Genomic DNA, 72089 nt, shown 5'->3' with positions numbered 1-72089 from the left:
TCCTATCAATTCACATAAGATGATATGTATATTGTGGACATTTTTATTTAAATAATGTCCTTACACTGGTAACTGACCGTAGTTATACTGATATTGTATTGACTATAATTAAGATGAACTTTTTATATATGAATATCACGTTTAATATCAATTAGATGTATATTTAGTAGAATAAAATATTCATAAATTTCAATAATTTAATTTAATAATTTGTAACTTAAAAAAATTAAACATTGTTGTGTCAAGTACTTCGTCTAACGCTTTTGCTTCTCATCATCATGAGGCCAGTTATCATCATCCGGGGTTTCTTTTACCCTTTAATGCTTAATAATTATAGCTGTCATTTACAACAACATCCCCGTTTCTTTCTTGTAAAAAGTGATTAATTGACTTCCTCTGAGTGTGAAGGGTATCAAAACCGGTTCACCGACAAATCTAGTTTGAATGGGAATCGAACTTGGACTCTCTTGATACAATCAGAAGTTTTTTTTTTTGTATTTTGATTCTGGCTTAAATTTTGCACAAAGCAGCAATTAAAATTCTTATAGAAAGATATTTAATTATTATTTTGTGTACGACTTGCTCCTTGATTAAATCAGATGCATCGTATATTTGAAGTCCTGTTGAATTTAACTTTACACTTCATTTAATACATATTAATACACACACTTTAAATTTTACTTTTGTGTAAAGCTTATATTGTTATAAATATAATTTAGATTATCTTTAAGCATATGAAGAATATAAAAGTAAAGTCGCCTTTATATTTTTATAAGTCCAGAATATTTTCTTCTTTACCGAAGTTCTTTAAGATAAGGTCACATTTTTACTAAAATAAGATGAATTTAAGATGATTATTTAAAAAACTTTTTGATGAAACTATATATTTTTTAATTAATTAATATATTTAGCTTCCAGAAATGCATTAAAACGAGATGGAAGTTTTGCACTTGCCATTCTTTCTAAATATGCCGACGATGAATTTTACTGTTAAGAATGAAATTTCATTTTATTTCTATGAAACTTTAACAGATTTCATCGAATATTTTTTATTTTTAATTCAAAAATTGCCATTTTTATTTGATAACTTTGCTTTTAAGTACGATTTTAATCTTTTATGTTATTTATTTTTTCCATAAATAATAAATAACGTTACTAAATACATTTTCACAAATTCTCTCTCTAAGCTCAAATTTACTGGAATGGAGAAAATTCTCTAGAGATATAAATAGTTTTATTGCTAAATTTTATCCTTTAAAAACACGTAAAATCTAATTGAATTGACTAATTTTATACGTAAAGATACAATATTCTTGTTTTGCTTTTATCTGGAAATTTCTTAATGATGTACAGAGTTAATTAAGAAATTTAAGAAAATGATGAAGGAATTTATGCAGGAATCGATTTTATATATGCTAAAAAACTAATAATATAACTTAAATTTCATTCAATAAATTTTCTAGCAACTGGTCTCTCTCTCTCTTTTCTCTCTAAACTGTTTTCTTTTTGTAAGTTAAACATAGGTTCAATATCATTGAACGAGCGTTTTCTGTCTATCCTTAAAATCCTTTCTCAAGTCACTTTTGTCATCCCACACACTGACTCGAGAAAGGTCTTTAAGGCTAGATCGAAAGCTTGTCCAGTGATGTATGTTTAACTTATGGCAATAAAATATTCTCAAAAGCGACCTGTCGTTTATTATCTTGACTAAACTATGCTTTGGGTGAATATAAAATATCACACAATAATTGTTTCTTTTCTTATCTTGAACATATCATTGAGAAAATCGCAAATTTATATGTATTACCGATGAGGTAAATTTGTTTTCTTTTATAAGAAACATAATTGAATTTGTATATTCAAGTCGTGTAAAAGACTTAAGTGAACAATCTACAATACAATTTTGTACATTTAGTAATTATACAAAACAAGTTTAACTTATTTATTTAGGGACGAATTCCACAAATTATGTTGTAAAATCCATTTCTGAGTGCATTTTATGTCGTAAAATGGATCAGAAATGTTTAAAATTGCTTAGAATTTGCAACATTTTAATTAAAAATAATACAATTTCAACTATGCAAATCGTTAGAAGAGCATCTGTCATTGGTTTCTTACAGGTATTGTCCTGCTGTACAAAAATCATTTAAAATAAAATATAAACGATAAAAATTTGTTATAAATATTGTAATGATTAAGAAAAGAAAATATAATTTCTTAAAAGTAATATTTTATAAGTAATTTTTTACAAGGATCTAATTAATGAATGAAAGAACATTTGCACTTCGTACGAAAACGTGTTAATATATAAAGAATTGGTTACGTGTTGAATTTCGTGAATAGGTCTTTACATTTTAACCACGAAATTAGCAATTAAATCCCGTAAGGGACATGTGGTTTATAAATAACAGATTGAGACCGATCTCGAGGGAGATCTTGAAAAGAATCGACTCTGACGTCATTTCGGTAGTGATCCTGATTGAAGATTAAGCTCTCTTCGTGTTTCTCTTTCTCTCTCCTTACCGACGACACCAAAATACTTCACTTTAACAAAGTTTGTAATTATTAATTGCAAATATTTAATTTATAATAATAAAATATTGGGTTTAAATTGATTTTCTTTCATTGATTCGAACGTATTACTGGAAATGTAAAGATATAAATAAGCTATATTCAATGCGAAATTTAATATTAAATCGAATTTTTCTTGAAGATTTTCGTGGGGAAAAAAGTTTCTTTTCAAGATTTCTAGAACTTATAATTTCTTTCTAACAATCAAACGCAATAAAAATCTATCACGAAATTGAAAAAGAAATCTCAGGAGGGACATTCCATATATCAGTTTAGAAATATTTTTGTTAGATTATATTTCTTAAAATATATAAAAATTAATAAGGAAATATAAATGAATTTTTTTTCAATTCTCTACAAGATTAATTTAAAATATTTCGGACAGTTTTTACAAAAAGTTTTCTCTGTAGTTTGACAAAAGTAAAAATGAGTTTACTCCCTCTTGTTTTTCTCGCTGTTTATATCGTCAGATCTTTGAATATTTTTATATAGAAACGGTTTGAAATTATCGTAAAGAATTTCACAAAATTAAAAGAAGAATAAAGAAGGAAAAAATGTATTCGTTCAATTTTAACCCGTGCCTAATCAAATTCTATTCATACATTCCAATTGAAGGAGTTCTATTCGCAATTGCAGATCCTTTAGGCTCCACCGTTAAGACAGTCTTGTTAGAAACGAAAAAAATAAAAATAAAAAAAAGAATAAAAGTCGATCTCTCCCTTCTAAACCTCGACTAAAAAGGGAAGTTTAATTAGATCGGGTTCCTACCATTTTACCGAGTGCCCAAGGGACCCAAGAGAGTGGGCGAACCTCTCTAGCAATGAGCTATTACCCACGACCATTACTCCTGATTGTCTGCTATTGTTCGGTATGTTGGGCCGAACGTTTCCTAAAAATGTTGAAGGCTCGGAGCAATCAGCTGCTACTCTTTTTAATAACTTCCTCCTCTTCTCCCCTACTTAACTTTTTTTTTTTTTTTTCTTTTTTTTTGTTTTCCTTCTAATAAGTTCGAGAATCAAATCCGATTTGATCGATCTCTTCGTTATATATATATATATATAGGGAGAAAACGGAATTTTTGAACGTTGGGTAGGGATTTTTTTAAAGATGTTTAAATTTCTTTTTTGAAATTTCTTACTGTTTTAAAATGAAGTTTAGGTGAAGGTATTTTAGGGTATTCTCCCTACTTTGTGATGCGATTGTACCCTAATTGTTTGAGATCTGAAGTTTTGGTTCGTACACTATCGAGTGATGCCAAGTTGAAAGTTGATTTTGCTACGTTTTGACTTCTTAAAACTGAAAATAAGTTTTTTGAATATTTTAAAGTATTTTTTTAAAAATTTAGCTCTGTATTATTTACAAATTTACGTATTTAAGACCCTTATATAAAAGTGTCTTTATCATTTTCCATGATATAATTCATTTTCATTAGAGAATTTAAATTAGTTTCTTAAAATTATCAAAATCACTTCTTAAGATTATTAAATTCTGACAAAATTCTTAAAATTTAGCTTTAAATAATTGAAATTTTAAATCAAATTTGTCACATTTTGTGCCCAAATTAAATTATTTTAAACTGTTAATACATGAAATCGTGTAACAAATTTTTATGTAATTAAATATAAATTTCTCAACGTAAAATTCTTTTTTGATGATTAAAAAGAAATTTTTCTCGAAAGAAGAATTAATAAATTAGTTTTTAAAAATAAATTTTCAAAACTTTGATCAATAAAAGATTAGTTTTTAAAAGTTTTTAAGCATCGCTTTCTTGCTACAGAGCATCAAAATGTCTTTATTTGAACATTGTTTTTCTTTGAAATTATTGATTTAGACGAAAACGATTTTAACAAAATAGTCCAAATTGATGAGGAAAATAAGAATTTTATTATCAATAAATTCTTCGCGAGCAATTAAATTAGTTATTTAAACTTAAAGAACCCCAGGTAAGGGCCAGTATAATAGTTAGCAAATTAAATCATAGAATTTTAGTTTAAAAAATTTAACTATAATTAATCTTAATTATTTTCACCAAGCTAACAATGATACAAGGAAAGTTGAAAAATCTTTTTATTTTAATCGTTATTAAATTGGAAATTAATCACAACTGACACGAAAAAGAAGAAAAAAGTCATCCTTCTTCCATGCCTTCTACCTTCCCTTAATAAATTTCACCATTCAACATGAGTTAGAAAGTCCAATGGCCTCCTCCTTTCTCTGAAGGGGCCCAATTTGGGGATTACAAGTCAGGTTTTCCTTTGATTTACCTTATATCTAAGTCTGAACAGATGACATGATTACCTTAACGTAAAATTTAAATGAAAAAAAACGTACGAAATTGATGAGTGACGTAGTAAATTTCGTCACCCTGATTCGTAGAAATATTTTTTATTGAAATTTAAAATATTTTATGAAAATAATTTTGTAAGTTTTCTTTATTTTTAAGCGTTTAATTTTATCTAAAAAATTTTTAAAGCATTTAAGTTCGTTAATTTGATACATTACACGGTGCCTTTTTTAAAAAATTATTAGTTTTATTCTTAAATTATAAATAAAGTATAGAAATTTAGTAAAGGTTAAATTTTTTACTTTAGTATTTTAAGTGTTTTGTGTTTACGTATTATAAGTTTCAGTTTGTATTTTATTTTTTTTGTTGTTTTGCTGCGAGGGATAAGGGAAAAAATTGCAATAAAATAGCACTATATTATATAGTTTTAAATAAAATTGATTTTAAAAATTAAGATGTGTATTTTATCGTTAAATTATTCATTAATTTCACTATATTTAAATTTATCTTTGCTAATTTTAACGAGAACCAACAAACGGATCAATTGCAATTAATCTTAATAAAACATGGCAGAAATTCAACCTATACAAGTTATAAAGAGCATAAATTAGAATTTTTATGCAAATTATGCAAAATAGGACTTATTTTTATATTTATATCNACTGATATTTTACTATGACCACATAAAATTTTTATAACTATTTTTATGAATATTCTAGGGAATGTTCGACATAAAATTCACCAATTTTTTGAAATAAAAAAATTTATTTATAAAGAATTAATGTATAATTTTAACGTTATACGCTACAAACAATCGATATAAAAGCAAAATTTGTGCTCGCAGCAAATTACTCTCCATCTCTCTCTATTAAGTAAGAGAATATGGTGAAACAGGATTTATTTCTTATCTCGTCGAGCTAAATTACTAATTCGAAGCTAACTAATTGTGACAGAAAGAATGGCCAATAGAGAATTGTTAGTAATGTCAACTGACACTCGCATTTAATATTGTTGGAGGTATCGAGCCAAAATCGGAAGTTTACATCTCGCTTGTCTGCAATGCCTGCCACTTTCCATGTTTATATCATCTCATTATTCTAAGTGAGAAATGACAATTTGGTTTCTTAAATTTTGGCATTTCTTTCTCGTTTTATATGTTAAAAATTAGTAGCTAATTATTTTATTCACTAATCTAAAGCGTATTAAATTATTTGTTTCTCAGAATTGATTACGTTTTGGAAAAAAGAAATTGACAATATTGCTATAACTACTCTAATAAATCATTAATGAAAGATTTTACAAAGAATATATCCATATATAAAATTAGTTGACACGTACGTTACCTACTTACTTAGTTTAGTTATACTAGCGGAGATATCAGGTGTTGCTCGGAAAAATTTACTATTCAATCTTTGATGTATCGAATTTTTAAAAAGAGAATTTAAAAAAGCCAATGGATGAGAGAATAATTTTTAGAAAGTTTGACTGAATTTGCACGCATTCAGATGCGTAAAGAACAGATGAACAGACAAACAAACTGCTGTAAAGACAGATAATGAGATGGAGAATATATTACTAATGAAAGATATATATATATATATATATTTCATTACACTAAAGAAAAGTATTGAAAGAGAATGTTTTGTCTAGCTAGCTCTTAAATTAAGTCCAAAACTTTTCAAAAATAGCACAAATATAGGCCTACGTAAATAACATGAAAGTCTTCCATATGATCCTTTTTTTTTTTTTTTTTTTTTTTTGCATTGGCATCATCCGATTTAGCGCACAGGAAGGAACCAAACTATGAAGAGTGCGCGTACTACAAGTTGGGAAATGTAATAAAATTCACTTTACTCCCGATTTTTTCCTATTTAAAACTATGAGAAATTATGAAAATTTCAGTTATGAACTTGAATTATGTGGCCCCATCTTGTATATAATCATTTATGATGATTATATTCGAAAATATTAAAAATTTTAATTTATGTTCTTAGAAGAAAAAATATTTTCTCATTCAATTCGGATTTTAATGTTATTTTTTTCTTCAAAATCTTTAATTAATTTTTTAATTTTTACTTTTTTTTAAAGGAATATTTGATAAACAAAATATAATATTTGTTATTAAAACAAATTCTCGAAAATATTAGATAAAAATAGGATAGAGAAGTTTGTATTGATGAGATTAAAATGGCATCTTTAAATTTTTAATTGCGAAACATTTTAGTTTTTTATTCTGTTTAATGTACTAATTAGTGGAAAATTGTTAGAAAAGAATAAGTTCTACGGAATTAATTTTCTTTTCGTGCGATTTGCCTTTGTTCTTTGCTGCAAACTTTGCTTCTTTAAATAATTTATTCATGACCCTTAAATTGTATCTTTATTTTCTTTTTATTTTATAAAAGTTACAGACATTTGAAATTTTCAGTTAAGAAATCTTATTTATGAAGCTTTTAACTAAATTAATATTATAAAATTACCAAGTTTTTAAGAAAGATAACGGATCTGCTCTTGAAGAAATCGTCAATTTCTGTTGATTTTGGTTCCATTCTTTTAATCATTGTCCATTAAAGAATATTCTGTGTAAAATTATAAAATAATGTAAAATATATATTTAAAGATGGACCAGTCAACTATTTTAAAGAAAAAGGACTTTACACAGTTTCTCCTAGCAAAATTTATAAAGGATATTGAGGATGAGGACCTTTAACATGGACTGCCGTAGGTTTGGTAAAAAACTGTATTGCTATCCAAGTATGCATAAGCAGTTTTCCATATAACAATTTTAACCAATTTTCGGTTAACCAATTTTTGGGCCACCCAGTAACTGTATTCGATTTTTTGAAGGCTATATGCTACTTTATGTATAAAGATGCTGAAATGTCTCGTTTACAGTTCAAAGGTTATTTAATTTTTTTACTTTGAAAGCGTCTTTATTTATTTATAAATTCATTAAAAATAACTCTGAATTTAATATTCTGTAATAATTTTCTTAGAATTTAGCTATGACGAATCTTAAAAAATTTATGGCAAAGATTCTTTATAGTTCAACCCCATGACATTCATCAATGGAAAATTACGCTTATGTTTGAATTACAGATTTAATATAATTCCTAATTAGTTCATTTTAGTGGCAATTCACCTTTCCATCACTCAAAATTAACATTTATAAAGTAATAAATATTTCAGACAATTTTTACTAATTAAAGAGGAGGAATAAATTAAATGATTGGATCTTTGCCTGAAAGAAATTTAGTAACCTTAAATAAATTATGGTACGAAATATCAATTAAAAGAGAAGAAATATTGATGAGGTTAGTTAATAATTTAACAAGTAAATAGGTGTATGTTATATATTCCATAAATGAACAATTACTTCTGTCACACAAGTATCGAATGTCAGAATTTCGAGGAAATGAATCTTGGTCCCATACCAGTAAAGCTGTTTTCAAAAAAGTTCTTTTGATTAAGTACAACGTACAGTACTTGGGGTCCCAATTCATATTGTACTGAGGGACATTGTTATAACTTATCAAGAGGATTATGGTCTCTTTTCCATCTGCCAGGGAATTACCACTATTGGGAAGTAATCCTAGATTCCTCAGGATGCAAAGTGATCTTTAAAAGCACAAAGAAGTTGAGTTGGTACTACTAGATTCCCAGGATTATTATTTTCCCAAGATGGATACGGATAATTATGTTGGGGTTGAATTTTGCTTCTTCTGGAGTTATCGGAATTGCTTGCACAGGAAAATCTTATCACTAGTAGAAAATCTTAACGGAATTATTAAAAAAAAAAAAAAAATCGAAGAAAAATAAAATCGAGTAAGGGAAATGGCAACAACAACAGCAACAACAACAATAATAATAGCTGCCTAAAATAGAAGAACGGTTTGCGATGAAAAATAATAGAAGATTGGATCAGTTAAAGGGGGGAAAAAACGTAAAAGATACCGACGACTTCGTGTAATCTGCCTTAATGGACTGACTGAACCACGCACACACCAGTTAATTACAATGAATGACTAAGAGAAATAAAAAGCAACTTCCTATTAATAGCGAGATACTCGTTTCGTTTTAGCTGAATTAATGTAATCACCAATGCTAAGCGAAACATAATTTAATGAAATGACATATTCTGTAGTGGAACTAAATCCTCCCTCTGGCACGGAGTGATCAATTGTTAAAATAGGGGGGAGACAGTTCGCTTCTGTTATTATATAACTCGATTATCCCGCTTAATAAAATTCAAAAATGCAGAAATAAGATTGTTTAACGGTTAAAAAAAAGATTGCAATTTATTTATTTATTAAAAAATAACAGCCGTTTCTATTGCATAAACATTTTAAATTCTCCATGAACAATATTTTGATTAAACATATCTTTTCTTTTTAAATTTAATTTGAATATATTAAATTAATTTTAAAAACATCTTCCAATTATTAAAATAATAATTTTATTTACTTATAAAAAAGTTACAGTAAAAACGTCAATGTCAATTTTAAATTTGGAAAAAACGACGTTTTTAAGTTGATTGGTTCGTAAGTCGGATATCGAGATCCAATCAACGAGAGGACAAACCAGAAACGTAATTAACTGACGTCACAAGCTGAGGCCATGCTGAAAATGGATTTTTAATGATATTTTCTACTAACCAATATGGCGTCATGGTCTAACATTTTCAAGTAATTGATTTAAATGAAAGTTTTTAATGATATTTACGTATATAGCTAAGTAGTTTCGTGTTATTTTTTTAAATAATAATTTTATTAACTTATCGCAATATGTCGCGATAACGCACATATTTTTATAAGTTTTATTTAACTTAAAAAATCGAATTTAAAATTATCCATAATAATAATAATAATAACAACAATAATAGGAGATTTATCGGTAGGATCTTATAATAATTCAGATAGTAATCGCTATTGAAGTTGATAATCGATAAGTTACAAGGAATCATAAAATTCTACTTTAGGTTTGTCTAGAGTTTTTATCCAGCTGTGTCCATAATATAAAATATTTTTTCTACTTTCTTCCTAATGCTCTTGATTGCTGCTTTCATTTAGCATCATTATAACTAAGCATTTTCATCAATTTTTTTAACGAAAAAAATGTTTAAAAATTATATAAAAATCTCCTATATAATTTTTAATTTTTTAAGAAATTATTTATACAATTTTTTAATGATAAAAAGTTTTAAATAAATCTTTTAAAAAATTTTAATATTCTGCACACAGATGGCGCAACAAATTTTTAAAACTATATTTTTTAAAAATTATTTTTATTTATAAAAACTTTTTTTGGTTAAAATGATTTAAAATTTAAAACAGAATGTTTAATATAAATGTTTGTAGAAATTTAATTTTTAGTGGAATATAAATTATATTTTTAAAAAATATAATTAAAATAAAAATAAATATTTATTTTAAATAATTTATTTTACATTTTTAACGAATATATAAATAAATAAATTATAGATTTGATGTTGTTATTAATTTCATTTTGTAAAAAAGAATATTTTATATCGAGAAAAATATATTAAAACACGTTGAATATATGAAAAAGTATTTAATATCCATCAAACATGTCATCAGTTAGGAAACTAATGGAGAAATTTGCTGGAAATTCTCTTGATGGATGCTTTATTTTTATTTATTTTTAAAAATAATTTTAAACATATTTTTTAAAATTTCTGAATCAAATTTTAAAATTTAATTAATTCTTTTCCTTTCTCTTGCTTTCTGCTTCTAAAATTAAATTAAATTTTCAGTAAATTTTTATATATATATGAAGTTTTGATATCTAGCTATATAAATCGATTGAAATTACTTTTATTTAATTATAATTATTTAATTTTGTGGATAATATTTTTATTTTTTAAATTTAAAATTGTATTTAAGGCGTTTTAAAAATTTTAAAGAATTTCGCTTTGTTTATCATCATCATCAATCAATTCCTGATCTTGATGATGATGACGACGATGATGATTTCCGTTTTGTTCGTCCATATCAATATCAATGTCATTAAACAAAAACTCGTCGTCATCAAGATTAAAACAAATCCAAAGATCTAAATTAGAAATGATGATGATGATGATATGACTAATAATTCGTATTGGTAATGACTAACGACGAGGTTTTCGTTTGATGACGTTGCTATTGATGATGAAGAGAAAATAGAAATTATCATTAGCGTCATTAAACATAAAACACCTAAAACACCTCGTCATTATCATCATTAACACTGAAGTAAGTTAAACAGCTAAATTGCAATCGATGATGGAAAAGCAGAATTAATATTTTAAATATTTAAAACATAACTATAATTTCTCATTAAAAAAATAATATTTGTGAAATTTTATAAGTATGATTTTTTAAAAGGAAAATATATTTAGTCGTTTTAAAACTTCAAAATAATTTTGTTCTGTTGGTCGTCGTTGTCATCATTACAATCTACGTCATCAAACGTTATTGTCAAAGCAGGAATACATCCAAAGACCTAAACAGCAATTGATGATGATGGTGATGATAAATGCTGATGATTATCTGTTATATTGAATAAATAAATCATTAAATGATTCATTGATGCTTCAATGTATATATATAAATTAAAGTTATATATTAATTATTTTTAAGACATAAATGTGATTTTTGATTTTCTTTCCCTATATTTTTATCAAGTTTTCTTCCTAACTTGTACCAAATTTTAGGTGTAATTAAAAGCTAATTTAGGCGATTTAATTAGAATTTTCATATTTTTATTTTGTCTACATCGGATATTTTTATTCATTTGAGTTTTTAAAAATTAATTTTAAAAAAATTAAACATGCGATAAAAAATGATTCAATTTTATGTTTTGTACATAAAATTCAACACTACTTAGAAATATTCGAAATTTTAAGGAATTTTTTAAGATAATGGAAATAAAATATTTAATGTATTACTGAAAGTATTCATTTTTAAAGGTTTAGTTACTATAAATGAAAAATTAAGTAGTTGAAAATTGAATTCTTTGTTGCTAATATCAAACATTAAACTTGAATAAGTTTAACTGTGTTAATTTGCTGTAATTTGTTGGGAAATTAAAAGTTCTATAGACTTAAAAGAAGTGAATTGGTATGCTTGATCGATCACAAATCGAACTACTTGTGGTTTAAACCGATTTTCTGACATATCTATTCAATTCTCGTGATGTCTTTAAAGGATCCTAACCAATCGAGAATATTTAAAAAGTCTCAATTTATCTAAACACACGTTGAAACATGGAAGTTGAGAAATTCTGACAGTTTGGATGCCGGAAAAGTAGTGGTGATCGATCACAGATCGAACTGCTTGTAGTTTAAATCGATTTTCTAATGTAAAAATTTGATTCATGCAATGGCATCAAAGGATTCGAATCATTCGAGAATATCCAAAAATACCACAAATTTTTATAAAAAAATATGAACAATGTAGTGGAAATTTTTTAGCATTATAAAAATATAGACGCTTCAGACACCGTTGTGATTGATTGTAGATCGAACGGTTTAGTAAAAAACTATTTAAACCACAATATAAACATTCGATTCTCATGATACCATCAAAGGATTCAGACCAGTCGAGAATATTAAAAAAACCCTCAAATTTTTCTAAAAAAGGGGTAAAGAATATAGAAGTTTAGAGCAATCCTGATAGTTTTGGATGCTAGAAAAGTGGTAGTGATCTCAAAATCATTTCTCCGAAAAAATATATATCAATATTACTATAGTTTAAGTGCTGTAGCGCTTCAGTATAATAAAGAATTCAAGTTTACTCCAGAGGACAAAATCCTATACTCAATTGTTTTTCTTGTTTTCTTTCTTTCTTCTTCTTCTTCTAACCGACGTTTGACAAAATAACTCGCAAAATGTTGTGACAGCTTCGTTGTCCACTATTCACTCAATTCTAGAAGAAGAAAAATAACAAAAGAAACAATTGGAATACTGCGTGATAGTCTTTTCCTTCTAATTCGACTTTTCTCTCAAAATGGCGCCCTACAGTTTTAGAGCGTTGATATATATTTTCAATTCTCTTAGATAGAAGGTGACGTGTCTATATCCTGAATTATTTTTGATGGAGGGAGGAGAAACAAAACAAATATTTACTCTTTTTGTTTTGAAACTCGTTTCGTGGAAATAAATAAATGTAAAAGTAATAAAACATGTCGTGCGATGAATGTTGTATTTTGCTACATAGCTTTTACAAGTGCCATACTTCGTAGTTGTAGTTTAGTAGTGGTATTCATATCTGCCAATGTGCCATTCCTCTTCATAGTAATCTTCACTGAGTAGTATTATCATCATTCATCACTGTATAATGGCAATAATTTCTCTTGTTATAGTAGCAATTTCCACTAGGAAATTGCTATAGTTTCAATTATAATATGACATTATAATGTTGGGTAATTTTAGAGGAAAATGTAAAATTACTGCTTACGAAATATTTTTTCAATATAAATACACATCCAAAAGAGCGGGGTCATTTAAGGGTTACTTGCTTTCTTCAATTAATTAATTTTGAGGAAAAGGTAAGGAGATTAATATTCTTTTTTTACTGTGTAATTTTGGCTCTATCCAGAGTGATTCGCGTTATTTATATAAAAATTACTGTAGTTAAAGACAGTGTGTGTACTAGAATAATTTCACGTATTCTAGATATAAGACATAGTATAAGACATGCAATATTCTAACGTGTATATGCTAACTACATATAAATGTAACTACATTTAGCTACAAATGTAAATTACAAATGTACAAAGTATTGTATAATTTACTTAAATATATTGTGTACTGTGCATGATATATTGTGCACCATATTGTGTTGTTTAGTGAGTGCTATATTGTATTCTATGAATATTAATGCAGTGAATTTTTCACATTTGTGTATTATACACAATATGTATTGACTATTACTCTGTAATAATGTGTTCGTTATGCCAAAATAGTGCGTACTTTTATGTTAACTTGATGCTTGTTTTGTTTTTCTCATTTAAAATTGAGAAACATCTGATGGCCACTCCTGTCAAAATGAATGTATTTAGTACGTAGTACGAAACATCATGTAAGTTATATCATACATAAGATCTGTTCTTTTGTCAAAATAATGCATGCATTTACGTCATATCTATATTTTCTATAATGGAGAAATGTAAAATGACGTCATATTGACGTTGAACACTATTTTGATACACAACGAATACTGTAGTGTATAATATGTAATGTGTGCAGTTTATTGATGTTAATACACTAGGATATAAAACTAATTCTTATCGATTGAAACTCATCTGGGCATTAGCAATTTATTTATTTTTTAATTGACAATAACATCCAAAAACATCAGTACAATTAATAAATTGATTACAACCAAATGGCATTACGTCAACGGGCCAATTGTGAATTCCTTACCATTTTCGTGACTCCCGGCCATGAAAACAAACTTAAAACACAAAAATATAAACTACAAAAGATTAAAATAAATAAAACTAGTTGAACTTCGATGTAGCTCCACTATTTATTCAACTCTGAAATTGGAATTAAATTGAGTATGGTGCTGAACTGGAGTATCCCAAACAATTAGAATTACAGTAATGAGGCTTGAGATGGAGACAGATTTGGGGGTTTGAAAGTCACGCGATTTGATAACATTTTCCACTTATAATGGAAAATTGTACATTTAGTAATTCAGATACTGAAAATTTTTCTATTTAATATTAATGGGGAAGAGCCTTTCACGAGTACTCATTGGTTCTTTACGAGGGTGGTGATAGTTAGGATGGCACTTTATTGAGTTTATTGACTTTATAAATTCTAAAAGGAATGACAAATACTTGTAAACCATATATGTTCTTTAAATTTTTCGTAAGATTTATGATATTAACATTTATGTCCATTATTCAGTAACCAATACATGCCAATAAGATATCACTCTAATATATCCAATCAATCATCTAATGCAGTGTTTCTCAACCTCTAACGAATCGTCGCCCTCTTCAATAAAACCGTTACGTAATATCGCCCCCTTCGCTTCAAAATTCCCATGCCGAGGGCCAAGGCTAACGAATAACCAAATTCGTACTGCATCGAATAGAATAGTGACTAGTATAATGTTATTTGTTTACTTATTGTACTGTACGATATAACGAATAAAATATCTAATTATTCTTAATATAATGTTTTACTATATCGCTCAGAAAATTGTTTTTCGCCCCCAAAGTATAAATTGTTACTAATCGCCCCCTCAACGTGGAAAAACGCCCACATGGGGGCGATATCGCCCCCGTTGAGAAACACTGATCTAATGCATTAAAAATTAAGAAATATTCGACAAAATCAAGTTCTTATATGTAAATTAAGGAGAATCAAAGTTTCGGACAACAATTAACGCAAAGAAATGAAACAAAATTTTATATAAATGGACTCTCGATGTAGTGAACTTTGAAAGAACAATAAATCATTTTTACTATATCATGAGTCCACTGTATTATTAACAATTAAGTACTTATTAACATGGTTGTAACTTAAAAATATTAACAATTAGCTTGAATAAGAATAAATATAATTAACTCAATATTTTTAATAACTAATAAAGACTTTATTAATAAAAGAAAAAGGGGGAAGGCAAGATATTCTATGCAACTTGATCGAATTTCAGGTATGGGGGGTTTAAAAAATATATTTTTAAAAGTTCAGCGTTTTCTTTTGTAGGTTTTAGAATTGCAAACAGTATTCGGAAAAGAAAAGAAAATTTGCTATTTCCAATTCAAACAGTTCTCTCCGAAGACCCACTAACCTAGGCCTCTTGCAGAACAAAGAATTTACGTTCGTCAAGCAAAGGGAATTGAACCAACGATTTAAGAGGGAAGTTAGAAGAAAAAAAAAATAAAATAAAATAAAAATAAAAAAAGCCACGTGTTATTAGATAGGTCTATATTCCTATTATTTATTTATTTTTTTGGTTCCTATTTTTCAATTTTTCCTTCCTTTGTTGAGAAATTGTTTTCTTCTTTGCTGCTGCTGCTCCTGATGCTCCTATCAAAATTGGAAATTTTTTCGTTAGAGAATTGCATTTAAAAATGTATAAAATTAATTAATTTCACTTCAATCATGTAAGGAATGTTTCGGAGAGGTAACAGTAGCTACAGGTGCACGGGGATTTCATTTTAGCACGTGTNTTATTAAAAAGTAATAAAAATGATTCAAAATAATATATTTTTTAAATTTAATTTCTTAGATTCTTCTTAATTAAATTAAAGAAAAAATAGTTCATTTTTAATGAAATTGAATTGAAGAAACATTCTTGTTTATGTTGATTAATCAATTGAAGTTCTTATATTTATTTATTAAAATCTTATAATTTTAATAATAAAAAAAATATATATTAAACTTTTTAATATCAAAAATCTGTTTTTATAAAGTAAAAAGTTATAATTTGAATTAAAATTTATTAAATTTGTAGCAATGCGATTGAGAATTTCTATTATCAAAATTAAAATTTTATGAGTATATCCTATATTAATTCATATGTATATTTTTAATATATAAACCTTACATTTTTGGGAGTATAAAAATTAAAATAATCTTTCCAAAATATTTTATTCATTTAAGTGAAATTATGTAGATTTTAGTATTGAAAATGTTGGCATTTTTATGGACATTTTCATAATTGTTGTTTTCATATGTTAAGATTTCTATGGAAATGCGATTTATAAAGAGTCAAATTTCTATGGCATTATTAAATTAATTAAATTTTGATAAAATTTTTCATTAAATTTCACAGAAATTATGGTTCATAATTAGATTTCATTGGAATTCTCAAATGAATTTCTAATCAAGTTTTCTTTAGAAGTATTCATTAGAAATTTCTGATACAAAAATTGACATATCTATGAGAATTAATGAGAATTTGCATGTCATTATCATAGAAATTTCTTATTAAATTTAACAGGAATTTTTGATTTAATTAAATTTCATAGGCATTTCGATTAAATTCCCGATGAAATTTTCACAGAAATTTCTATGGTAACGTTCTCTGCAAGAAAATGTATTAATTATTTAATACATCTTGCAACAAAGTTTATAAAGAATTTTAATAATTTTCGTGTATTTAAATACATAAATTTATTTAATATTAAATTTATATATTTTTACATATTTTTATTTCGCGACTCCTTTAAATATTTAGAGAGTAATGTTATGTTAACGTTGTAAGGTAAAATAATGTACGTATTATCACCTGAAAATATCCAGTAAATTGTATCATTTTTATTTATATATGTGCTAGTGAGAAAGTACGATATTTTGTCGAGGATAAAAAGAATCCCTTCCTTATAAACTATCTCAATTCTACTATCGTTTTCTTTCTTACTAAAGTTAATTAAAATATATTTTAAATCATGTTAAAGAGGAAATCAGATGAACTAAATTTTAAATTAGATTATTTTGAATATTATTAAAATGTGCAAATATTTAAATTAATTGTAAATTTACATGATATTTGATTAAACAAAGATTGTAAAATGCGTAATTACTGTTTATAGTAGCGAATTTTGTAATTAGATATTTAGCGATTTACATAGGTTATAAGATGAAAGGTTGGCATTTTTACCTTATAAAATAGAATTAATCATTATTTTATTCTTCTTCTTTTTCGTTTTTTTTACTACTATTCATTATTACCATCTTCACTTTACCATTATTATCATCATCATCTTTTTCATCATTTTCTTCTTTGTCATTGCAATTCACATTAAAAAGATGATGATGATGAAAATTTCGAGAATGAATTTCTGTAAAAATTATAAATTACATTGAAGAGAGTACATAATTGATTCTTTTTGAGAGAGAGAGAGAAATTATGCATTTTATAAAAAATTCATTTGAAAAACTCAGAATTTGAATTTAGGGAAAAGGTTAACAAAACTTAGATTTATTGATATTTCTTTCACTAATTTTATAATATACCACAAAAATGTTTTATACTTCTATATGCTTATACTAGTTTTGTACGTGTAATATTTCATTATAAATTGACTAACCAAGCAAAATCTATAGGCTACATATAAACTAATTAAGGTTTTTATTTTATATATTGTAATGCCGAGAACCATTTAAAAGTCCAAAATTATTCAAAAAGGAAAAAAATCTGTGCAAATAATTTATCTTTGTTTATGAAATTTGAGGTCAAGAATATAAATTTCCTCGTTAATACTTGGATCAGGAGGAGAAATGTGTTTCATCAGAATAGGAGTGATTGGAGAATATACCCTAATCAAAAACTGCATCTTATAAAGTATATTTTAAATACTGTACATTTTTGTGTAACCAAGATGAAAATTTCAATATAGATAATGCAATTTCCATCTTCTGTTACCGATTTTTTATCTCAAAATAATTCAACAAGTTAGTATCATAAATATATACTGTATATATATACGCATACATACATAACAGTAGACTATATATTGCAAACAAAAATTTGATTTAGTGATTTACATACTTTTATTCTTAGTCTTATGAATTGATTCTACCAATACTGCTGTTAACTGTTCGTCATTCTTAAATAGAAAATTATTGAAGTTTCGTAAAAGAAAAATTGTGTTTAAAAATAAAAAAAAAATAAGTAACAAACTTTAAATTCATACGAGTTTTTTTTTTTTTCATTATATCATTCATAGAACTTCAATAGAAATTTACTAAAATTTCACGGAATCTCTGTAGAACTCTCATAAAAACCTCGTAGAAGTCATGTAAGTTTTACAGAATTTCGTTAAGAGAGTTAATTCTCCGAGCGATCTGTTATATATTATCTCAAGTTATCTCTGAATTCTGTGAGAATTCTTAAAGATTTTTAATTAGAAACTTCCATAGAATTCTCATATAAATCTTCGTAAAGATCTCATAGAAAGTCTCAGAATTTCCATTGAATTCTCATAGCACTTAACACTACTGCTTATTTTATCTAAGAAGTAAATTCTCAACCAATTAATTAATTTATTAAATATATATTATTTAATTCAAATAATATAATTCCAAAGTGTTTTTTTAGCCCTTTAAACTTTTATAACAATTATATTTTCGATAATATGAATTAATAAATTACTAATATGCATTAGTAAAGTTTTGATTTAAAAATTTACTGAATAAATGTCATAACTTTCAAATAGTTTATTTTTTAAAACATTAAATTGAACATTTCAATGTATCGTTAGTTCCACAGAGTTGTAATTAATTTCCTGTTCAGCAATAATCACAGAACAAGAAAATACAATAGAACCTCGCTTCTATGAACTAACTCATTCCTGAAAAATCGTCGTAAAGCGAGACGTCTTATTTCCCAAAAGCTATGTCATAAATCGATGTAAAGTCCTAAAAGCGGAGTTTTATTATAGTAAATTTCTAATTTTACTATCTAATTTATGTCAACTAATGGTATTGAATTTTATTAAATAAATTTTATAAAAAATTATATTTTTAGGAACTGGTACTGTTCCTTCTTTTTATGCAAACATCGAATTTATTTCTTTGTAATACAAAAATTTACAAAATGGATTCTATGGATCCTATAATTTTTTACTTAGTTTCATCATCATATAAGTTCTAACGATACAGAAATTGACATGGAAATCGCCAGAGATTAAAGATATTCGTAACTAGTAACGCAATTACACTACGGCAGTGTGCAAAAGATAACATTCTAACCAAGATTTTAGTTCAAGTTATCAATAGATATCGCATAACATCAATAATAGTATGTGGAGTAACGTACAGTACTCCTTTATCTTAACGTTCGAATTGTTCAGGCAGTACATTTAAGAACCATTTACTGACGACGTTACGCCGGATCGAAAATTGAAGAGAGAGATCTGCATCTTAAAATGTAAATTTTGCAATTTAAATAAAATAAATATCAGAATAAAATGAGCACTTGACAAAATTTAGATCTGGCATCCTTTTATATATTACAGTATTATATATATATATATTTGGATTTGGCATCGTAGTATCCTTACATATATACCAAACAACACACTCAAAAATTTAAAGGGGTGAAATTACTAAAACTATAATATAAAAAGAAAAAATACCTTAAAAAGGAGATCAGTTCCAAACTAGGATCTGACATCCTGTTTGGGTACCGGTATTCTTTTTGTATTTTTTTGAATATCCTTTCTTGGGCATCCTTTACGGAGTATCCTTTTTGAGTAACATTTCCCAAATATTCTTTTGATATCCTTGTGTTTAGGTATCTTTTTTGAATATTCTTTTTAGGGATATCTTATTATTTATGAGTACTGTTTTGTATATCCCTTTTTAGTATTTTTAAAAAATTATTTTTAGTATTCTTTAACTTATTCTTCCAGAGTATATTGTATATTTTTTGATACCTTGTTTTTCTCGATATCCAAAAAAAAAAAAATTGAAAGAATTCACTTGCATTTTTTTCCAAATTTTTCTACATAAATTCTTCGACTCGATTTAATCGAAAATTTTATAATTTACTAAAATGTTCCACACTTTGCAAATTAGTTTTACACTTTATAAAATTTAATTAATTTCATGANTAACTCAAGAGTTTTAATTGTTTAAATACAATAAACACGCAATAATTTCCTTGAAAATTAACAATTTTGTGTAACAATCTCGAATGTATGTATATTTTTTTAAGTTTACTACAAGACAACTTCGTCACTCCATCACTGAAATAACAAAAATCTAATATATATTGCATTCAGTTTTACTTTTTATCAAATTACTTATACAATGTTAAACAATAGATTTACATATATATAAATGTATATATAGAGAGATGAGCAGTTAATAGTTAAATCTATACAGAGATTTGTTACTAAATTAGCATAAATTTAATTCCTTCGAGTCATAATTAGCAAATGACGTTATATAAATAAGCTATTTTAATTAATTTTTGAAGTATCGTTACGCCTCCACTCGTTATAATATAATTACGTACAATTTCAAGAAGCAAATAATCATCAATTCATAGGAAGAGGGGGTTCAAAACGTAATAATTTCGCCAAGTTGTTTACGATTCTCATTATAACAAAGTAAAGTATAAAGAGAGAAAGAGGAGGGGGCCTAAACTCTCATTATTGTTTATTAAAATGACAAATCAAAATGCTTGGCCAAACCGCAATTTTCCTTTAGGGCTCGGTTTCCGTTTTCAAAGTGCATTTCTCAAATTCCAACAAATTTAAACACTTTAAAATGTCGAGGTAATTAATGAAAGATATTAATATTTTAATTTTCTGAAATTTTTCTTGATTATTCTTTTCTATTTTTTACGGGATTTTTGTGTTTTAAGTTAGAAAATTGGAGTAATTAGGTGAAGGTTTTTGTGAATTTTGTATAGGCCTCCTTTATGATATCTAATAATTGTGGAGATTGTTAAGAATTAAGATTCTTCAGCATTTTTCTTCAGATGCTTGTTTTATGAAGCTAGTTCATTGAAATAATTATGAAAAACCTCAATTACTTTTCGTAATTATGGTTATCGAAGTATCAAAATAATTCTCTATTGTATATAATAGTTACCAATTTGCTTAAGTTAAGAAATATAATTATTAGTAAAATATTTGATCTATTATTTAATGTAAAAGTCTCTTCATATAATACCTTTTATCGAAAGGTATTAAATATAAAAATCTCTCTAATTGTTGCCTATTTAATCCCTATTAATTAAAGTTATTACTAGAGAATTAAAACAATTATAGAGACTTAAGATACTAAGTTAAAAGGTAATTTGTCTATATAGATTGACTATTATCTCTTGATAAACTTATTCTCTTTCTCTTTTTTTTTTTGTGTATGTGTGTATTTTGCCTTCTGGTGCGGATGTGGAGGAATTTTTCCTCCTCTTATATTATCCATCATAAAAGTTTAATGGTTTACCTATAGCAATTCGTAAGTAATTATAAAATGAATACCCCCGTAATTAGGTCGAGTTGAGGGACTAGATAAAGATTTATTACCCGGATTAATGGTATAGATATTTTTCGATTTTTTTCCACATCTTTAAACTATTTCTGCATTCGACTAGACAGAAAAAGGCCTTTTATGAATTTTATTTTGATACGTTACCTGATTGACGTTATCAAATAATTTGTTTTAATTTGCTTGAATTACTGCCGATATGTGCTTTGAGAACTTTCTAAGGAGTATTTAAAGCAGTAAATATTTTGCATTGCACGATGAACAAACTTCTTAGAAAGGAGTTGTTAAAATATAAAGTTTATGTTTACAAATTATTCTTGTCGTTGTTGTCTCAATTTGTACGGTGTTTAAACGGAATAAACTGGTTAATTTGATCTAATATTCGGAATTATAATGAATGACATATGCTTTAAGGTCTTCTTACACCATCGCTTTATAAAGAGCATAAAGTATATGGTTATAAAATTGCCAGTATTGGGGAAATTATTGTATTGTTTCTGATTAAATAGCTAAAAGTTGAGTTAAGACGACAAGAAATATTTGTAAATATCAGCTTTACAACATTTTGCACTTTACTATCTCTTTATACTACTACTAGATACTTTATAAGACAAATTGTTGTTAATAAATGAATCTTGTCATTCTTAACTATATAAACAGGTTAAATTCTGTAATTTGCTCTAATAGTTTAATGAAATATATATTTTAAGTGCTTCTTGTAAAGACGGTGGTATAAGGAGCATTAAGAGCACCTATCTATAAAATTGTCAATATGAAGTCGAATTATTCTATTGTTTCTGTTTAAATAGTTAAATGATTCTCGTCGTTCTTAACTCAAGAGTTTTAATTGTTTAAATACAATAAACACGCAATAATTTCCTTGAAAATTAACAATTTTGTGTAACAATCTCGAATGTATGTATATTTTTTTAAGTTTACTACAAGACAACTTCGTCACTCCATCACTGAAATAACAAAAATCTAATATATATTGCATTCAGTTTTACTTTTTATCAAATTACTTATACAATGTTAAACAATAGAATTAACACAAGCGAATATTTTTATCTCAAAAATTTAATTAATTTTATTGAATAAAAATCGAAATTTTTGACAGTTTAAACCATTTAATATGAGAAATTTCTAAGGAAAAATTAAAATAAATTATAAAGTTTTAGAAAGTAAAAGCATGCAAAACTTCTTAATACTTAAAAGCATCCGGATTGGATGCTCGAAGGATATTTTAAAAGATAGTTTTCTATAAAGTATAAGTCTTTTATCAGTTACCGTAATTTGCCCATTAACCAATCATATTCCGGTAGCCAATTCTTCCTGTCTATAAGATTGAAATGTTACTCGTAAATAACCACCGTGTAATTGAGACAGTATAATTACGGGTAAAATATCTCAGTTAATTGTATATAGGCCCATTAGAGAACGGTAATTACCTTACTGCATCGTAGTATAAAGTTCTTTTTAATGAGTCTAATGCACAATTTGAAAAGGGACAATAGAGTGGAGATGAGGCGATAAGGCTAAGATGTTATCTCTTCTGTGTCATTTCGCATCCCCGCTTGGCTTCCCCCCGCCCGATCGAATGTAATTGACCGGATCACTTTCGTCGTTGCCATAGCAGCGGGATGCATTTTTCCTCTTTTTTTCTGCCCCCGTTTCTTAAATAAAGAATGATTATTTCATTGTCCAATAAAGAAAATGGCCAAGATACAAAGTCGAATTAAAATATATTTTAATTCTTTTTTTCTTTATTATTATATTATTCTGTCTTTTATTACTTTTTACAAAATCTAATTACAATTATTATTAATATTTTCTTTGGTATAATTTCCGGAATATCCAACAAAATTCTCTTTAACTTCAATTCTCTTCTTTCCTTTCCATCTTCTACTCTTTATCTTCCTACTTGAAAATAATTTTTCTGTATTTTATGAAATAAAAGATAATTAATAATTAAATGTTTGTGAGAATTTACTTTTTTACTTGTAGTTTTTAATTACTTTAAGAAATTAATTATAATAATTAGCAATTAGTTACGAAATAAGCAATAAAATTTTCGTCTTTCCCCACATCCTCCTCTTCATCGTCATCCTACTTAAGTGGTTTTTTTTATTTTTTTATTTTGAAGAGGAGAGTGAGGATGAATAAGAAAGAGAAGGAAAAGAAACTTTTTTGGCTATTTCAGAAATTATTATTATTTTTACCTTTCTCTTCATCCTTTTAAAATAAATTAATTTTTGTGTTTTATCGAACAAAAGAAAGTNCGTCGTTCTTAACTCAAGAGTTTTAATTGTTTAAATACAATAAACACGCAATAATTTCCTTGAAAATTAACTATTTTGTGTAACAATCTCGAATGTATGTATATTTTTTTAAGTTTACTACAAGACAACTTCGTCACTCCATCACTGAAATAACAAAAATCTAATATATATTGCATTCAGTTTTACTTTTTATCAAATTACTTATACAATGTTAAACAATAGAATTAACACAAGCGAATATTTTTATCTCAAAAATTTAATTAATTTTATTGAATAAAAATCGAAATTTTTGACAGTTTAAACCATTTAATATGAGAAATTTCTAAGGAAAAATTAAAATAAATTATAAAGTTTTAGAAAGTAAAAGCATGCAAAACTTCTTAATACTTAAAAGCATCCGGATTGGATGCTCGAAGGATATTTTAAAAGATAGTTTTCTATAAAGTATAAGTCTTTTATCAGTTACCGTAATTTGCCCATTAACCAATCATATTCCGGTAGCCAATTCTTCCTGTCTATAAGATTGAAATGTTACTCGTAAATAACCACCGTGTAATTGAGACAGTATAATTACGGGTAAAATATCTCAGTTAATTGTATATAGGCCCATTAGAGAACGGTAATTACCTTACTGCATCGTAGTATAAAGTTCTTTTTAATGAGTCTAATGCACAATTTGAAAAGGGACAATAGAGTGGAGATGAGGCGATAAGGCTAAGATGTTATCTCTTCTGTGTCATTTCGCATCCCCGCTTGGCTTCCCCCCGCCCGATCGAATGTAATTGACCGGATCACTTTCGTCGTTGCCATAGCAGCGGGATGCATTTTTCCTCTTTTTTTCTGCCCCCGTTTCTTAAATAAAGAATGATTATTTCATTGTCCAATAAAGAAAATGGCCAAGATACAAAGTCGAATTAAAATATATTTTAATTCTTTTTTTCTTTATTATTATATTATTCTGTCTTTTATTACTTTTTACAAAATCTAATTACAATTATTATTAATATTTTCTTTGGTATAATTTCCGGAATATCCAACAAAATTCTCTTTAACTTCAATTCTCTTCTTTCCTTTCCATCTTCTACTCTTTATCTTCCTACTTGAAAATAATTTTTCTGTATTTTATGAAATAAAAGATAATTAATAATTAAATGTTTGTGAGAATTTACTTTTTTACTTGTAGTTTTTAATTACTTTAAGAAATTAATTATAATAATTAGCAATTAGTTACGAAATAAGCAATAAAATTTTCGTCTTTCCCCACATCCTCCTCTTCATCGTCATCCTACTTAAGTGGTTTTTTTTATTTTTTTATTTTGAAGAGGAGAGTGAGGATGAATAAGAAAGAGAAGGAAAAGAAACTTTTTTGGCTATTTCAGAAATTATTATTATTTTTACCTTTCTCTTCATCCTTTTAAAATAAATTAATTTTTGTGTTTTATCGAACAAAAGAAAGTTATTAATAAAAGTTTGTAAATTCTTGCAAATATTTATTTTATTTTTTAATTATTTTACAAAATCTAATTATAATTATTATTTTCTTTAGTATAATTTTTAAAATAAAATTTTTCTTTCCTCTTTCGCTTTACATTTATCCTCCTCCACCGCCTCTTCATCTTCCTACTTTAAAATAATTTTTCTATATTTTATCAAATGAAATGAAATCAATAATTAAATATATGCAAGAATTTACAAATGTTTTCCCTTTATTCTCTTAAAATTTTCTTTCATTGGAAATTAAACTAAAGAAATGAATTATTAATTAAAATAATTAGATTTTGTAAGAAGATTCAAAAGTAAATAAAATATTTTGTATTAATAAATTCTTACAAATATTTAATTATTAATTTGCTTTATTTGACAAAATATAGAAAAATGTATTTATTTATTTCAGAAGAGGAGGATAAGTAAGAATATTTAATGTAATTTTTGAAATATTCAACACTTTTTTTTCTCTTCTTCATCTTCCTTAAAATAGAGAAAACACTTTAAGGATGAGGAAGATGAAGAGAATGGCGCGAGAGAGAGGAAAATATTGGATATTTTTTTCACTCTTTCTATTTTTCTTTTCATTATCACCATCCTCTATTTACTTAAGTTTTCTATATTTTAAGGAGGATGAAGATGAGGAAGATGAGTTAAAACATTTGTTGGATATTTCTTAAATTATCCTAAATACAGTACTTTTCCTTATTCTCCTCTTCGTCTCTTCTAAAATGTAGAAAAAATTTATTTATTTATTTATTTTATCAAACGGAAGGAAATTAATCATTAAATATTTGTAAGAATTTGGAAATTGTATTTTTTTTCGACTACTATTNATTTTTCCTCTTTTTTTCTGCCCCCGTTTCTTAAATAAAGAATGATTATTTCATTGTCCAATAAAGAAAATGGCCAAGATACAAAGTCGAATTAAAATATATTTTAATTCTTTTTTTCTTTATTATTATATTATTCTGTCTTTTATTACTTTTTACAAAATCTAATTACAATTATTATTAATATTTTCTTTGGTATAATTTCCGGAATATCCAACAAAATTCTCTTTAACTTCAATTCTCTTCTTTCCTTTCCATCTTCTACTCTTTATCTTCCTACTTGAAAATAATTTTTCTGTATTTTATGAAATAAAAGATAATTAATAATTAAATGTTTGTGAGAATTTACTTTTTTACTTGTAGTTTTTAATTACTTTAAGAAATTAATTATAATAATTAGCAATTAGTTACGAAATAAGCAATAAAATTTTCGTCTTTCCCCACATCCTCCTCTTCATCGTCATCCTACTTAAGTGGTTTTTTTTATTTTTTTATTTTGAAGAGGAGAGTGAGGATGAATAAGAAAGAGAAGGAAAAGAAACTTTTTTGGCTATTTCAGAAATTATTATTATTTTTACCTTTCTCTTCATCCTTTTAAAATAAATTAATTTTTGTGTTTTATCGAACAAAAGAAAGTTATTAATAAAAGTTTGTAAATTCTTGCAAATATTTATTTTATTTTTTAATTATTTTACAAAATCTAATTATAATTATTATTTTCTTTAGTATAATTTTTAAAATAAAATTTTTCTTTCCTCTTTCGCTTTACATTTATCCTCCTCCACCGCCTCTTCATCTTCCTACTTTAAAATAATTTTTCTATATTTTATCAAATGAAATGAAATCAATAATTAAATATATGCAAGAATTTACAAATGTTTTCCCTTTATTCTCTTAAAATTTTCTTTCATTGGAAATTAAACTAAAGAAATGAATTATTAATTAAAATAATTAGATTTTGTAAGAAGATTCAAAAGTAAATAAAATATTTTGTATTAATAAATTCTTACAAATATTTAATTATTAATTTGCTTTATTTGACAAAATATAGAAAAATGTATTTATTTATTTCAGAAGAGGAGGATAAGTAAGAATATTTAATGTAATTTTTGAAATATTCAACACTTTTTTTTCTCTTCTTCATCTTCCTTAAAATAGAGAAAACACTTTAAGGATGAGGAAGATGAAGAGAATGGCGCGAGAGAGAGGAAAATATTGGATATTTTTTTCACTCTTTCTATTTTTCTCTTCATTATCACCATCCTCTATTTACTTAAGTTTTCTATATTTTAAGGAGGATGAAGATGAGGAAGATGAGTTAAAACATTTGTTGGATATTTCTTAAATTATCCTAAATACAGTACTTTTCCTTATTCTCCTCTTCGTCTCTTCTAAAATGTAGAAAAAATTTATTTATTTATTTATTTTATCAAACGGAAGGAAATTAATCATTAAATATTTGTAAGAATTTGGAAATTGTATTTTTTTTCGACTACTATTTTGTTTTCTAAAAAATTAGTTTTTCTCTCTAAATTATATACAAATAATGGAAAAAGTGTATTTAAATATTAATTAAAATAAGATTAAGCATCATTAAATATATTTCAGAATAAGTTTTTGAGTTTTTTTCCAATTTATCAGGAGTTTAAAAAAATTTTAATATTTTACAATTATAAAGCCAAAAAGTTTACGCTTAACAAGTTTATTAAATCAAATTGATTTTTAAAATAAATAAAAATGTTAAAAGGAAATTACAGTGGACACACGATATAGGGAACTTCCGATGTAGTAAGCAATTTCATGTTCTCTTCTATTTATGTATGTAATGAACTCTCTTGATATAGTGAATGATTTAACTCAGTTCATTGAGAGTTTACTATGTCGAGAGCCCACTGTTCAAAAGAATAGTGAGAACGAACAAACTAACATGGAAAGTTTGGTACGTCGAGGTACTTATTATATCGGGAGTCCACTGTATATTTATGAGAACGTTCGTCTATAGAAAATATAATAAGAAAAATTATTATTATTATTATTATTATATTTAAATGAGACTATTAAATGAAATTTTTGTATTAAGATACTACTTGAAGCATAAAGTACCATTATTATGATTATTAGCATGAAATGATTAATAATAATAATAATAATTAAATATTTAAAAAAATGCAGGAAACGATTTATAATGTATGTTTTTTGTTGATTATAAGGGAAAAATTTCCCGTATTTTGCATTAATATAAGTCTTATAACGAGTTTTCTGTTATTGCGCTTTTCTCGTGCATTTGTCCTGCAGCCTGTTTGTGTGTCTTATCTCTAACTTTAGCTACAAACTTAATTGTGGCTTAAGAAATCCTCGGGTCATCCCATCAGATTTTAATTAAATTTAAAAGTATCTTCCTTATTTTCATGAGTGACAAGTTTTCTATATTTATACAAGTCTTTGTGTATTTATGTACATGGAGTGGCTCAAAAGTTAGTTAACCATTGTAATGAGTAAATTGTTCTTATTTAATTACTTCATTACTTGAGATATTTCTTGTTCAATGTACAAATTCCGACACTTTGGTATACACTTGTAACCTGCTGAATTGCTAGCAAAAACGTAGTAAATTGGCTTTTGGGCTAGTTAACCACGTTTCTATTAAATTATATTGCTTAAATTATTTCACGTGCGGATTTTAGATATTATCATAAATTTAAAACGTGTTTTTTATAATTTATAAAAAATTGTCTGAAATTAGCATATAAGATGCTAAATCGAGCACGATAGTGCTTTGTTTTCAATGTCAGGAAGTATAGTTTATTTGTAATTTTAGTAATTTAATTGTATTTTATAATAAACTGTGTATTAACTTATCGAAATGTACAGTACTTTCTGCAGAGTTGTATTATGTACATCATTTGTACTTCAGACAAATGAAGTGCATAATTACAGGTAATGGAACATAAATTTTTCTTATTCACATTATTCATATAACTTATCTAACCTGTAGTCTGTCTGCTTGTCTGATCTCTAGATTTAAAGGTTAAAAATTTAATTAAAGCTCAGGAAACATTCAAGAAATTTAATTATAATTTGTAGAAATTTGTTTTTATTATTTTTATGAAAAAAGAATGAAATCAATCATATTTGAAACTACTTAATGTTGTTTGTTAAAAATTATTATTATTTAAAATTATTAATTAGAAATTTGTTACCGAAACAATTTTTAATTAGTTCGAATGTTTCTTGAGGATAAATTTATGTAAGTGAGAATTTTGTATTTTAATAATTAATGCAGTTTTAATTAAAGTAAATGACTTTAAAATAGATTTTATAAATAATTAATAAAAGATACTTCAATACTTGAGAAGTTTATAAAGAAAATATTTGTTTAAAGAACATATTTTTATATTTTTCTACTCAATTATTATTGACTCGCATCCACTATTCACGAGTGCTGATGCGTAAAAAGTTACGCAAAACTCATCAGAAACTGCATAAATTTGTTTATATAAATGAAAAAGAAGAGGAAAAATCTATTAAAATATGATAATTTATAAAGTTTATTATTATTTTTTCTATAAATTAACTATTCTTTGAAATAAATTAGTTTTTTTTCTCCTGCTCTTTTTCAGGTAATCTGATCATCACATTGCAATGATCATCGCTCAGGATCGGTGCCTCTGTTAGCCTTCTGTTCATTTTGATTTTGAACTTTTACATAAACCAGACATGAATCACAGCGGCCAACCGCCCTTGGGCCATGGTGACCCTTCGGTCGGGATGATCGGGATGGTATCACACCATCCGAGTGGAAACATGAGTGGTAATATGGTAACTCATCAGATACCACATCAGCAACAGAATCTTCCTCCGTCGAGTAATACAGGAGGTCGTTGTTGCGCAGGATGTGGTGGAAAAATCATGGACAGATTTCTTCTTCATGCACTCGATCGGTATTGGCACAATGGTTGCTTGAAATGCACATGTTGCCAGGCGACACTGGCGGACATTGGAAGTTCATGTTTTACAAAAGCGGGAATGATCCTGTGCAAGACAGATTATATTCGGTAAGTTTGTTTCTTTAATTATAATTATTTTATTGGGATAAGGCTCAATTTAAATCCTCCTTTGAACTGGAGCTTTATTGTGTACCACCACGATAAAGTTCCAATTCGAATGAGTTTATAAACAATGAAAGCTCATTTTTAGATTATAAGAAACTCGTTTTATCTCGTTTATTTATCAGTTCCATTGCTGATAATTTCTTTTGAATGAATCGTTAGTTTTTTAAGTAAAAATCTTAATCTCGAACGGATTCATAGATCCAAATCGATAGTTTGCATTATCCTGTTAATTCTTTTCTTAGTCTTGTTTGGCAGAACTACAGTAACTAATAAATTTTAGCATAATAAATTCTAAAAACAAGCATTATAATAAATTCTTAGCAGGATTCTTAAAATAGCGTATTGGTTAAAGCATCCATTCGCAATAATTTTATTCTTGCGAGATATTCATGATGATTGAATTGTTTTAGAATTAAAATAAAACATAATTCTATAACGTTAGTTTATTTTATCTCCAAAAAAATAACAACAACTCAATTAGGACGGCTACAAAACTTTCTAAAAATATCAGAAAGGATACATAAAAAACTCCATTTCCTTCCAAAAACACAATTATAACTAATGCGAGCGTAGACACTAAACAAATAATTTTTCTAAGAATAGGAGCATTTCCAATAGAGGAAGGGATGTGTGTGTATTATTTTCAGCAAAAGGTTTAATCCTAATTTATCTTGTTATCCTTTGTAACATACAAGACAGGTGCAAATGAATCGCTTCTAATGACTGCAATTAGACGACCCAAACTACAGTTAATTACACCCTTTGTCTCATTCGTTCTCTTCAAAAAGATTCTCTTCTCTTCATTAACGACAATTAGCTCTGTTGTAGCTTACCGTTATCTTAAACTCTCTTGGATTTTTGGAATCCTATGGCTTCTCTATTGATTTTCCTCCTCCTTTGATTTTATATCGTATTAAATGGTAATTAGTGAACATATTAAGTTATCGATTATCATAAAGGAGATAATTAATATTATGCCTTCTAATTTTTCTTTTAAAATTTACAAAAAATTTTTCAATTTTTTTGGATTTCTGTTTGTGAAAGTCATAGCTTTTATTCTTTCTCTAAAAAATCGTGTTTTGTATGTTGAAAACTGCGAAAGTTTTACAATGGTGGCCCGAAAGTTAGCTAACCGTATTCGCCAGTTAAATTTTGGCAAAGTTTGTAGTATTTGAATAAGATAGAAATTTAGTCTTTACAGTGGTTAACTGACTTTTGGGTTTACAATATTTATAGGATTTATAAAAAGTATCGAATTAAATAATGGATTTGCTCTGTGTAAGTTAGATTTTTTTTAAAGTTATTTTGTATTTTTAAAAATGAAAAAATGCTAATTTGCAGACAACATCCACAAAGTACTCACCTGTTTATCTTAAGTGTTTGGTGCCATCTCTTGTTAGAACTGAGAACTAAATAATTTTTATTTTAAAGTTTTGTTGTTTTACACTTTATAGACAGGATCTAAGACAATTTACAGGAAAAAATTGAGTTTTAAGCATAATTTTGGCATTTATTTTCTCAAGTTACATCATATAGTTCTACCATTTAAATATTGATTTTTCCAAAATTTCGGTAAGGTCGTTGTTATCTTAGAAACTATTTTAAGTGGCATAATTTCAGAGAATCAATTTTTGAAGCTTTAAATTTAATTACATATTACTATAATTATTTTTAATTATTCCAAATAATTTGCATTTTTATGGATACAGTTAGGTGATATTATTGAATGCAACTACTCAGTTATCCAGCTCATTAGTGATCTAGAAGATGTATCTTTAATAGTCATGTGTTAATTTAGTTCGAAGATAATTAATCCTAATAATTTATACTTGAAACTTGCTTGATTTTAATGAGATTTCGAAGAATAAACTGCCTCTAAATTATACTTGAAGCACATTGATATATGATACATTAATGATGATGATTTTGTAATCATTCGTATCCTCTCTTACAAACAAATCTTCATTTGTTTGAAGATTTCTTTAAATTTAGAATGAGATTTTGATTTGGTAAATTTTTTCGAGACTAATTTAATCTTAACTCAAGAAAATTTTTGATTTTTTTTTCTTTTTTACTTAAAAGCGTTTTTAACATGCAAATCTGAAAAGTTACTCATCCATAAAGGATTTTAAAATATATCTTTGTTAAATCGTATATAATAGCTAGTGTATATATATATATATACAATTTACATCTTGAGATTTCACAATAATTAATAATAATATAGAAACTTGAAAGTCTTGAACAGGAATTTCAAGATTCCATAACCTGTTTGAAGGTATAAAATCTTAAAATTCCTGTTTAGGACGTTCGAGTTTCTATATTACAAATTCTTATGAAATCTTTAGTAGTAACTTATATATATTTATATACACACCAATTATTATGTAACATTTAACATAGATTTAATCTTTACAACAAAAAAATCTCTCGTGGATGAAACAGCTCTTCAGGATTTTAAGATTCCATACTCATAAGTGTTATAGAATCCTGAAAATTTGTTCAGGGCTTGCAACTTTTTATTACATTATTAACTGATAGTTATTAAATTTTGAGATGTATAATAATGATTACATGTATATTTTATGATTTAACGTGGATTAGATTAATGTTCAAGAATTCTGAACAATGGTTTATTTCAGTAGTTCAGGAATATAATTGTTAACGTTCAGGATATCTATACAGTCCTGAATAAAAAACAGTTTTTCCAACTAAAATATACAATTATTCCTGAAGATTTCTGATTATTTATGTAATTTTCAAGAATTAAAATAAATCTTCATAAATTTTCTTTCTAGTAAATGCACTTTGATTAATTTACGCGTGATTTTATTTATAATAAAATCGATAGTAAAAATAAACAAATGAATAAATTCAAAGGAAAAGAATTACAACATGCTTTGAGTTTTCGATTTTTGAAATCTTATCACATGATTACCGAGGGTTCGTTGATTGTAAATTCTATGCATCACTATCTACTCAAATTGTATCACTTAATGATGCAATTGTGATGCAAACGAACTCTTATCTGCCAACAGCAATTCTGTATTGTTTGTAATTGAATAAACATTCTAAACGTTATTTATTGTACAATCGTTCTAATAATGTTAACATCGCTATCAATTACCATCCATCAGATTATTCCAGTGAAGTTCATGAACAAAAACGAATTTAATGATTTAAACAATTTAGGCGAAAAAATTCTATTGGATTCTTCATTAAATATTCCTAATTAGTTATTTCTCAACTTGTTTTTTAATTTGCAATCTTCTCGAAAGCCCGTGGCATCGTCTAAGAATAGATTCGTGACCTTCAAAGCGCTCGCGATTTACTAGTTGGATAATGTGATTATAAACAATAAAGCGATATCGACAAAAAACTCAATTTCTAACGGTTAAAATTTTGAAAATTAATTTCCATTACATTAACTGAATTGCCTTTTTACAAAAATGCAAAATTTCGATTTCGTGCGCGTCGATACTGAATTTTTATAACCATTTTAACGAAGTTAACTGAGTAACGGATCTCTCAACCTTTTAAGAGTCAACAGAACGGATTTCTGACTAATCTCTCGATAAAAGTTTGATTATTAATTGTTCCTATAACTTTAAAAATCTGTTTAATAAGAAAATTTAAACAAATTTCCCCATTTTCTCGAAAGAATAGCCCTTCTCCGTAAGTGTAATTACATTAAATAAATGCGTGTTCGGTTTTTGTATAAGAAAGGGGGAGAAAATCATCGAAATTTTAATGTAGAGATTCTTCTCGAAAGCATAAATCTTATTTCTTCTAAACTCTTTTCTTCCTTAAAAATTCAACAACAGGAAAATAAAAAAAAAGTAATAATAAAACTTGACAAATGACAAGCAATATGCTTCTCTAACCGTTCAGCAAATATTTGTTGGAATTTTAAACAGTTTTCTTGTGGTTTATTTTATTTTACTTTTTTTCTTATTTTCTTATTCCATAAACGAAACTTTAATTTTCGTTTTCTAGCTGTATAAGTGAACATGCCTCAAGCTATAGAAAATGTTAGTCTCCTGACTGTGATTGTTATGATATAAGCTAATCTTTTCATAAGATTTCGCAATATTTTGCAAATAAATTGAAACTTGCGACTTTTCTTGATAAAAAAAGAAAAAATAATTAAATTCTTTACACAGTTTTCGTTAGTTTTTTTAAATTTATTAATTTTTTTAAGCTCTGAGATTGGGTTTTTTCGTTTAAAGAATCGTATTTCTGAATGTTTCCGGGTTTTAAAATAACCAGTTAAATTTTGGCAAAGTTTGTAGTATTTGAATAAGATAGAAATTTAGTCTTTACAGTGGTTAACTGACTTTTGGGTTTAAAGTTAGCCTTAATTCTTAATCCACGGTGTTGCGCGCTTTTAACGTAATTAACATTATATAAATTTCCTTGATTTTTGAAAAAATCGATTAAAATTCTTATTAAATTGATTTTATATTTTCGAATTTTAACACACTTTTTCCTATCATATTTCCTCAAAATTTACTCGCTTAATTTAAATATTTAAACGAAAAGCATTAGCAATTTTCAAGAGCATCTTTCGAACCTGTTAATTATATTTTTATAACGTTTTAATACCGGGAATCTTACAGTGCTTCTTTTTTCATTATATCGAAGCAAAAATTAAGAAGAAAAAAGAAGAAAAATTAATTATTTAAACGTTATACGAAAAGGATTTGAATTATCGCCGAACGTTAACCACCCGTTAAGAATATAAAATAACCAATTATCTTAGTAATTAAAATATTCTTTATGCTAATAATTAGAAAGAGCAGTGCGTAGATCAGATTTTTCCTTTTTCATTCCCTTTATGTACTAAACCCTGGTCGACTGTGTTTTCTGTCTGTAACGTAACAGAAGTCTCTGGTCCGTAACAACAAAGAGACCGTTTCATCAAATCACGTCACGTAGTACGTTTTGTCGTGCAGGTGTCTCGCTTTCCATTTACGATTATTTTTCACGCAACACGTTCCCTACTTAATATGCCTTTAATTAGTGTTACTGTTAGTCTAATTGGTGATTTTTGTGATTACAAATATTTTTGTTTTTTCTCTTTCTTCTTCCAGTGCGTGCCCTTCGCTGCTTGTTTAACGGTCAGCATCTGAAAAACTTGTTAAGTGCACACACACCGCGCCAAGTGACTTACTCGTATTACTTGTTAAATATGGCCTCTGATGTTTGGTTTTCTTTATATTTAAGATCTCTACGAGTATTTGAAGGTTGAATTATATTTTCTCTCACTTTATTACACTTTAATCAAGGTTTTGTTCAGTTTTTCATTAAATTTTCTCTTTCTTCTCCATGTTTACCCGTTTATGTATTATTCGTTTTATAATCAATATTTAAGCGTGTTTCTGTTGTGTTTTTTCTAATTATTCATTTTCTAATTGATCTTTTACAAGTTTTCAGGTTTGTTTGTTATATTTTTTTCCAATAATATATTGTTTCTGTGTAATAAACTAATATTTAAACCATTTTCTAATTATACATGGTGGTTCAAAAGTCAGTTAATTGTATTTTTTGTATGTATTCCGGGTACAGTACATTTGTGAATATGAATCGTAAATTTCGTACATCAAAGCGTTGTAATTTGTATATTAAACAAGAATGATCTCATTTTGAAGAGTTTTTATAGTTTCTAAGTACAATATTTGAATAAAACAATACAGTAATTGACATTAGTAATTAGTTACTTTGGGCCGCCCTGGGTTTTTTTTCTCAATTTATTATTTTTTTAAATATTTTCTCGCTCTAAACTTTTCATATTTTGCAATTTTATACTCTGTTTAATTAACTAATGTTTATGTTTTTCTTAGTTATTCCCTTGATTTCTTAGCCTTTTTTTTATCGTTTCTTGTCCAAGATTTTCACTAAACTTTCCATGTTTTCATCATCATTTTTCTTTATTCCTCTCTCTCGTAATTATGTATTCTTTCTGTTTCCTTTCGCGTTTCTATAGGCTTACATTCTGCTTATTCATCTTTATCTATCATGATTTCCTCGTCTTTTCTTCTGTCTAAGTTATCGAAAAATTGATACTTCAATCTTTTAAAGGATTCAAATTAAGAAAAATTCGTTTCATTTTGCAAATAATGGGAGCGAAATCGATAGAATTATAGCATCGTATCTTATTTTTAAATCTTTTATCGGCCTCGAAAATCTAGTATATTTTTTTCTGTTTTCTTTTTATATTCCTAACAAAATCCATTGTCCCTTTCAATATATTGTTAAGAGTAATTTTTTAAAATATTTATTGCATATACTCACCTAAGTATCAGTGCAGAGTATTAGGAAATTTAGTGATCCAATAACGCCATAAATGAAAGGCTTCGGTACGAACTAAAGAAATTTATGGCTAAGAATCTATCAGAAGTTTAGAACTAAAATAAAAAAATGGCGTAAAGATGTTTAATTTTAATCTTTTTTTTTTGTTTAGGAGAGTGAAGAATATTGCTTAAATCTTTACATATTTTCGATTCACTTGTCAGCTAAGTTTGCTGAGTTTTGCTTTATGCTTAAAGCAGATTGTTGGCATGGACGTTGGAAAAAATATTCAATGCTCTTGAAGTTTAACAAAGATGTTGAAAGTCGAAGGAATATTGAATTAATTTTACTTTAAAGACAAATTTGTTCAGTGTTCAGTTTAGCATAATCATATGCAAGATATTCATTAATTAAGAAGCGAGTTTGAATGCTTTTCAATTAGCTTAGATATTGAGCAAAGATGTTTTACAGCTAATTTGTAAGACATTAAAGCTTTCTTCTTTATGAATATCTTATTAAATGTTTAACATAATCATGTGCAAGACATTCGTACATTAAACACTTTAGTATTTCACACATCAGCTTAGAAACGTCTTTGGTCAACATCTAAACTAATTGAAGAGCATTAAAACTTGCACATGATTATGTCTATTTGAACAAAAACCAATATTCTTGATCGTTTTAAAGCAAAATTTGTTTTTACAGTATTTTTACATACCTTTTACACGATTTGCTATAATTTTTTGTGTAGTAATAAGAAATTAATTAGTATAATTAATCCTAATCCAGGATTCCTAGATCCTAGGAATTATCCATTTAGGATCCATCATTGCTTCTTCCCATTTCTGTTTTTTCCGATGCAAATACTTGTAAAATAGCTATCATTGTTTTGACTTCCTAAAGCGAGGCTATAATCAAAATTAAATATCATAAAGTCATTTTTTCCATATTCTTCATTTTTAACTGTATGAGAAGTTTATTTCTCACGTTTCCTCTAAAGAAAGGCATTAATAAAATTTTCTTAATTTTAATTTATTTTATATCATTTATCAATGATTTAAATTATCATAATTTTTAAGGAAAATTAAGTAGGCAATATTTATATAAAAGCTTTTCGTGGGAGAAATTGTATAGCAGGATTATCAATAATTTCTTTTGCTGGCTGATTCCAATAAGACAGGCTTATTGGTTGGAGCTTGTAAACATAAATATTTATTCAACACGTTTCTACCATTTTCCCCTTCTTTCTCTCTTTAATATTAGTCTACTCTTTAATATCAGCATGGATATGAGTTTAATCTTTGTTCCGTTTCGCTAATAAAATGAAAGAAAAATGGACATACTTGATCAGGAATCGTGATCCATTTATGATGATTAATTCGTGGAATCCATTAGTCATGCATAGAGGAAATTTGAAATATTTTTACGTTTAGAATAAGAAATGTTTATTTACTTTGTAAAATAAGTTTTTCTTTAATAAAATTTATTAATTTTATAGCTCGTAGTGAGTGACTGTTTTGAATTCTTCGCAGAGAGAGAGGAAAGGTCGCAGGATTTTTAATCTCTTCTAATTTTCCATATATATAAATATACATATAATACATTTGAAAAATTAATAAAAATACATAAAATTAAATAAACAGAAAAATAAAATATCTTCTCATACGCGAATCAAATATTCAAGACAAAGATTACATCTACTTTGATCTCCTCTCCTCCTTCCTAAACAACATGAATCATGTATACAAGAGAGCGGGAAGAGGGGTCAAAATCGTAGAATGCGAAGGGGGGACGGTGGTAGTACTCTGTTAATTAGAGGTCGGGGGGAGGAAAAGCATGCTTTCTAATTAAAGCTCTTACATAATTAAATGTTCATTAAACACGCATTGCTGTATCAGAGGACCCATTGGGATTCATGCGGTGTTGCGATGAGTTTTGATATTTTGTTTGATTTATGTATTTTTGGCATTCGGAATTTTCCCAATTGTAACATTTTTACAAATCCACGGATTAAATAAAAGTATGTAATTGGTCGGTTTAAAATGATATGACAGCGTAAAATAAATCTTCATTTAAAAAGTTACGATGATAAATTATGTTCCCCCGATGCTTTGTTAATATTAATTATGATTAAAACTTAATTAATGTTTGTATATTGCGATGTCATTTTCGTTTCCTAGAAATTTCTAAATATATTGATAGATTATATATAATAATAATAATAATAATCTGTAAAGAGAATTTCTAGTTTAGCAAGACTTTTAAAGCATGATTAGTGAATGTTACACAAATTCGTTGCCTTTAATCGTCATTTTGCTCCAGTTTTCTCAAAAATTTGGTAAAATTCTTGAGAAAACTATTAAAAATAAGTTAAAAACAATTTTTTGTATAAATTTAGTAATTTTTTCTACTTAAGCTTAATAATTATTACAATTTTCTTAATCAGAAAAACTGTTTTGGTTCTATTTCGAGTGCTATACCGCAGCTTAAAATCTTTTAATTAATTTGCATTAATTAAAATAACAATAATAATAATTTATTAATTTGTTAATTGACATAATCTCGGATATTTAAACAATATATGTAATTTATTATTTAGATATTTAATCTATAAATCGACGCCTGGAAGATCGAAAATGATGTAAAACTATGCACTTCTTTCATAGGTTTTATCATTAAATAATTATAAAATTTATAATTATTTAAGTCTTTAGCAGTTAAGTTAACAAAGTATNTTTTTTTAAATGATCTAAATGCAATATAGAAACTGAAATTTGTCATAAAATCTGAAAAGTAATTTGTCATAAATTTATTATCTGAGGTTGAGAAATGAGAGGTTTGGTCCAAGCTAGTTACAAATATGAGAATGAAGGGTGACGCCTTTCATTTCTCAAATATAAAACAGAAAAACGAGATGAGATGCCTCACCCCTGTCTGAAACCATAAAAATATAAGAAAGAATAATGTTATCACTATCAAAAAGCTATTTGGGCTACAATTTGAAAAATTGTAGACCTATAAATTCCCACTGTCGTCTGTCTGTTTGTCTGTCCTTTCTTAATCTCGAGAAGTGAGTTAGGGAGATGAAAGCTGAAACCAGATATGGATAGCTTTGGGGTAAGAGGCGCTGATTAACTATATACTAACTTCCGGTGTAGATCGGAAGTCACGTTATTTCAATTCAAAAATTTTTTCCTGAATGGAGTTAGATTCTACCGCTAGCAGGAAAGTACGATGTACAGGGGCAAGACACTAATTTAATTTATGTTACTTTCGAATTTTTTTTACGTAAAATACTATATTTTGAGGCTCTTCTATGACTTGGGGCCGTAAATTTCTGTTGACATTTACTTTATCTTTTATAAAATGAAGTATATTGTAATATATGCAAATTAATTAATGCTCTTCAACATAACATAATTTTGAATATTCACTTTTTAAGTCATCTTTTAATAAGAATTTCTCAATAAAACAAATCATGTTATATTTAAAGTTAAAATATAAATTTTTAGAATTTGATTTATTTTTTACTTTTTCCTTTCAAAAAATTCGACATTTCTCATACAAATTAACCTTTAAAAATTTACTGTTAAGAGAGGCGGCCATACGAACTATTGACATTTTATATTAAACTGTATAACTAAAATATTCAAATATATTTAAAAAATATTCATAGATTAAGAATGTTAGAAGTTCGATTTTATAATATTAAATGTATACTTTCATTTTATATTTAATTACTTTTAAAAATTACATTGAATTATATCCGTTTAGATCTATCTAAATTCTACTTTTGTATTATTAATACGATTAAGGATTATATCCTAGGTCCTAAATGATATTAAATGGCTTATGTTTTATCTTGAACTACAACTAATTCGTCCTTTTTTCTTTCTTTCTTTCTTTCTTTCTTTCTTTTTATAAACGATTATCTATCAACCAATATCAACTGATATAAATATAAATACTGTATATAGAGAGTAATATCATTGATGTTGACTTATCTCGTTTTTTATGAGACATCTCGTTTGAATAAACCAAAAAACTCTTAGGAAAATTCGTTTAAATATATATTTATTTTATATTTATATAGAATTTTTTAAGGTTATATATTTAATTTTATTTCCATTTTCTTGAAATTTATCACCCGAATCTTGGGCATCTACGGAAGGATGGGAGTTTTTAATTATAGTTTTTTAAAATTGATTTACTGCGTTTTGCTTTAAATTATAGTAGGCTTTATGATATAATTTTGAAATATTTTAGAATTTATAAGTTTTTTAAAGTAATTTATTGTTATAGATCTCTCTACTATTGCTGAACGTTCGTTAAGGTTTTTACGTTTTTAAAAACTTTTTTAAGGAAAAACTTGTAGAAAAAATAATTTTTTTATTAAAATATCACATTACAGTATTTTGTTTAAAAACTATTATAATTAGAGAATACTTTCGAAGCAACCTAATTAATGATCATCTGAAATTTGCCTCTTTAAGAGATGTTATCTAATTTAAGGGCGAAAAAATTAATTAAAATAAAAAATTCTGTAATTATATGATTTCCTATTTAGTTTAAAATTTAAATTATTCCAAAAAAATGGAAAAAAATTGCGAACTCTAACCACAAAAATCACTGGGTTTGTGACTAGGTACAGTACGTGAGGTTCATAACGAAACATACAGGAGTAGGAGGAAGCGGAATTTTGATAGTTGAACAAAATATTTTGAATATAATCATATATATAGTGACGGATTCTCTTTTTAATAAGCTGCCCGTCCTTTCGGGCGTAAAGCTAGCAAATTAAACAAGCTACGTGCGAACTTTATTGATTTCCAATATGTCTACTCACGTCTATATTTCACTTCTACCTGTGGGATTTCTCCCACCTGTTCCACTACAGAGATGAGTTTTATAAGATGATTTTCTGCAATGTTGACCATCTTTTGGTCCTGTCTATCAAAATTTGATGGCTTGGGAATATTAATATATATATATATATCTGGTCTTTTTTCTTTTCTTCTGAGCGACAGTCGATCTAAAAAAGCATGAAATTATATTCGTCCTATCTAACACGATACTGGATATTCCTGTAAATAAATCTTTATATCGTTTGTATATTCGTAGACCCTGTGTTTTTATCTTAATTTTTTTTAGGTTTAGCATTATTAAAGCTCTAAAAAGATGATAGGCCCTCCTTCCTGCAGGACAACCATAAGATTATCTTGGTAAAGTAAAGCGCAAAAAGCGAAAATAAAGATAGAAAAAAAAAATACTAAAAGATTTCCTAAAATTTCTTCAAAATGTGTTTTTAGTTTTCTTTTGTCCAATTTGGTAGTTTTTTCCTAGGAATCGTTAGAGCGAATAGCGCTGTTTGTTACGTGATTCCATATGGTAACTTTATACGCCATTTAGGCTTTCTGAAGGGAAAAAATAGCGGATTAATATGATTCCTCGAATGTTTCTATGAATATCTTCTCTATAATACTTTCTTTTCAATAGCCTTCGTTTTAATATTTTTTATGAATATTCTTGATATTATTAGTTTCTATAGTAATCATTTATTTTATTTTTCCGTAAATATCTTTACAAATATTTGTATTATTTTAAGTTTCTGTGAATAGTCTTTTCTTTCAGTCTCCACATTGATGTTGTTATTTAGTGACATGTTTAAGTTGCCTTTTTAAAGCAATTTCTGTAGATTCTCTCTCTGTAATTTCTTTTAAATATTCTATTCCCTACCAATTTTTATGAATATTATCTCTACTTATATACTTTATTTTGAATAATCTTTTCTCTTATACTTCCACGAATATTCTTTCCTTCAGTAATTTCAATGAATATTCATTGAAATTACTGAATGATTTTTAGTAGTCTTAACTTTAGTTATTAACTTATGATTTTTAGTTGTCTTTTCTTTAACAATTTCAATAAATATTCTTTCTCTTTATAGTTGCTTTGCTTTGAGTATTCTTTTCTTTACTGATTTCTCTGAATATTCCTCTGTTTGTACTCTAATTTCTTATCTTTTCCTCTCTTTCTTTACTTTTTTAGAATAGTTTTTCCACCTGATAATTTGTGGACATTATCTCTCTTTTACAGTTTCTTTCAATATTCTTTCCCCAAATAGTGAATATTAAATGAAAATAATCATATTCTCTCTAAACATCTTCACTCCTAATTGTTATCACAAGTCAGTTTTACTCGTTTGAATATTCTCTTTCTTAATAGTTTCCATGCATAATTCTAACGTAGTTTTTTGTTTTTTTAATAAATATTCCTGCTCACAGCAGACGGCATCTAAGAATATTCCTTTCTTAATAATAATTATGTAAAGTCTTAAATAATTATAACGTCGAAGTTGGTCTCCTCGACTAGCTTAATAATAACTGTGTATTAAGGCTTCTTAATGAGGCTTTTCCGTCATGATTTCCACTAATTAAAACTCATTCCTAAATCAAAATGATGGTTTATTTAATTTAAATTTTGTAATTACTCGATAAAAATAAATATATATATATATATAAATTCATTTTCCTCCCTCCCCGTTTTAGAAAATTTTATCTTCAATATTATTTAGCGGATTAATAATAATGCATTTGATATGTAAATTGGTTAAGTTTGAATGCAGCTTTAAATTTTAATACCTTTTAATTAAAATTTTCTCTCATTCGTGAAATTCAGTAAAATTGACAAAAGGGGGAGCACGCAGTGGGGATGAAAGACACTCCGCACGCGCGCGCTCTTTCCACTTTTAATTCAGATGAAATTTGGCGAAATTTCTTGAAAAAAAATAAATAAATGCAATAAGGTTATGGCATTTAATGTTTTCGAATTTTATGTCTTAAAATCTATCATATATCTCATATTTCATTTACTTTAACTCACGACATCATTTTTTGCATTTTTTTAAGTTTTTCGGAGATAAATTTTGTTTAGGGAAACTTTTACAATTTCTTTAGCTAATGTATACGATGGAAAAACTGCATAAAATTTTAGTATTTTGTGCTAAATTGAAGAGAATTTTCTTGAATTTATGTGCATCTTTTTATGCAAAGATCGAACTTTACTTTTCCCCTTCCTAATAAATAATGTTGAAGCTAAGAATAGAAGGAAGTTCTTATCCGAAATCCACTCTTCTCGACTCTTTTACAGAAAATTTTTCCAACTTTTCCAAATTAATTTTGCCAATTTCCCTTCTTTTTTTTTCTTTTGGATCATATTTAAAACCATTCCAACGGTTTTTCCAACGAATTTTTTGTAAATTAATAAGTCTATTTCATTACAGTATTCATAATTTCATGCAATTATTTGATTGATTTTTTTCATTCAAAGTATTAAAATTCTATTAAAATATTTGATAAAAACGGTTAATTTTGTAATATTTTTAATGAGGAATTTGCTTTAATAAAATATAATTAGTGAGTTACAGTCAATTGAATAGCCAAAAAGGATGTGAGGAAATTTGATTTTAGGCTTGGAGTATTTAAATATTATTAAAAAAGTAATCAGTTTTTTAAATATTTAAATAAAAATTCCTTCTTTTAAGTAAGAACAACAGCTTAAAATGATTTATTACAACGGCATTACAAGTTGTTGTTATTCAAGATATAATTTCTGAATATTCAAAGAATGTTATTATTAAAACGTAATTACTTGTAAATTTTTGCTTAATGATAATTTAGATATTTCGTTAATTAAAGAAAATAATAAAGAATTTTTAGATGTAAGAAGGAACGAATACATTAACATACTCGAATTCCTCATTATTTAAATCTAATTGAAGTAAAATGACAAGTTCCTCATTAATTATGAATAAAATTATGAAAGAAGAATTTTTAAAATATTCTTAGAAATTGTATTTTTTTGAACATTGAGGAAAATTTTCTTCTATTTGTTAATTATTTTAATTTTTACTTTTATTGACAGAAAATGAAACTGAATACTATTAGCTTGGTAGCAAGAGTTTGCAATTAGTTTTATTGATGAAAAAATCAATTTTATTGATTGCTTGTAACAATTTTTCTCATTAAAGGAAGCTTTCTCCTGTTAGTAATTTTGTTAATTTTCTTCTATATTTTAACACCAAAAGTGGTTTTAACGCTTAGAAACCCTTAGTTTAATCAGCATGTTTAGCATCGTGTCTATTCATTCTTGTAGGAATTTATTAATTGCCATCCCCTGCAAAGCTTATTCGGTGTGTTAAACTTAAGCTACATTTCAGCTGGATCGTGTAACAAAAGAAATTTAAGGTTTCATTCACTAATTAACAGCTACAACTTCACACAAGTAAACCGTTCTGATTGATGGTTATTTTGGTCATTTAACAGAAAACCGAGCAACTTCATCTTCGAAGAGCTAGTTCAGACCGTTCCATTGCCTCATTTGGGACGTGGCACGTTAAATAACATTAGAGAACAGGTTTGTGTCTCATGGCAAAGTAATAAGAGAAATCCCGACACCTCATATCACCAAGTCCTATGGAATGCCGGATTGTGACTGCTGACAGATACCATATTAAGTTTCAATTCTTGGTCGCTGCAGACAGGCAATTATTTGGCGTTCTTAATGCTGGTAGCAGCTGTAAACAGGCCCACCAGACTAGTGGTGGGAGGTTATTGCTGCTGCTGAAGTGAGTGACGGCCCAGAAATTCGAACAAACACACTGAATGAATTCCTCTTGCGATCTTCTGTCTCTTTGATGTTTCACCTCCAATTTCGGTTTTTCTCTCTTTTTTCGCACTTTTCTCTTCTTTCTTTAGTAGCAATGATATTAATTTCTGATAATTTGTTTCATAATAACAATCGCTAGGTATCTTGTTTACATTGCTCTTAAATTAATCTGTTTATGTAATGCCTGCGTACGTTTAATCATTAATTGGTTTAATTTTTAAATTATATTTATGATTCAGCTTTATTGTGTTTAATTTTAAATAATTTATATCTTATTTTTTATATGTAGATAATAATTTTTAGCTATTAAGTGGAAATTTATCCTCTATTAAGCATTTAGAAGTTGAATTTTGATATTTGTACATATTTTTATTCGCTGTTCTTACTATTTTTTAGTTAATTTATTTATGGAAAAATGTTATATATCGTGAACAATCTCCTTATAAGGTATTCAGATAACGCACACACTTAGGATTTTAAATGCGATCTAAGTGTCGTTATTATGAATAAGTTTCTCAACTAGTAGATCGCGACTCCCAAAACGGTGTCTATTTCAGGGTCTTTTGGGATTCCTCGACTAAAAACATTTGAGAGTCTCAGGGGTAGAAGTACTTTCTATATTTTCGCACAATTTCAATCATTAAAACTGCTAATTTTTATATAAAAAGAGCGTTAAAATATAAAACTATACGATAAAGCGTTGAATTTTAACTCCTCGTATAAGATATTAACATATTGAAGAGTTAATTCTTGGAAGAATTTAGTGATGATAATCATTCCTTAATATATTTTACTAAATAATTATTTTATCAAAAGAATCTCTCTCTTAAAGGTCTTAAAGGCAATGAAATTATTAGAAAGTCTCATTATCTCCGAAAATAGATCTTAATTAATCGATTTAGTGTTTCAGGTTCATTAATTTCTTTAATTAATAGTTAGGAACCATTTGGTAGAGAAACTATTAGAAGATTTTAATTACTTTGAACCATTTTGTACACTTAAGCATATAAGGTCTCATTAATTACTTTAATCAATATCTGTAATGTTATGGCATTATTGATCTCATATATGACTTAATTCCATGCCTTCTCCTCCTAAATTATCATATTTTATTAACATTGAGACTACTTTATCAACGGTAAATAATTTTAATATTTTATAAATTATCTTATTTTTTCTTTTAATTTTAATATACATCCTTTAAATTGACTTTTTAAAATATATTTTAATAAATTAGTTTAAAGCCTGGTTTATAAAATGAGTCTACATTTAATGTTTACTCGTTAGAATCCGAACCTAAGCCTTGTATATAGCATTGTTATTATTATTATTCGAACTCTGTGAATCTTTGCAAAGCACTGTTCATGAAGGTTGTGAGTTTGAATCCACGAACCATCTTCAGTGGGAATACTTACTGTAATGTTGTTGACATTTCATAGGCGAGTTCTGGGTTGAACCTACGATCTTTAGTACAAATATTTTTGTCCGTGTTCTAATCTGCGAATTAGTAATAGTTACTTGCATGGGTTCCACACTATAATCTGCAATAGCAATGTTTCTATTCGTGGTCGAACTCTTCAAGTTCAGTGACAGTGGGTCCACCAGTGACCGAATGGATAAAACTGCTGAACACTGGTAATTTGTCGCGGGTTTGTGTGCTAGCAGAGAAATTTTTCTAAGTTTTCTTCACATATCTAACACCCAAATAGGAGCATTTTCCCATAGAAAGTCCTCTCGTGAAGAATCCTCCTTGGCAGATGACCCAGTTGTTGCATTGCCTTATTCCTGTGACAATGGTTAGTACTGCAATTTTTAAGTGTTTCGAATTTCCAATCTTCGGTAGCAATGCTTTTATACTTGTGTCCGAATCATAAAACTTTTAAGTACTATTGTTTGCTCGAATGATTTAAATCTTCAGTAGCGATATTCTTGCTCTAAACTCGTGAACTTCAGCGGTAGCGCTTAGTGTTATCACTGAAGTTCACGAACCTCCGCTAGCGATGTTTCGTGACCCTAATCTACGAATTTCATTATCAGTTTGCTCGTTAGGGTTTGAACTCATGATTTTTCAGTAATAATACTTCATATTTATATATCAGGAAAAATTATTTAATCTTATGTTAACGTTAAATTAAGCAATTTTGTTTAATTTTTTCTGCATTTATGAACGTTTAGTCTTTAAAGACAAGATATTTTAAATAAAAAGTATATTTATGTTTATTTTGGAAAAAGATTTTAAAAATAAATAATTATAATAATACAGATATAAATTAAAAAAAAATAAATCTAAAATATAGATTAGATCCGAAATCTCCGTTCTTTTAACTGCAAAATGTTAATACTATTGAAGGACGTGGGTTCGGGGATCTTGATTTTTCCACATCGTCTTATTGTTTACTGTTAACATCGAATAAGTCTGTTTTATTTTAAATTACTATGGAACTTGTACATTGTTGTATGATCTTATTTCACTTTTAAAATTTTTATGAACATTCCCTGTAAAAAAAAAGAATGTATATTATCTAAAATATTTTTAATTAAAAATTTTTTAATAAACTAGCAACATTAAAGTATAAATTTTAAATAAATTGTGTTCAGTCGAAGAAGAAAATTTCAAAGTAAAATGTTCAAACGTGTGGGATCTGAACCCACATTCTTAATTAAAAGTAGTATTTATTTAAAATAACTTTGAATGTTATCCTGGTACTGATAACATCGGTTCGGTCCTCATCTATTTAAACATTTTAATTTAGATTTTTTCCTTTCATTGAAAGTTGATCCATTAAAATTTACACTTTGGGTCAATTTTCAGTCTTTGAAAGTGTAAAATCGAAAATGTTTAGATGAATAAGGGCTGAACTCTCGTTCTACACTAACAAAATAGCATTCAAAGGGCAAATTTTAAATAGACGTTCAGTTCAACTGAGAATTCAAATTAAAACATCATTAACGAATGAATGTGGTCCGAACCCACGTTCTTCGCTAGCGATGTTTTTAATATTTATATAATAATAATAATAATATTTAAAATATTTTTAATATAAAATAAAGTTATTTACAACTTTTTATTTCCATTTTATTATTTTTTGTATCTGTATTTGAAATATAACAGTTATGATTCTGGATATTGTTCATATATTTTAATGTAAAAAAAATTTGTTTTGAAATGTTTCTTTTGTATATGAAAATTTCTTATATTTTTTTAATATTTTATACGATATTTTTCTGCTGTTGAATATTTTTTTAAATAAAAACTTCCACTAGAAAAAAAAAAATAGAGTACAGAATATGATTTGTAAAATTGAACATAAAAAAAAGCTAACTTTATTACCGGAATGTTATTTAATTTACAGTATGAAAAAACAAGTTTTTAATTAGGATTTTTAGAAAATTGTGGTATTATTTAATAGCTTTATTTAGCAAATTTTTAAATATATTTTAATTTTTTACTTGATTTTTTTTCTCGTTATCTTCCCATTTTGATTGCCATCTTCGCGTATATTTAAGCACCTTTTTTTCTTGTTGTTGTTGTTGCGTATTTAGTGTTTTTTACTGCATTTTTATATAAAATCATTAAAATTTACATTTAAGACTATTTTTAAAACATTTTTCGATATAAAGTTTTTCCTGCTTCATGTTTTTTCTTTAGCTTACGAATTATACTTACAAAGCTCAGTTTTTTATTTTTCTCGATTTTAAACTACATTTTTTATATTAAAAATTCTTAAATGTGTTTTTAAAGTATATTAATTAATTTTTGAATTTATAAAAAATTTTATTCCCAATTTTTACCTTTAAAAGCAAGTTTACTTTGCGAAGAGATGCTCTAATTTGATCCTAGATTTCTGAAGATTCTAATATTTTAGAAGAAATTTCATCTTTTCCTGTAATTTTTACCGAACTTATCTTACTCTAAAAATCTTTTCTACTATTTTATATAATAAGTAAAACAAAACAAACAAAAAAAACTCAAAGAACAACCTTTACAACCAAGAATTCATTGAAGAAAAATTCAATTTCTTAAAAACTCTACGTAAACAAAACAATTCGAGTTAAAAAAAATAAAAAAAATAAAAATATTTTCCCTAAACAAAAACTTCATCATTTTGATTTAAACTTTATTCACTTATCAATTTCCTAGATGTTATTTTTGTCGTCGTGAATGTCCTAACGTTCGATCGCATTCCGTTAATGCAACATGATTCATGTTTGTGCAGCAAGAAACAGACAGCACGTTGTTTTGCATACGAAGCATTTCACTTAGCAGACGATCCCTGAGCAGACGGTATAGTGGATCAATCCATTTACAAATACTGAAAACTTAATGTGTCAGTCTGTATTTTTTTCTTCTTCTTCCTCTTCTTCTTCTTATCCTTTACCCCTGAAAGTTATTCTTCACTGCCCGTCAGAAATCACTTTGTTAAAGTGGCATTCGTGAATTTTTTCTTCTTTTTTTTTAATATCGAAGAAGTGGGGAGGGAAGAAGAAGGTTTTAAGTTTATAAATTTTCGTGAGTTTTACCTTATGGAAATTACTTGCCATGATAGAATTTCACTTCGCCTAATTCGTAAAGTTGTTCTGTTATTGCGTTATTGTACGTCGCTGAAATGGATCGAAATTCGTGCGAAATTCCTGCAGAATTCTACTCAATTGTTCTTGTGTTATTAAATTATAGTTTCTTCTACTTAAAAAAGTATAATTTAGTAGTAAAATACTTTAAAATAGCTCCAAAACGATGCTAAACGTTTGGACCGTCAGAAATCTCTCTGTTAAAGTGGCATTCGTGAATATATTTTTTAATATCGAAGAAATGAGGAGGAAAATAGGAGAAAAGAAGATGACGATTTTAAGTTTACAAATTTTGTGTTTTTCATTATGGAAGAATGACAGAATTTTACTTGGTTTAATTAATTCGTTGTTCGTCTATTTCTTGCGACGTTCGATCGTAACGTCACTAAAATGATTCGAAATTTGCGCGAAATTCTTGTAGTAACTTACTCGATTGTTTTTATATTATTAAATTTTAGTATATTATACTTATAAAAATATAAATTAGTAGTAAAATACTTAAAATTTTCTCTACAAAACGATGCTAAACTTTAGATTCTTTCTAGAGTTCGTATATTGATTCTCTTATCAACTATATGTAACTTTATCGTTTATAACAGTTATTTTCAGATTAGTTATAGTTACTCACTTACAACATCGGATATTTTAATAACTAATTAATGATAAATTAACGATCGTTAATTAGCATTTACGTATTTAACGAATGTATCGATTGATTAAGTATCGAGTTATTATCCATCGGAAAAGTATAGAAGATAGAAATTACAAGAAGACAAAGCTTCATTAGTTCTTCAAGAAACTTGTTTTCTTCAAAAGAGAGCGAGAGAGAGGAAACAGAAAAAAAAGAAAAAGAAGAACCAAAAAAAAAATGAGAGAGGAGAGAATCCACTTTTGTAATAAAAGAATGATGATCTCCATCTTCAAGCAATTACTTCTATATTGAGAGACCACAGTTTTCACTCCTAAACTTTTCATCTCACTAATTAATTTTCTGCTCTTCTTCAAAAAATGACAGAAGGGGGCACCGAAGGGGGAGACTTAATTAGCAAAATCTCTGGCCACCCACCGCTTCAAAATGGCGACATTCTCTTCGATATCATAAAAGTTTTCGATGCAAATTAAAGAAACGGTGGGATACGGTTTCCTCCCCCTTATATATATAAATGTGTATTAAACTTTTATCATCATCATGATAATTATGTTTTTAATTAAAAATTGCTAAGAAAGTGATTAAAGTTTTCGTTTTATAATCGTTTTAAATGTCATAAAACGTTAAATTCCTTAACTTTTAAAAATTATTTTAAGGTTCTCCAACAATTTTGGCTAATTTTGTGGAGTAAAATAGCGATTATATGGTTAATTATCATAATTAGTTAGCTGTTTATCTTAATTATATAGAATGTAGTTGTTTCATTATAGTTTTAATCGGAATATTTGAAGATTCTTCGATAATTAATGATGATGAGAAGATAATGGGAGATGTTTTAATTTTTTTGAAAAGGATGATGCTAATTTACCATTGTGGTATGGTAATTACGTGACTTTATCTCCATTTTATATCCTATTTATCATCACCATTAAAACAAATATCTGATTACTTTGAATTATCATCATCATCATCGTATATGCTGGATTAAATAATAGTTTAAAATGTTGAATTTTAAATTATTATGATGATTTTTAAGCTGTTATTCCAAATTAACACTAATGATGATGATCGACCCACCAAAAAAATTCTAAATTAATTTTATTATTATTTCTGGTTGAATTTTGCTACACATTTATCTTTAATCGATTTAAAAACTGATTTACCCATTTTTAATTATTTAAATTAATAATTTAACTTGACTCTGATTAGATTTTCTCTTTCTTTTACGATTTGTAAAAGGGTAAATATCATGAAAAATTCAAAAAGAAAATTTTATTAAGGTTTAGTAGGAGAAATAATATGAAATATTAAGAAGAAAAAAATATATATATTATATTTTATGTAGAAGATAATAAAAATAATAGCATTGTTGTTGTTGTTGTAATGCTGTAATCCGGAATGAAATAACGGAAATATATATATATATTTATATATAATCATCATCTTTTTATAGAAAATATAAAATCAAATCAAAAAAATTATTCTCTTTATTTATTTTTTATATAATAATTAGTTTAAAATAATAGAAATAAAACGGTCACTTTTAATACATTATTATTAAGCTTTACATTTAAAACGACGATGATGATGATATGATTTTTTTTTAAGTTTTTACGCCGAATTAATACTAATGATGGGGCGATGATGATGATTTTTAAGATCGTATGATGAATTAACATTACTATGATGATGATTTTTATTTTTTTTCTTCTAATTTTTCTTCCATTTTCATCCTCTCTTCTCTATTTTGTAATTGTAATAATCGACTCGTTTATCTCATCTTTTCATCTTCTTCATTAATTTTCTCATTAATTCTGTAATAATAATTACTTTTTCATGAAGATAATTTAATATTATTATTAATAACCTTCTGATTAGAGAAGATTACTTAAAGGAAAAAAAACAGAGAAAGCGCATCTTTAATTTAAATTTTTATTTAAATATTAGAAAAAACGGAGATTAAAATTGCATTTTTTAATTACCGTTACAGTAACAAAAATTGTTTCTATAGTAACGTAGTGATGCTGCTATAGTAACAAAATTTGTTACTATAGCAGCATTATCGGTTGCTACTACAGTAGCAATGAGTATTATTATTATTATAGAGTTTAAGGTAGAAATTATCATCGGAAAAAGGTAGGGATTAAGGGGGAAAGAATAATTTTATTGTCGAACATACAAACTTTCATTCATGTAAATCAACAAGTAAAGACGTTGATACTTGAACTTTCTTAAAAAGAAAGGCCGACAGGTGCGTGTTGTGTGTATTAACATATATATTGGAGAGGGAAAACAGGGAATTGTGGGAAAAGGCTGACATTTACTCCTGTCGTTTTATGAAGTGTCTATGATACAAGCTTCCATGAAGGAAAGAGAGATTGTGGTTGGACAACAGATGGTGGACCCTTCTACTTTATTGCCAACAGACTATTACAGCTTTCTCTCTTTCATTTCATTTGTTCTTTTCAGCTTTCTTAATAATAGACAATAAAGCTTTCATCCATCTATATCTTTATATATAGTATGTGTGTTTGTCGGTCTGTCTGTGTTCAATGGCATTCAAAGTTGATATAAGAATGTTGCTGTTCGACAATAAAAATGCATTTAGTATGTTGTTTTAAATAATTTAAGTTTATTTTAAATTCGGTTATACGAGTACGCGCGTGCTTGTTTACGTAATTGTTAAATGTTTAACAATAGAAAGGCTCGTAAACATTTATTTTAGATCATAATTTTAATAATCTTATCACTATATTAGGAAACGTTTGTGTGTTTAGTGGCACTTAATGTACGAGTACACGAGTGGTTACGCTCAACAATTGAACATCACTTTGTATCATTTCGTTTGTTTTACATCATAATTTCAATAAACTTTCGATTTGGTAGAGAGAAATGTACGCATATTTTTTGTGTATTCAATAGTGTTCAGTCTCTAATAAGCGTGTATAAGAATCATTAGGTTCAACAATAGAAAAATATCGAATTAGTAACAACTTTCTTATTGAAATATCATTTAAAGTGTATTTGATTTATGAGCATGAACAGAATGCCATTGAATGTTCAGTTGTATTCTGCTTCGGTATAAGAGTTTTGATGTTCAACAGATGTTTTTAATTATGACTTTAATAATAATCAGTTCAATATAGAGAGATTTTAGTTTCAAGTATAAATGAAGGCCTTATAATTCAATACATACAGGAAAATTTTGATATGAATAGGAATAAATTTCATTGAATTCGAATATGTTCATGACATTTAAGATGTCAGAAATATATAAAAGTTTTAATTTAGTTTTATTTATTTATCTAAATATTTTTTAAGTTTTAAAGAATATAAAATATTGTTCTAATTATTAATTTTATAATTCTATTTTAAAGAATTTATTAAAAATTTTTTAAAATAGAATTTCAGCAAAACGTATTAAACCCTCAAATTACGCATAAAACTGTAAATTTACACGTAATTTACGTGAATTTAAGTTGCATATTAGTTAACTTTTAAGGATATTTCGTGAATTTTCCGAGTTTTTGACGTAATTTATAAAATTACTTAAACATTTTCTTCTTACTCTTCTCTTCATCCATTTGGACAAACTTAAACATTCGTGTTCAAGAATCTCAAGTTCTATAACTGAGTCAAACTGCCCGTCACTTTACAAATTCCAACATACATCATCCACACTTGCAGATTAATCATCAGAGGATGATAGAAGAGAAAGAGAGAGAATGCAAAGAGGAAAAAATGAAAGGAATGAGAACATTTCACGAAAATACTTTTTAAAAAGTTTGTTTGGAATAACTTTTTCTATTTTTAAAGTTTCTCAATTATTTCTTTGTTGTGTACGAACATTAGAGAAAAGTTCTCTTAGTTTCCAAAGAGAGAGAGAGTGAGTGAGTCGTGTTGAACGATCGAAACTCTTCTGCAATCAACTACATCCTTACGGGAGAGAAAACGAATCAATATAAGGGAAATCAGGGCCTAGCTAATTGCTAAGCTGATGACAGCAGTTGGATAATTGGATTGCCTCTCATCACGATTGTATACAATGTTGACTCGTTCGACCCGTCTAAACATAACTTTACTATACAACAAAGGAAATCTTCGTTGAACCGCCGTTTCTTTCAAGGGCCGTTGAACACTTGCTTCTATAATTAATGCCGTTATTATTACATGTTGCACATAGAAAATTCTAAAATATAGGCCTATATTTTTTCTTTTTTATTTTGTGCTTTTTTTTATTCCAATTTCTTCCAAAAAAAAGAGAGTAAAACTTACTAATCAGTTGTATTCTGTACTTCAAAATGTACAATACAATCAAATTGTTCTCTCGAGTCCAATTGCTCCAAAAAGTGTGTACTATGTTCTTGACTAATCTGCTTCAAAATATGTACTCGTATAAGTTTAGTCTTCTTTTCAATTTCTCCAAGCCTACATTCATGCAAATTGTATTCTAATTAGCTTTAAAATATATACTGCATGTAAATTGCTTCCTTGTCTTCAGTTTTCTCCAGAAATGCATATTCGTTTAAATTGTGTTCTTTACTCCAGTTTGCCCCAAATCTGTACTCTTGTAAACTGTTTCTTGAATTTAATTCGCTCTAAAATATGTACTGTACAACTTGTATTCTTCGTTCCAATTTGCTCCAAAAATGTATACTCTTGTAAATTGTATTATTTGCTCCAACATATTCCAAAATCGTACTATTTACTCTAAATTTTTCCAAATATATGTTCTATTGCAAATTTCTCTTTGATTTAACTTTCTTCAGAATATATAATTACCAATTGTACTTTACTCTATAAAAAAGTACACATTTGTAAATAAATGACATATATTTAATAAGGAATATGTATTATGTTGTTATAAAATAATAAAATTTATTGATTTTAAAAGAATTACAAATTCCTACTTCGTATACAAACTTAATTCAATATTTAATAAAATATATATATTTAAACTTTTTAAAATTCATATTTTAATATATTAAATATGTTGTAAAAGAATTATTTGGAGGTGTATTAATTTTAATAATATCTTTGAGACATTTAAACTTATTGTGGTTTTAAGCTATAACATATGAGTCCATTTTTTTCTTGTATTACAGTGATAAATTTAAAAGCACGAGGCCCTAAACTTTAGCCTTGAATCTTCAGGCCTTAAGCTGGTTTATGTATAAATCCATCGGTATTTTGAATATTTAGTATAAACTATAAATATATTTTTAAATAGGAAAAACTTTATAAGTTTAACGTGCCTGAATTCGTCTCAAATAGAGGAATTCCTCTTTGTTTTCTGTGCATGTTGTACCGACAGAGACGAATTAAAAACTCCATTAACAAGACACAAGGAAGGTTTGTATTTGAACAATTCTCCCCTCTCTTCTTAATGGCTTTTTCGATCTTTTTTTCTTTTTTTCCTTCTCGTTTCGGGTGTCATCTGACAAACACATGCGTCCAGTATGAGGTCGTTTGCTTAATGCTTTTATTGTATTTAGAAACGACCACCATTGTGAGACATGCAACTTCACAAAATGTCTCGCATGCATTCCTCTATAAACGTCATTACTCACGGGTTTCTTGTCCGTTGTTTACAATTTGTCCCGAAATAATTGATTAAATGTCTTTTAGAGGCTTACGATTGGTTGCTATGTTTTTTTGAATTTTTTTGAAAAAAATTAATCAATTTTTCTTCGCACGTGTTAAAAACTTTGGTTATACTCTGCTGGAGGAGTATAAACAAGTATTACTTTAAAGATAAGTTTTAGTTCTTAATGAGAATTGATAGTTTGATTTATTTATCATATTTGAGAAGAGATTAATGCCAGGATTAGTAGTGACAGGGGGGAATATAAATTGAAGTATTTTCGAATTATAGCCTCCCACCAATCTCCTCGCTCTCTTTCTTAACAAGTTTCGGAGGAGAAGAAGCCTTGTGCAGTGCTGATAAGTTTCAATTTAAAGTCCACCTTTTCGTTAGCATAATATTAAACTGATGATTTCCAAGTAATTAAAAAGTGTAGAAAATAAACCGCCCATTTCCAAACAAATATTATCTACTGGGAATTAAAGCGCTAAAGATTCCACTGCCTGCTTCTTTAGGAATATTCTCTCTTAATTTGATTATTTTTGTCGCCTTCGAAATCAATCGCTTCCTCTTAATCGAAAGGTCTTGATTAGCGCTTCACCATTTATCATCTCTCTTTCTGATTAATTACGCTCCTGTCGCAGGAGCGATTAGGAGCTACTCCTAATATGAGACTTGTCATTTGAATTTTACCTTTATCCCTGTAGAATATTTCTCAATATTCTGCCTAAAATCTACTTCATACTAATTAATATTCATGCGATAAGTTATTATGGAAGATAATTAAGAATCATTGTTATTATAGTACTTAGGAAAATTTACTCATTATCATTTTATATCCTTCACACTCCTGAATACCCTACTTTTAAAAAAAATGGCTCATGTCTAACGATGCTATCATCGAGTAAATGACAGTATTAACTTATATATATTTTTTTTTTTAAATTTCCGCTTCTTAAAATTTTTTAATTCGTTTATAAAAATGGGAAAATGATAATACGTTTTTAGATAAATTTTCCGTTAATAATTAAAATTTTATAAACAAAGCCGATTGGCTAATTTGAAATTTTTATTTAAATTTCAAACCAGCCAATCATTTTTGAGTATAGCCCGTCATTTTTGATTCGTTTTTCTTAAATAACTATTATTTAACGTAACGAAACGGAAAATTTGGAAATTGAAATGATCCAATGAGCTTCGAGTATGCCCGGCGTTTAACGTTCGATGTCGTTAATGGAACTTAGTGATATCAATGGTAGGTTTGTGGCTTGGTTTCGACCTAGAAAATAGCTTGCGGATAGAGGTCGAGAACTGGACATAGAAAAATCTCAGTTGATTTCTATCACGTGTGATCGAAAATGCGGTCACGCAAATCGGCAAAGAGGGTAAAAAGCTCAGATGGCTGTTAGAAGTGTTTGCTTTTCGGAGACATCCTCTCTTCTCCACTCTAAAAAAATAAAAAAATATATATATATAAACGAAAAAAGGAGGGAGAGAGGAAAAAAGGGACTAAAACGGGACTTCTGTATCCATTACCTTTCTGTTTACTTGTCTCATACGGGTGGCTTATTTCTGCTTCGTGAACGGCGATGTCACGGGTGTCTTCCCCAACTCTTTTCACATTTTGCTTCCATTTTTTTTCTTTTTTTTAATTTCTTTTACTTTCAGCTAATTTAGTTCAATCGTTAATCATAATTTAAATTGGGATGACAAAATTACTGTCTAAATTATTACGTCATTAATTTAATTATTTGCCATTGATTCGCCAGCTTATTAAAATTTATGGCTTGCCAAACGATTCCAAATAATAAAACTTTTCTCTCCCTTTCTCTCGTTCTCTCTTACTGGAATTTGTTTGACAAACGATTCAAACTTAAAATTAAACCGTGATTGGTTCGTTACGAGCAGGAAATTGTTCTTGATTGGTTCGTTTCCTGTTTAAAATTCGTGACTTGGAAAATAACTGTTAAAGTTTTATTGAACTATTTAATTTTGAACATATATATATTTAATTTTCATTGATTAATAATTATCATTGCAAATATGCATATGTAAAGTATATAAAACTTTAATTAATTGTAACTAACGAGTCTTTGAAGTGTCTTTGTTGGCACTTTAAGTGTTTGAATCACGCAAGACTTTTTAGTAACATAGATTCTACTAAACTAGTGATTCTTAATTTTTTTGGGCTAGTGGCATACAGTTTTTGGGATCGCATCAAAATATGCCCTTACATGTTTAAACGAAACGTGATGTTAAAGGTCTGTAGTGTTATATATATATAGTATTAGAGTAAAAACTATCATTTTAAAATAACTTTTTGATATTTTGTGGCGCTCTTATGAGACGTTCGTGGCACACCGGCTGAGAATCATTGCAGAGTAAATCATACCTTTGGCACGATTACCTTCTTTCAATAATAAATTTCCATTTTAAATAAATAAATAAAAATAAAATCTGCAGTTTATGGTTGAACGAGCAGCTCGGATTTTTATCAGTTTTGAACGTATATATGTAGAATTTTTTTTTAATTTTCAAGATTTAAATCGTTCAAATTAATTTGTCATGTGTTTCTCATTCTCGTTTTTAAGTTGGAAAACTACTTTTATTACTTATTCATATAGTAATAATAAAAATCCGGCAGTGCGTGAAATCGTCTTTATGATTTTCGAATATAGCCATACGTTTACTTTTGCTTATTGCACAAACGTCGAGCACTTAATCATTCTGATTTGAGTTGCTATCGGACGTCGCAAATATGGAGGGAGGGTTGGAAAGAAGGAAAAAATTGAGGGAAAAGGGTGAAAGTTATGGAAAGTAAAAACGGCGATTTTTAAAATATTCATCCGAATAACCAATTTCCAACGGTAAAGCCCATTACTTCATACTTGGCTCGACGCTGCTTTAATGAAATATCGCGTGTACGCCTTTCATTCCACCTTATCGCCTTTGACATCCAATCAAACAAGAATGTCATAATCACGTAATCACTTATCCTATTGGTTATTATTGTAGGCAATGACGTGAGTATGAAAACGGTATCATTTAAAGACAAGTTTAATAAGAATATTATCCACAATGCGCGGGGAGGAGGAAACGAGGGCAGTTGGGGAGGGTGTGGAGGGGGAGAAAAATCGCAAAACGTTCACTTTAGTGCCGGAGCCGGCCGCCCAGAGCGCTGCGATCGGCTCGAAATGAAGTAGAGAGAGAGAGGGGGTTAGCCCGTTCGTTTATTGCCGGCTACAATAGCCTGGCTCTCAATCATCTCGGACCCTTTCGAAATTAAACAGAGCGTCACCCGGCAACGCTAGACTGAAGCGGGCGGGGGTGCGGCAGGCGGAAGGGGGGTGAAGATGATTAAAGGCGGCGGAAGTATTCGCCATCGTGCGCACCTAGAGTGAAGCGGCTTTTGAGAAGCGGAGTGCGACAAATTGAAAGCAAATAATAATGCATCGTCGGTGCAGAGTAATTAGCGGGAAATTGCAAATGCGGGACAAGGTGCCAAATATTAATTTAAGTCGAAACGCTCTAGTGAAAAGGGGGAGTTTGGGGATACGAAAATGGGGGGGCGAGAAAACGTCCCTATTCATAGCGCGCATTTTAGCATCTTTTTGATGGGGATAGTTTTATGCCATTGCAAAATATCGGGTTCGTTAGCGAGTCGGGTGTGTTAAGCTTCGGGCGTTTGATATCCAAAAACTTAAAAGTCGTACGACGCGAAGTAGAAGGAAGGAGGGAAAAAAATTCTTGTAACTCCTTGGATTTCCTGCAAATTAGAAATTGGCTTGAAGCATTTTGTTGGAACTAACTAGATTTTTTAAAGTTTTTCGTTGTTTTTCAGCATGCCGTGTTGTTCTTACTTGATTAAGTTGTTCTTTATGTAGTTCGTGTTTGTTATTCATCCGCCTTCTTTGTAATGGAGATGGAAGAAATGAACCGGATGCAAAGAGATCCATAGATGAATTTCGTACCAAAAATTTTAATTAAGTAGCAATATATGGGGATTTATGGATAGGTCAATTTTGGATCAATTCTCATTCGAAATTACAATTTGTTTGCAACAATTGTAAATTGTTAAACTGAAATTAAATTTTAAGAGGGAAATGAGATTTTAGAGCCACTAACTGAAATTTAAATTGGTATTTCCGTAAATTATTTAATAAATTGCATTGTGCCAAAAATGGTTTAATCAATTAAAACTTAATCACTAAAATTATCCGAATTATTTCGGGTTAACTGAGTTTATAATTGGATCATTGTTTTGGTGTGATTAAATTATATTTGCAATAATTATTTTCTGCGCCACAATATTACATATTCAAATTACTTCATAGTATTATACGTAAAAATTCTTTTTGAATGCGTTAATTGTTGGATGATGATGAATATTAACTTATATCTGCATATTCATTAATTAAATAATTACAACTCGTTCTTATTTGGTAATATTCAGAATATTCAATATTTCTAAATTTGTACGCTATTCGTATTAATGTTTATTCAAGAGTTTTGTTAGATAAACCACAAAGAATCTCAAACTCCAATTTATTCACAATATACGGAAAAAATCTCAATTCTTTGAATGTAAAATTTTAATTTTAAAATTTATAATTCTAAAATTAAATTCCTAATTTTATGTTCTATTACCTCTTAAGTATGTGTCTTCGTTTGAATTTATCAAATATTCTCTTTAATTTTGTTAATGTTGCAGAAGTTGAAAAACATCAATAATAATAAATCATTCGAAATAAGAAATAAGTTATATTGTATTTTAAAAAGTAGCTTTGAATATATTTTTTAAAAATTTTAAAATAGGTACTAGATTTTTATTCCATTGAAAAAGTCTAAAGATTTGAAAATTATTGCTTGAAAAAAAATAGAAAAAATGGGCTGCTTAGATAGTACCAAAATAATATCATTTGACCTCAGAAGCAGATAACCTTTTTCCACAAAAGACCAGGAGAATGCTTAACTTAACCACAAGTCCAACAAAACTTTTTCTGATGTAACATTGTTATTTCTTTCTTCGGATCCAAAATTCAATTTTCAGATAACTTCCCATCCGCCATGTTGATTTCTCCAATGTCTTTTGCCCAAATGCAACAGTTAAGTCGATTTATAAGTCGAACCTCACTCATCCCTAAAGCTTCTTTGCCTAAAGTGCATATAGACTTTTTTACCATTTTTTCCGGCATACATATTTTATAAATTGTTAGATAATCACTTTATATGTATATATACTTTTTTACCTCCATCTTAATTTGCGTCTGTTTTTGAATCACTTTGATGATTGGTATAGTACCTTTTTTTTAATATCTCTGCCAACAAATAAAATAATAATATTTTCTTTTAATATAAAACTAAAAGTATTAATTAAAATTTTGAAGTGAAAAAAAAATTCAAAATTAATTATCTTCGCTTCATCCGAATAATAACAATTTTTCGCCATGTTAATGAGTTGGGATGATGAACCGCCATTATCGCTTATTCTCTGTAATTAGTGACGTCACATCCGTAGACGGATCTTTTGATATCGACTCTCTGTAGGAAATTTATAATTAATGAAGTTTTAAAATTAATCTTCATTATTGTGAGTTAAGAGAATTACCTTTTGCTGTCTCGCACATTTTCGTTTTAATGGAAGATATATAATAAGATATAATACATTTTAACGTTACGAAATTTATGTTCTGCGCGTTTTTATCGTTCGCTGCAACGTTGCAATTGTGATTTATATTAAATTTTGTATCCGTCTCTTTCTAGGTTGTTCGGAAATACGGGAGCATGTAGCGCATGTGGCCAGATGATCCCTGCCAGCGAATTCGTCATGAGAGCTCAGAACAACGTTTACCATCTAAAATGTTTTGCCTGCGTCAAGTGTCACAATCAACTGGTGCCAGGTGATCGTTATAATTTAGTTAACGGTTCAGTATTATGCGAACAGGACTGCCTGAAAATGCTTAAAGGCACAACCAGTCCAGCAGGAGTGAGGAAGAACAGCAAAGTCCGTGTTGGTTCTGCCATAAAAGTGTGACCAACCTGTATAGAGTCTAACCCTTAAAGAGAGAGAAAAAAAACCTCCCAAAAAACAAAACAAATAAAAACTATAAACAATTTTTTCGGGTTGGTTTAAATCATCTTTTGTCCCATTTCCTCAACCCCATCTGCTCACTTGCTCACCATGAATCGGATTTAAAAAATATACAATAAAAAAAAACTTTTTTGATGGATCGAGTTATATGTAACGAGGTGTAAGAAGTGTGCACTTCTCTATTAAAAAAAAAAGAAAAATTGCATTTTTCCCCCTCAATAATTGAGGTTAAACAGTATATAAATATGAACGAAAAACCAATTTTTTTGATTGACTCCCTCAAAATGAATTCTTTCAGCTCAAAAATATTGAGCTAAACTTGATCAATTTTAACAATATGGATTCATATCGAGATAATAAAAGATCTGTTGAATTCGGACTTGTGAATTATTATTTTTAATTTTAATTTAAAATTACTCATTTTTTCGATTAAAATAAAATATTTAATACTTATTTAAACGTTTGAATTTTTGGAGCTATCCATGTAATAATCTTTCACGCGTTAACACAAATAAAATCAAACTAATATTTTTATCTCTAAATAAGAAACGACTTTCTGCTGGATGAATATTACTTAGCATCACTGACATTGATTTTAATTAATAACTATTCGCAATTTCTCAACTTAACAATAATGAAATGACATTTTTCAAATTTATAAAGTTTTATTTAAATTTTGTTGCTAGAGAAATTCAAAAATCCATTCTCAATATAGGATAATTGGGCACTTGTGCAACTTTAACCTTTAATAAGTTTAGATATTCAAATGATAGAATCACATTATAAACAGCATATAAAAGCTTATTAAATGTACTAAAACAAAATTAACTGCTAGTTTTCATTTTGCGAGTAATTCATTTCTTTCGTTGTTAACTATTTCTGATGATTAAAGAATATGAAAATAAATTAAGAAAAAAAATCTTTATGAATTAAGCTTTTATATGCCATTTATAGTATATTTCTATCATATATATATCCATAGTTATTAAAGTTTTAAATTGGACTAGGACTTAATAATCACCCTTTATAATAAGATTAATTAATTCGTCGGTTGAATAACATAAGATTTGGGAGATATACATTTAAATCAAGAGATGATTAAATCAGAAAATTATATAAAACTCGAATAAGAAGAAAAAAAAGGAAGATAAATTCAAAAAATTAATTGGCAAAAACATTAATTTCTTTACTTTATTTTAATGAATACAAATTTGCATAGTAAGTGATAAGAATGGAATAAAAACAATGTTTACAAACTGAAACAAAGGCCTACATCCATAATTTAAAAGAAAATGAATTCAACTTTCTTCTAAGTAAATTTTTCAAAGTAAAAAAAAAAAAAAGTTGAAAAAAAATATAAAAAAANTTAAAATGTCTGATTTACGGACTAATTTATTCTGTCAGCTTTAGAAAATGAAAATTGAAATTATTTCTCTCTTAAAACATGAAATGAGAGCAGTAGAATCGCGCATCAACTCTAGAGATTAATTAGCAAAAAGGAAAAAAAATGTAATTGTATTTCGCTTAAATAAAATTAATTGTGAATGCATACATGACTTAATGAAACATAGAATCTTATAATTTAATTAAGTTCTTTAATTATAGCGTACAGGAAAATTTTACCGATTGCTTTGCTCTTTCTTGTGCAATTCGATAAGGTACAGAATAAATTGAGATTTTAAAGGCAACATTTCATACAAAAAAAAGAACAAGTTTGCTTTTTTTTTGGTTTTTTTTTTTGAGAAAAACGCTCGTACTTCATTCAACATAACGATACACTTCTACTGTTACTATGGATACACGTGTCGTGACGTCACACACAGCACGAAGTTTTTTGAGGGGCGGAGAGGGCCGAGAATGAGTTGCTTTACCTCACACAGCTGAAATCTTTCTCACACCCAATCGGTTTAATATAGTTTTGCTGTTGTGTTTGATTTGCTATGATGTTACTCTATATATAAGATTTTTCTTCCCCTTTATACATTTGTTTCATGTTTTCATTTCATCTCTTACTGTTTGTTTTTTGTTTGTTTGTAATAATAAAAAAATACACAGTATATATATATATATCCTCCTGTCCCTTTTCTAAAGTTTGAGTTCTAGTTTATCTACTTTAAAATTGTCATCTTACAATTTTTATAAATATAAATAAATTATACAACAACAAATAAAATTTACCTTATATTCTCTTATAAAAGACCTTATACCGATCTACTGATAGACGTTTAAGCTAAGATAGAATTTAATGTTTATCTATGGATGATGTATTCCCAATCAAACGTAGGATTAGAGTATCTACGAGATCTTTAAAGTTCCTTGACCTCAGCATCTCCATAGAGAAATTCTTCAAGCAAGGACTCTGTCCTATTAAATTCCTTGCCTAACATTTCTCATTATGACATTCTTTCTAAACGCCTCTCCATTATCAAATTGTTCTGAAAAAGAATTTACCCAACTAATAATGAAATTTGTATAATCAAGTCATAATAATAATAATAATAAGTTTCGTTTGATCCTATTTCGAAAATTTTTTCCTTATTAGAGACTTTCAAAACTTTGCATGTTCCCTAACTTTCTTGTCGTTTTTTAAAAGTTCGTCAGCCCAATTTTCTTGTCGTCTTTTAAAATACATTTTTCCAATCTTATTGCCATTTTTTCAAATATATTACAATTATTTTTGAAAAATATATTCCTCTAAGTTTATTGTTATGTTTGGATATTCATTAATCTTTCTATCACGTTTTATTATATAGTATATTATTCCGAAATAATGTTGGATAAATATATTAAAACATGGTAGGAATATTATGAATATATTCCTCCAATATTCTAATTTTTTAGTATATATTCTTTCAATTTTCTTGACTTTTTTGTGTGTTTCCTTAATAATCTTATCAGTTTTTGAATATACTCCTCTAATTTTGTTGTTATTATTGAAATTCTTCTGAAATGATAAGAAAATTGAAGAAAGGAGTCTTCAATTTTCTTATCATTTCAGGAAAATTAAAAATAATACAATTACTTTTTTATTTGAATTATAATTAAAGTTCTAATATGTTTTCGTATATCTTTTAAAATTTTTGTTAATATTTGGTCTATATTTCTTCAATGATCTTGCCATATTTTAGTATATATTCCTCCAACTTTCTTATTATTTTTCAAACATATTCTTCTGTCTTGTCTTTTTGGAAGAAATTTTGAGGAATTTATCATTTCCTGAAACACACTCATTCAATTTTTATTCTTATCTCTTAAAAAACTCAACCTATTCTATCAATTTTGTGACTAAGAAAAAAATATTAACGTTTTAAAATATAAATATACAAAAAATATAGTCGAAATTATAAATTCGCTTAAGAAACCTTCCAAAAACATCAGTTTCCTTTCTTAAATTTATTAGATTCATAAAGAAAATATTAAGAATTAATTAAAGATAATTAGTTATGCACATATGAATTTACAGATAAAAATGATTAAATTGTGCTAATGTCACGCAACTTCTAAAAAAATTTCCTGTTTTTAATGAAGTACGGATATAGGACTATTTGGAAAATTGCCATCTTTGACTAACTCATGAAATTTATAAAATGTAATTTAGAAAATTAACTTTTATTATTTCTTTTAATTTCTCTTTCTTTTTTAAATCATTAATATAATATTCATAAAATCTATTTATCTTCCATTGAAGAATATATTATCACGTAAAATATATTTTATAAAATCTTAATTTTATTTTTTTGTTTTCAGACAAAAAAAAGTCCCTTACATGAAGTTTTTATAAATTCGAACTTATTCCCAAGTTTTAAATGTTTCATTTCGTTTACATATTTCTATATTTATTTAAATTATTTCTTTCAAAATATTGATTTATGAAATTGAAATTCTATTTTATTTTTTTAAGAAATAGAAATTGACATTTTAGCAAAAATTCAATTTAAAACAAAAAATAAAAAATAATGTATATTTCGTAACAATAAAATTGAATTTTTGTATGAATAACAATTAAGAAAAAAGGCAATTGATATTTTAAATTTAATTATAATTAAAATTCAAATTTAAACTTAATTAATTTTATCGTTATTTTTTTAAAATAAAATTTAAAAACATGCCGTTTATTTTTAAAAATCTGTAGATAATTATAACGTATTATATAGTGATTTTTTAATAAATATACAATACTATAAATGAGAAATATATCAAGAAAATAATATATATTTTAATAATGTATAAATCTATTTTATATAAACTTATAACAGAATAAATTGAGATTTTAAAGGCAACATTTCATACAAAAAAAAGAACAAGTTTGCTTTTTTTTTTTGGTTTTTTTTTTTAGAAAAACGCTCGTACTTCATTCAACATAACGATACACTTCTACTGTTACTATGGATACACGTGTCGTGACGTCACACACAGCACGAAGTTTTTTGAGGGGCGGAGAGGGCCGAGAATGAGTTGCTTTACCTCACACAGCTGAAATCTTTCTCACACCCAATCGGTTTAATATAGTTTTGCTGTTGTGTTTGATTTGCTATGNAAATGTATCACGGTTATAAATAAATTAAGATAAATGAAAAATATCGCGAAAATGATTTTATTTTTGTAAATAAAATAGAATAGAATAAAATAAAAAAATAAATACATCAGAGAAAATTCATTTAAATATTAATTATTCATTAATTTTTTAAAAGACAAAATAATAGAAAAATTACGCGTGAACTGCATATTGAGGGACGAAGATTCTTGTAATAAATTAGAGGAATATTAAGGTTAAATATATAAATAAGGTAGCAGGAATTAGAGTAAAAAAATTACAGGTTATAAGAGGGAAAAAATACTATAAATAATAATAAACAAATACACGAGCTGAATAACATATAAGGATTTTTACAGCTTAGTGAAGTTTTTAATATAAAATCTAAGTTGCATACACTTAAAAATTACATGTAGAAGTAAGACTAAGAAAGAATGAATCGATCTTTTCAAACTTTTAAATAAAATCTTGATTTTGTTTTCTGTTTATATCACACCATTAGACATACTTAAATCAAAACTCTCATAAAAATCAAACTATCCATTCAATAAAGCTATAACTGAGGGTATTTCCATTAAATAGGATGAAGCTAACTCTTGATCGGATTTCAGAAGATTCCGTCATTTAAGTCTCCAAGATCCATTAACGCTGTTTTGGACACAAAACGATCGGAAATTGGAGAATGGAAAAACGTGTGTTGAAGATTAATAAACTAATCAATATATTAGAATAATAACCTCACTCTTTTATCGCTCTGATGGAAAAATTTGCTTTTCTTTTATTGATGAGGTCGGTAAACAAGAAAAATCTCTCGGAATTCACTTCATTGTCTGATTATCAAAATAGAAATTTCGCTTCCCCAACTCGACTCAATTGTTGGATTTTGATTAATTTTTTTTTTCCTTTTTTTTAACTTGGGGATTATTTTCGTTATTTGTTCGAATATTTAATTTTCTTAGGACATTCTTTTTGTATTTTTTATTTTATTCGTGTGGTTTTTATATGTAAATTTGTGGATTTTCTACTCGTTTTATGCTAAGAGATGCAGGTTTGATTTGCGTTTAATTGCGCGAATTCCTTGTTGTTGATGAATGAGTTCCGAATTTAGTAAAATGTTTATATTTTTATAAAATTGGCAATAAATAACTACTTACTATAACATAATAAGAGCTAAAGTTGGTTAATTTGAAATCTACATCAATATCTTCACATAATAATGATGTGTTCGTCACGATCCAAAAATTCATTTTGTATTATTTCTATCGTAATTTATATCAAAATATAATTTACAACATGTTGCAAAGGTCTAATTTTACATTATTTACAACACAATTTGCTCCAATATAATGTTTAAATCGTGATTTAAATAACCGCTCTATGGAATAACGATGTTCATAGATGGAACACAACTTAAAGTTCAGTTTAAAAATTGGCCTTTTTTATTTTTATTTTTTGCTCTTTATTTTATTAATTTTCGTCTTTTAATTCATATTTAAAATGTCTGATTTACGGACTAATTTATTCTGTCAGCTTTAGAAAATGAAAATTGAAATTATTTCTCTCTTAAAACATGAAATGAGAGCAGTAGAATCGCGCATCAACTCTAGAGATTAATTAGCAAAAAGGAAAAAAAATGTAATTGTATTTCGCTTAAATAAAATTAATTGTGAATGCATACATGACTTAATGAAACATAGAATCTTATAATTTAATTAAGTTCTTTAATTATAGCGTACAGGAAAATTTTACCGATTGCTTTGCTCTTTCTTGTGCAATTCGATAAGGTGCAGAGCACGTAACATTTAATTTCCTCGCTTTAAATGAATTTTTCCTTATTATGTAAATACTAAAAATTGCTACAGAAAAGTGGAAATAAATTAAAATAAAATAAATTTTATATTAGTGTTTTTTAACAAAATTCTGATAAATATTATAATCTTTTACTTATCGATTTTAATTTAGAGTTTGGAAAAGCTAATTTAATGTAAATATTAATTAAATCTCGAATAAAAAATCTTCAGTAAATTCTGATTTATAATGAAAAATTAGAACTTTCTATATATTGATTTAAACTTTACTTTAAATGAGCTTTTCCCCATTTAAAGTCTCAATTAAAATCCTAAAATCTCTCGTTTGAAGTAAGATTAAAATTACAAACCTTTAACCTTACTCTAAATGAGATTTTACTTTTATTTTAAGTTTTACTTTAAATTAACTTTTTCTATTTGTATAAATATAACAAAATATTAGTAAAAACTCACTTTAAATAACCTTTTCTCCAGTTTTATCTTTAAACATACTCTCCCGTTTGTACCAGGGAAATCTTAAATGCAGTTTTCTGTAGTTGTACAGTACTGTACCTTTTAACATTAGAGAACCAAAAAACTGAAATTAAAAACAAACATTTAAATAATTATTTTAAACATTTCAATATTAAATACTGATTTATAATGAGAAATGATAACTTTCTCGTGTATTGATTTCAAACCTTCATTATTCTTTTCTTATCTTCTTTAATTGATTATTTTATTATCTAATGTCGATAATCAACCATGTCCTCAATTTACACAAGATCATTATTAAACTTACCACATCCACAAATTGTTATCTTTTTTATTATTATTATTTGGCACCTTTCCTTATATATTATAGATTTTTAATTGTCACAGATGATGACGAAGACGATGACAATGATGATGATAATGATGATTTATTTATTTATTTTATCTTTCAACTCACAAATGAAAAATAGTTCTACACATTCAACCATGTTATTTAGAAGAAATATGTTTTATTTTTAATGTTTAATTTTATTTATAGTTCCTAGTAAGTTTTCTTGTGATTGGTCCTTTTATTATTGATACTTCGATGAATTTTTTGCCAGCTCTTAGCTCTTTTCCTCAATATTGAATTTTCTGTAAATTCTCAATGAACCTTATTCTTTGACATCAGTAAACTCGATAATCTAGAATCTATTTTTTAAATGTCATTGATAAATTAAATTGTACTCTTAGTTTTTTTCTTCTGTTTCTTCTTTTCTTAATCTATTTAATGGATTTTATATCGTAAAATTTCTCTTATAATCCACTATTAATGAGAAGAATAAGTTAAAGTATTCGATACTTGAATAATAAGGTATAAATTATTATAATATGTAAATGAGGTTTGTAATTTGAGAGAATTTAAAGAATAGAACGAGATAAAATTTAAATTTCTTTGATCTTATTTTATGTAAAATTTCTACCTCTTCTTCCTTCTCCTCCTCCTCCTTTTCCTTCTCCTTCTCCTTTTTCTCCTCCTCCTTCTAAGTATATCATTTTGAGAAAGGTATAATGCATTATTTAATATGTAATTTTGCAGAAAATAAAATGTGCCAATTTTTTTCATTTCAATTTTTGTTTTAAATGTTAAAGAAGAAACACTTATATATAATTATTATTTTTTAATTTTAATTCAAATTTTATTTTTAGTAAGAACACAACTTAATATATAAGGGCGCCCACATGAAGGTTAAAAATCGTACATATTTTGTCCGAGACAAAATCCTGAGATGGGATCCGAATCACTCGCAAATGTGGGGCCTTACTCTTCTCCAAAACCATAAAAATGTGTAAATAAAATACATAAAATGGCATTTTTACTACTTATCAAAAGAAACCTTATTTTACTAACGAATTTTTTAAATGTAAATATTAAATATTTAGGCCTTTTATGTCTAGGCCCTAGACAATTGACGCCGCTAGCTTCCCTCTATCTGAACCTGTACGTAATTAATTACTACTTAACTAAACGCTAAATATAAACATATTAAATAAGAAGTTTGTGATTATTTCTTATTTTTTAATTATTGATTTTTCGTTTCTACATTTTATTAGAAAATAATTATTTCCTAAATTGCTAGATGCAATTTTTTTTTAGTTATATAAAAATAAACGCTAAAAATGTATTTACTTACAGCTGTATAAAAACCGTTAATTTGAATTTATTCAAAATGTCTTTATAATGAATTTAAAAAAAGAAACGCGGGGTTTAACAGCAAATCACAGAATAATTAAAAAATAAACACAAAATTACTTTCTGTAAAATTAATTTATTTAATTATTCACTCAATATTTAATTATAAAATAATAAATATGAATAATAAAATGTATGAAAATATTTTAAACCTTGGTAAATTCAAATTTTTAGATACGTTCAGGCCCTAACGTAGAAGCCAGCAGTATCATTTGAAGGACTTTACATTTTAAATGTTAAGTCCTTCAAACAGCCTCGAAAAAGGCCTCAAAATAAGCCCAGGTTTTTCTTGACCACTTAAAGATATTGATATATACTTACAATAAATATATAGAAACAACTGAATTTCATTATCAAATACTGAAATTTTGGCACAAAATTCCTGTTTAAAAATTGATAAAGATTTATCATATCCAAACTATGAATAAAATTCTTTAATAATAATTAATATCTATGATTTTAAACTTATAAAACCATAAACTTCTATATATAATAAATTTCAAAAAAAGTGTTAAAATTCACACCTGTGAGTGAATTTTACTTCGTATAAAAATTTCCTTATTTTTAAATAAAAATAATTAAAGAAATAATGAGTCAACACAGAAACAAATAATGAAAGTAAATAAATAAATTATTTTAAAAAAAGGAAAGGGGGGTGGTAGGTGAATGGAAAATTAAAAAAAAAAAAATCTAAAGGAAACTGATAAATTGCAGGGGACTTGTGAGTTGCGCAACAAAAACTTCTTTCCTAACACCACCTCTCTAATGCGAAAGGATTCAATTGGAGGCTAAGAAATAATCAGTTTCTATTGCTTTTCAATACCAAGCGCCTCAAACGAAATGAGGAAAGTGGGTAAAGGGGGAGAACAAATAGAACGAAAATGTAGCAACTCTCGGAGCTGCAAGAGGAAAAAAAAGTAAAAAAAGAAAAAAAACTTAATGAAGCCCGCTCTTCTCTAATGGAACAGTCGGGTTTTCTTAGTTGTCCTTCAACCGCCAGAAACATATAGGGTCTATAAATCACCAGAATCGTTAATGTCAAACAGTCTTGGATCTAACAATAGACTAGTCGTTTTAAAACTTGCCTGTATAGTTTTCTTTTTCTTCATTTCAACCTCCAGCTTTTTCGGTTCAATTAACCGGAGGGTGTTGTCTTGTTATCC

The 72089-nt window shown here is 27.1% G+C and overlaps 1 protein-coding gene across 1 annotated transcript; it reads left to right on the top strand.

Annotated features, from left to right (window-relative positions):
* The first annotated feature begins 30037 nt into the window (after window positions 1–30037).
* On the top strand, window positions 30038–62757 carry LOC111628743 (LIM domain transcription factor LMO4-like). Its single transcript, XM_023372585.1, has 2 exons — window positions 30038–30470; window positions 62051–62757. The coding sequence occupies exons 1-2, from the start codon at window positions 30133–30135 to the stop codon at window positions 62319–62321; spliced, it is 609 nt and encodes a 202-aa protein (XP_023228353.1). The 5' UTR covers window positions 30038–30132; the 3' UTR covers window positions 62322–62757.
* Window positions 62758–72089: the final 9332 nt, after the last annotated feature.

This window comes from Centruroides sculpturatus, unplaced genomic scaffold, assembly GCF_000671375.1.
Source record: "Centruroides sculpturatus isolate CEXI.00-Female unplaced genomic scaffold, Cexi_2.0 scaffold453, whole genome shotgun sequence".
In the NCBI taxonomy this organism is placed as follows: Eukaryota; Metazoa; Arthropoda; class Arachnida; order Scorpiones; family Buthidae; genus Centruroides; species Centruroides sculpturatus.
Note: the sequence above shows the minus strand (reverse complement) of the source record. Positions and strands in the feature narration are given on the sequence as shown.

Bases quoted from the DNA above. Each gene is read 5' to 3' on its own strand.
- LOC111628743 (XM_023372585.1), top strand. From the start codon at position 30,133: ATGAATCACAGCGGCCAACCGCCCTTGGGCCATGGTGACCCTTCGGTC. The intron at 30,471-62,050 runs GTAAGTTTGTTT...GTCTCTTTCTAG, and splicing joins TGCAAGACAGATTATATTCG to GTTGTTCGGAAATACGGGAG.